This window comes from Tasmannia lanceolata, unplaced genomic scaffold (genome assembly GCF_043159265.1).
Source record: "Tasmannia lanceolata isolate RefF3 unplaced genomic scaffold, GAP_Taslan_0.1 ptg000018l, whole genome shotgun sequence".
NCBI lineage: Eukaryota > Viridiplantae > Streptophyta > Magnoliopsida > Canellales > Winteraceae > Tasmannia > Tasmannia lanceolata.
The window spans coordinates 10,396,416-10,451,205 of NW_027518695.1; the positions used below are offsets into that span (position 1 = coordinate 10,396,416).

At 38.9% G+C, this 54,790-nt stretch overlaps 4 protein-coding genes across 4 annotated transcripts; 2 read left to right on the plus strand and 2 right to left on the minus strand.

Annotated features, from left to right (window-relative positions):
- The first annotated feature begins 5,052 nt into the window (after positions 1–5,052).
- On the plus strand, positions 5,053–13,031 carry LOC143850708 (alpha-soluble NSF attachment protein 2-like). The gene is made up of 9 exons (XM_077359932.1): positions 5,053–5,356; positions 6,487–6,536; positions 6,629–6,701; positions 9,932–10,011; positions 10,305–10,456; positions 10,862–11,021; positions 11,107–11,154; positions 11,370–11,450; positions 12,702–13,031. Exons 1-9 carry the CDS (start codon positions 5,212–5,214, stop codon positions 12,780–12,782), a joined length of 870 nt encoding a protein of 289 aa, XP_077216047.1. The 5' UTR covers positions 5,053–5,211; the 3' UTR covers positions 12,783–13,031.
- A 1,852-nt stretch (positions 13,032–14,883) lies between these two features.
- LOC143850796 (serine/arginine repetitive matrix-like protein) lies at positions 14,884–22,132 on the minus strand. The gene is made up of 5 exons (XM_077360050.1): positions 21,803–22,132; positions 21,130–21,235; positions 18,752–18,875; positions 16,245–17,177; positions 14,884–15,454 (listed from the first exon to the last, which is right to left on the minus strand). Exons 1-5 carry the CDS (start codon positions 21,975–21,977, stop codon positions 15,074–15,076), a joined length of 1,719 nt encoding a protein of 572 aa, XP_077216165.1. The 5' UTR covers positions 21,978–22,132; the 3' UTR covers positions 14,884–15,073.
- A 15,351-nt stretch (positions 22,133–37,483) lies between these two features.
- Positions 37,484–42,569, minus strand: LOC143850762 (root phototropism protein 2-like). The gene is made up of 5 exons (XM_077360011.1): positions 42,413–42,569; positions 42,216–42,285; positions 41,210–41,587; positions 38,729–39,457; positions 37,484–38,070 (listed from the first exon to the last, which is right to left on the minus strand). Exons 1-5 carry the CDS (start codon positions 42,469–42,471, stop codon positions 37,615–37,617), a joined length of 1,692 nt encoding a protein of 563 aa, XP_077216126.1. The 5' UTR covers positions 42,472–42,569; the 3' UTR covers positions 37,484–37,614.
- Positions 42,570–46,486: 3,917 nt separating this feature from the next.
- LOC143849336 (uncharacterized) lies at positions 46,487–47,597 on the plus strand. The gene is made up of 2 exons (XM_077358330.1): positions 46,487–46,619; positions 46,721–47,597. The coding sequence occupies exons 1-2, from the start codon at positions 46,523–46,525 to the stop codon at positions 47,242–47,244; spliced, it is 621 nt and encodes a 206-aa protein (XP_077214445.1). The 5' UTR covers positions 46,487–46,522; the 3' UTR covers positions 47,245–47,597.
- Positions 47,598–54,790: the final 7,193 nt, after the last annotated feature.

Genomic DNA, 54,790 nt, shown 5'->3' on the forward strand with positions numbered 1-54,790 from the left:
AGTTTGAGATACAATCTAAACTCAACCCCAAAAGTAGTTTCACATATAAGTAAACCCCACTGATCTTAGAAGAATTCATTCATGGGGTATGATTCTCATCAAAATCCAGATTGAGGCAAGCTCCTCCATTTTTGCCAATCCCTGTAAATTACCAAATATGAATTTCATGAAACATTAATCCAATCTTTTGTGTAAAATACGAAAGTATCTAGCTCTACCTGAAGAAGAACTTAGTACAATTCCATAATGGCTGAAAATATAACTCTCCATAAGCATCATTGTCAAGTTTCAATAGAAATAAGACCTAAATAGCTTCTTTTGCAAAGAACCATTCCCAATTGTCAAGTTTCAATAAAGAACAAGACTAAATAGTTTCTTTTGCAAAGAACCATTTCATGTTTCTTTTTAAAATGTTACAATTATCTTATCTATATTTGAGTTACGCTATATCAAGTTTGGAATGTACAACCTTTGCCAAAAAGGACATGTCATCAAATGTGGAATGACACACAACAACTGTAAACATTATCGAAATATATCAAGTGTCTATCTTGGCCAAAAGGGAGATTCGAAAATTCAAAATAACATAAATGTAGGTTAAGTCATGTCTATACAGACTTTAACCCCATCTCCCCCATAGTTTTGAATATTCAATCTTTGTTCAGTCCCTTTGCGAGAGCATCAACCATATTATCCTTCGATCTCACATCAATCAAAGTGATAATCCCGTGTTCAATGAGATAATTCAGCATGTCATGTTTCAACCTAAGATATCTCATCTTACCATTAAAGAGTGAGTTCTTCACAATCGTAATTGTAGCGTAATTATCACATAAAACAATTAAGTGTTCTTACCATTAAAAAGTGATAATCCCCCCTCTCTCTCTCTACTGGTAATGAGTAATGACACCTGCTACCACTCTCCTCTCTCTATATTGGTAATGGTACCCCTACCACCACTCTATGAGTTTGAGGTTGACAGCCAAACACTACCTACCACTTCTCTACGAGGTAACTACGAGGAGACTACTTGACTTGTTTCCTCCATGTTCGTTACTTAAGTTTTAATTCACCATTACTCTAGGAGGTAACTATCTACCATTAAGCCTTTTTTAGGCTCTATTTATTTTGAATTTTGAGAACCAATTGTTAGTATATAACAGATTATATGACTCAGTTTTACGTTTTTTTAGTGCAATAATCAGTTTTGGACATAATTGTTTCAGAAAATCCAAGACAACCATGGCCTTAATTTTGAGTCAGATAATCAGTTTTGGACTCACAATCGGTTTCCAAAATCCAAAATAAACAGATCTAAAAGAGGATTGATGGCAGTAGTTGTTATGAAAGAGCCTCACATCTACCGTCTTTTTAGCACTCGTCTAATTTATTTAGGATGTTCTTTTGATGGGGAAATGTGAATAGACCAGAATGTGTGGAGAAGTAGTCATTATATTTCTTAGGCCCTATTTGTTTTCGATTTTGAGAACCAATTGTGATTCCTAAACTGATTATTGGACCCAAATTTATGCTTAATTTTGAGTCCAATAATCAGTTTTGGACTCATAATCTGTTTTCAAAATACAAAACAAACACGGCCTTAGGAATTCAAAATCATCGTCGAGTCATTAGTTACAATGTCGATCTTTGAAATTGTAGGATTATGTGACCTGTACTCTTCTAAGAATGAAAATTGCTAAAAAAGGCATTCGGATTCCTTCCTAACTTTGAAATTGTAGGATTATGTGACCTGTACTCTTCTAAGAATGAAAAATGCTAAAAAAGGCATTCGGATTCCTTCCTAACTATCGTGTATTCGTTAGGAAGAAACATAACCATTGCCTATTGCCTCACCATGATTGGATGATCCCACATGCCTTAGTTTTGAGACCAATAATCAGTTTTGGACTCACATTGGTTTTCAAAATCCAAAACTAACAGGGCCTAAATGAAGAAATTATACAAACTTAGGGAGTTCCCAAACTAATTACCAAGTCTTGGTTCCATTTTGTATGAGTTTGATATCACATTTTGAAGTAGTATAAAACTCATATTTCAAATATGGGTGAACTACTCATCTTTAGGCTTACATCTCTTGTCGTATTTTAAAATAATTGTCTCTTCTACTTTTAACTCCATTCAATTGATGTTTTGACATATTTAAAGAAACAAAACTGATCATCATTCGTACACATGACCTCTTGTTAATGTTAGGTCAAGCAGGACAAAATGAGGTGTCTACACTTGGGGAGCTTAATCACTCTACATGGCGTACCTTGTTCCCTTGTCTGGCTCGAGAAATTTCAAGATGAGAGCAAGAAAGAAAATTGGCTGAGATAACAGGGTGGAGAGGAATGTAAAAAAAATCCTAATACAAGAGAAGCTTTTCATGGTGCTTCTCAAGGTGACTCAAGGTCAGAGCATTCAGAAGATCAATTAGCCCTTCCTCGCCGTTGCAATGACTATAGTCAAGATGGCCTCGCAAGGTGAAAGAGACACTGCTCAAAGTGAGGGGCAAGAGCCTCAAGTTAGTCTAAGTTATATGACCCATATGAACATGTTTGAAATCTGGCCCCTATCCATATTAGTTATGGTCTGATCGGCAACATGAAACACTTCTCTAGTCATATTTTATAAATGTAATTTTGTATGTCAAACACAGCGTTTAATTTTGAGCACAATAATCAGTTTTGGACTCACAATCGGCTCTCAAAATCAAAAAAAAAAAAAAAAAAACAGGGCCTGCGTTAGATCAACTAGTATTGGCTAATCCTCATTGTTTATCTTAATGAAAATAGTTAATGAGTGAGATGTGTCTGTAAAAAGAAAGGGACTAATAGGTATGTCTCTTTTTTTTCCCCAAAGAAAGGGAATGGGAACAATCCTGAGCTTAGTAATTGAGGGGAAACACTTACAAACCGGGATTTCGTTTGGAACATAAAGATGAAAGTGGTATTGACCAACGATCTGGTCATTCCCACAATGTCTTTTGCATTTCGTTGGGGTGAGCTTCTAGCGCATGTATCACAACATGGCATTTCGTCTTTATTTTCCAAACGAAATCCCATTTTGCTAGCAGCCCTTGCAATCGAGAATGCAAATTTTATTTTTTTTTCTTTTTTTTGCAGAATAATAGAATTCTATTCAAAAGAGGCTACTCCTAAGCATGGTTTAAAATTTTGGTTTCGGTAACTGTTTCGGACCCACCGAAAACCGAAATTTAGCATAAGAGAAGCTAAATTTCGGTTTCGGTAACACTTTTTTTTAATAATAAATAACGGCATTTAATCGAAATTTCAGACCGAAATTTGGTAAATGGCGAAAAATAGAATTTCGGAAAATTTCGGATTCGGTCGAAATTTAAAACCATGCTCCTAAGTACTAACAATGGAAAAATGCTTACAAAAAGTCAATTCTATGCTCCTTACAAAAAGGAGACTTATTAGGCTCCACTCTTCCCTCCTTTACGTGATCAATTCTATTATATGAAAGCCAAATATTGTGGACAACACCTTGATCAAATGATCCTAAACTCTTGATCCATCAACTCTTGAACAAGTTTTTTTAAGTTCTACTAACCATTTTTGGACTCAAAATCAATTCTCAAAATCCAGAGCAAACTTGGCATAAGAGAAGCTAAATTGTTAATTTTTAGTTATTTATTTCTTGCACAAGAAATATACATGGATATCTGCTCAATTCCAACTAATTATATCACTTAGTGCTCTAACTGCACTTTTGTATCCACTCCCCACGTTTTGTGATTAGGGGTGATGACCCTCGCCCGGGTTGGGTGGGGTTGAGGCAGTCCTATCCCAACATAAGGTACCATTGCCTCAACCCTAATCTGACCCAAACAAAGCCTCGAGTTGATGAGGGTCAACCTTAACCCAAACCGTTATCTGTTTTTTCAACACTTATCAAACTCCGCCCAATTTTTCCAAATCAGGCCAGGTTTGGTCCAGTTGGCTTTCGGCAAAAATATATAAAAAAAAAGCATCATAATCCTAGGATTTTGAAATGGGCAGTGATAAATCGACCCTAATATCTTAAATAGACCTCATATATATATCTCTCTCTCTCCCTCCGCACTGCCCTATATGGGGGTCGATTTATCAATGCCCCTTTGAAAATAGTGAAAAAATCACCATAAGGTTAGATGATGGTCAGGTCGAGTTCAAGCCTGGTCGGGTTGCCTATGGCCTCAAACCTAACCCAACCCAAAATTAAATTGGATTGGCTTTTTCCAACCCAAACCCAACTAGAGGAAATGCCAACCCAACTTGAGCCGAAATGGGTTGAATCCGTCGGGTTCAGGTTGAGCCCGGCGCCCACTTGAGGTTGGTGTTTATGCTCATTTATGCCGGGATTTTATATGATGTGTCGCTGTATAAACCCGTATTTGTTAAAAAATACGGTACGACGCACTCCATAGGATGATCCAAACCGTCCATTTGTTGGGCCACAATGTAAATTGGTTGAACCCCAAAAATCATCTCCATAGGATAATCCTAACTCTCTTACCTATAGAGGGGCTGCACATAACGGAAACATCTATAAATCGGAGGGTTAGGATCATCCTACGGAGATGGGTTTTTGAGCACTGCCAATTTACCTTGTGTGTAACAAATTGTGACGGTTTGGATCATCCAATGGAGTGGGCCTCACCGTACTTTTTGAAAAATGCGGGTTCATCATATATACTCTCATTGTTCTAACCAATTTGTCTACGATGTAAGCATGTATAGTCCAGTATTTTTCAAAAAGTACTGTAGGGTCCACACCATAGGATGATCCATACCTTCCATTTGATGGGCCACAACATAAGTAGTTTGTGCTCAGAAAATCACCCCCACCCACAGGATGATCCCAATATGCAGTTCCTCTGTAGATCGGAGGGCTAAGATCATCCTATGGAAATGAGCTTTTCATCACAACCATTTTACGTTCTGACTCATCAAATAGACGGTTTGGATCATTCTATGATGCGGGCCGCCGTAAGCCGCCGGGTATACTTTTCTTTTTCGCTCTTCATATATATCTCTCTCTCTCTTCAGAATCGCATGCGGCCCATTCGCCGAACCTTCTCCTCTATTCTTTTCCACCACCGCCCTCAATCCCTCTCTATAAAAATCCTCAACTCGTTGATTTTGAATTGGATCGCATACGAATAAGGAGAAGGGAAGACTAAGGAGAAGGGAAGGGATAAAAATGGGAGATTATGGGGGAAAGGGTGAAGAGCTGGAGAAGAAGGCCGAAAAGAAACTGAGCGGATGGGGTTTGTTCGGATCCAAATACGAAGACGCTTCCGATTTATTCGACAAGGCCGCCAATTCCTACAAACTCTCCAAATCCTGTAATTCCCAAATTCATTGTCTTTTAATTGATCCACTCTGTTCTAGGGTTTACATATATGAATTCAATTTCATTCGGGTTCAATTAAATAAGAAGAAAAATACTATAATCCTTATTCGCTTTGCATTTTATTTTACTTTTTCTAATTACTTATATTTGTGCTATTTTTTTGGTTCGGACAGAAATTTGTAGAGAGTTTTAGAGTAGATTACTTCTGTTTTGGCTATCTTTAGGTGGAATCTAGGTTTCTAGGTTTAGGGTATTTACTTGTATTTGTGTGATTCGATTCCATTTAATTGAAACCTCATTATTAGCTGATCTCCTCACGTGCCATATTGGATTGAGTAACCCTCAACTCCATCCTTTATCTCTTCGATAACATCCACAAACCTCCAATCGTGAGGATTCCTCCAATCCATCCACATGACAACATTGATGGAGTCTCCTTTCACAATCAGCCATCCCAAGTCACTACTCGCAGTGAGCTGTAGCGCCCTCATTTCCATCTCACTAGGATCCTTGATTCCAATGGGGCCCATCTAGTACCGCTTGTGACATCTCTAAGAACCTCCCCCACCCTAGCAGGTCCAGAATTACAAATGCTTGAGCCGTCAAAGTTTAGTTAGCAAAACCCTGTTTTAAACGGAAAAAAACTCGTTTTATCGGTGTGCCGTTTAAAACTCCTTTTGAATGAACTTGGTTTGGTAGGCTTCTAGAATTTGGCTCTTTGCTTCGCTAGTCTGTTTGCCGTTCGCCTCACTTCGCTAGTTTGGTTTGCTAATGGGGTGGCAGCGATATAGGTAACTTACCTTTAGAGTAATGGCAAGAATATTTTTTCATGACACAAGGTCTCCTTTTCCCCCTTTTAGGTTGGTACTTGTACGATAAGTTGTTCATGATAAATGAGGCAGACATACTATTGGTTGTCATTTAGCTAATTACCTGAACTCTTCAAATCGCATATATGCTTATTCCATTTCTTCCTTTTCAGATACTTATGAGTTCTATGACCTTCCATTGCTTTTGGAAGATTCTCAAAACCAGTCTGATTGTTGATGTTTAAATAAATCATTGAATTAGTTTGAAACTCAGTAACCCATAATACTAGCTCATAGTGTATTTGTGTTTCAGGGGATAAAGCTGGAGGAGTATATATCAAACTGGCTAACTGTCACTTGAAGGTCTACGTGTTGCTTGTTATGTAGTTCAGCATGTTGATTTATTGTCCTTTGCACCTTTATAATGCTGTTTTTATTGATTTCCCATTTTACAGTTAGAAAGCAAGCATGAAGCTGCCTCAGCCTATGTTGATGCTGCAAACTGCTACAAGAAAACCTCCGCACAAGGTTCTTACCTGTCATCTGATAACCACCGATTTCTTTAAAAATGTGTCACTGCAATTGATCAGGATTCGATGTTTTTTCACTCATTTTCTTAAAATGCCACCGTTGGAAAAGAAACTTTAAATGGTCATTTTGCTTGGTTTCTTCAACAGTGTTGGGTTTGACTTGATTGTCATGTGAAAGTTCTCTAGCTCTTTTTTATTTGGTACACAAGTATGGTCCATTCTTTTAGCTTCAGCATCAGGTTACATGCCTCTTATGCGCAATCCATTATTAAGAGGTTTTGCACATTGCTATTAAAAAAAAGACGTTTTACGCATTCAAAAATCATGATTCCCCTAAAGAGATCCAATACATTTGAGTTTTTAAATTATCTTATTTTTATTGTTTACTCATTCGGAAGGCGATTTTGCTCCCTCCCTAGGTCGATGGAAGCCATAGGGAGGGAGGTGGGTTCCTCTCTCTCTCTCTCCTTTGCTGGAAAAGTTGAACCGTGGAGACCGGATTTGGAACCGTTGAGGCCAGGTCTGGATTGTGGCTCTTCCGTGGGGGCCAGATCTGGTGCCGTGGAGGCTGGAACTAGAGGCCATGGAGCCGGAGAAAACTGTGGAGGTTGCCGAAGGCTATGGAAGGCCGTGGGTGGCTAGATCTGGAGCTGTGGAAGGCCGGCTATAGGCGGTGCGAGGCCGTGGAGGCTGTGGGTTGACGGATCTGGAGGCCGTGGAGGACATGGGAGGCTGTGGGTTGCCATATATTGCAATGGGGTTGTTGGGAATGGTCATAGGAGGCCGTGGCAATGGAGGTTGCCAGATTCTGAGTATGGGCTTGGTGGCCAGTGGCAACCTCGGATTTGACGATAGTGGTGGCGGCTGAGATTCCTCCGGTGGAGATGGTTTTTTTGTGGAGAAGATGTATGAGGGACTTGGGGTGGTGACCGTGGAGAAGCAGGTGGTCGTCGGCGGGAGGCTAGTAGGAGAAGACCACTGGCCCAATCCTTCTCTGTGATACTGCACCCGAAAATGATGGCCTGGCGTATGATATGGCTATCGTGCAGGGTTAGGGGCGCACAATAGCTCTAGGTCCTCGAGCGAAGTTTTTTTGAAAATCGAATTTGCCAGCTGGAATGTGGTGGAGAAGTCTGTGTGGCATGGCGGACATGCATCTTTACTTGGTGGGGCCCCACAAATATGTCACTTCCGTTGGATTAGATACAATTTAAGTATTGGGTAATGTAATGGGGAATGGAATGCGTAGCATACAACATATATTTCTACTGTATGTAGAGGGTAGTATTGTTGTAGCCTCTTAGGGGACAACTTGTCCCTTATATGGCACTCTTTGGAATAATAAATGTCAATTTTCAAAAAAGAAAAATCCTGATTCCCTTGTAACAGTTTTCAAACTTCCAACTCTCAATTTTGATTCCTCTGTGCATAGCTATGATTATCTTGTAGCATTGTACCTATTGAAGGCACAACATACATTTTTCTTTTAAATATCTTTTTGTTGGATAATTGCAATTTAATAAATTGAACATTTAACATCCTTCGATATATCACCGCCTACACCATCTTTTAATGATCATCATTTCCATTAACGAAATGAACATTGTGCGTCATGAGCCCACTGCCACACGTATGGTGATTGGGTCCATCAATCTCATTGGCTGTCACAATTTTGGCCCGTTGCCGTTGGTCCCACCGTCATTGGATGATCCTAACCCCATGATCTAGTGTGATTACAAAGCATTCTTTTAAAGTTTTTTCGGAGACATTGATCGTTCACATGCCTCAATCTTGTGGTTTGAAATCTACGATTAGCATGGGACCTGGGCCGATTTGGTTGCCTAATGATGGCCCATTAGATCAATAGTCTTGACCACCAAACACATGTGCTGCGTGTCCAATGATCAACCAGCACAACTATCTTGTTTTCTTCCAGAGGATCAACCAACTCTCATGCATGGTTTTAAATTTCCACCGAAGCCGACACGAAACAACCAAATCTTTCTGTTTCCATCCGAGCGAAACCGAAACGACCAAAATGCATACCAAAACCAAAGCCAAAACAGATATTGAACTAAAATCGTAAGTGTAATAGTGGTATACCATCTCAGCACGCATTATATAATTTTATTTATATGAATTGCATGCGAAATGTGGTGCATGCATTATGTATAAATATTTATATGAATTACATATGAAATTTTGTATGTACTGTGTCACTAGGTGCTCGATGTTGTTCAACCGTTGGTTGTCGTGCTCATTGTTTTTTAAAATCTTATGATTTATGTTTTGATTTTACGATTCAAATCAAATCTTATGCATAATGATTTTACTCCCATGATTGAGTTGTAATTTGTATGAATCTTACAATTTTCGATAGAATATTACGATTTGATCGTAAATCAAATGATTCATATGATTCATGCGATTTTCGAAAGACCTCATTTCCTTTTTACGTTACAAAATGCCTTTGAAATCCCTCTCATTAAGAGGAAGAAGACGGAGGAGTAGGAGTTCGAATGAATCGAACTGGTCAAGCACAATGTATGTGCTTGAAGGCATTACTTACATTGAGGTGGGAGACGACTATAATGAGGACAACAATGACGATTCCATTCTTTTATGATTGATATTTTTCATTTGATGTTTGAGACTTTGAGAATTGATATGATCTTGTGTCTTTTTTTATTTTAAAGATTATTATCCAATATGCATGGGCTTGGATGAGCTATTTGAATTAATGAATTTGGATGAAAAATGAATAATCAGCAATTTTTTATTGTTTATAATTTTTCAAAGCATAAAATAACTTCATTTATATAAATATGTTTGTATTTGAATGAATCTTACGATTTACAGTCCGATACGATTTGACCCTTATTATGATTTACGATTCTATTCCGATTTTCAAAACATTGGCCGTGTTTATGTGATGGTTTCTAAGTGTGTATTTGTGTTTATTATTGCGTTTTTGGGATTTTCATCTTTAACTTATATCATTTGCTATGTTTTATATATCATTTACAGATGTTCTTCATTGATCTGGATTGACAAAATTTACTAACATTAACTATCTTTCTCTATCTCTCTACCACTGTTTGTGTAGGTCAATTCAATTGGTTGTTTTGTGAATTTTGTTCAATCTTCCCGCTCTACTTTACGTGCATTCCAGGTAGTCATACTTTTTTGCCTGGTGTTGATATTTGATGCTCTACATGTTCTTTGCAGAAGCCATGTCTTGCTTCAATAACGCAATGAATCTTTTCATGGAGATTGGGAGGCTAAACATGGCTGCTAGATACTGCAAGGTAAAGTCTATTCTGACATAGTTATTTGGAAATTATTATTATTGTTCTTGCTGCACCGATTGGTCATTTATAGTCATTTTATGTTTGTATCTTTCTTCTTGTTTCCTCACACTAATTCTTTACCATGATCTGATTTTATGTTTAATTTTTTAAACCTATGGTGATAAATTTTCATTTTCGATTGGTATTTATGCAAGATAAATCCAACAATGCAAATTTTACTTATCATTCTTGAAGGGAATTGGAAAAGGTTTAAAATAGGCTAACTTATGATCCTGTATCTTCATGTGCAGGAAATTGGTGAGTTATATGAGGCTGAACAGGACTTTGAGAAGGCCATGGATTTCTTTGAAAGGTCTGCTGATCTTTTCCAAAGCGAGGAAGTGACAACTTCTGCCAACCAGTGCAGGCAGAAAGTTGCACAATTTGCCGCCCAACTGGAACAGTAAGACACGATTCCCTAATAGCGTACGTAACACATGTGTTGAGTTGGTCTTTATTGTGATAATCTGAAACTTGGCTACTAGATTGATGCAGGGGAGTTTCCTATAAATTAATTAAAAAACCAACCTGCTGCAATGGTACCTGTAAATTTTTGGTTCTCGGAAAATTTCAGAGCAAGAAATAATATTACTCACTAGGTGTTCAATGTTGTTAAATCATTAAATTGCTTATGGAATAAACTTGATCTACGTCTCAGATATTTATAGCTTGAAATTCAGGTGCTAGTTTATAGTTTTGTTTTTATGTTCTCTATTAGTCAGATAAGCTGGAGTATGGTGTCAATTCGTGTTTTTTTAGTTTCATTAACTTGACTATAGAACATTACAAGTTATGCGTCTCTTTTCAGATACCCAAAGGCAGTTGAGATTTATGAATCAATAGCACGACAATCTATGAACAATAATCTTCTGAAGTATAGTGTTAGAGGATTTCTTCTCAATGCTGGTCTTTGCCAACTTTGTAGAGGCGATATTGTTGCGATAACCAACTCATTAGAACAATATCAGGTCTAATTTCAGCTCTAGTTCTACACTATTAAAGCTTTGTTTTCTGTGTATGCAAACTTATTAAAGTTATGCTGCAATCTTGCAGGAACTGGATCCAACCTTTTCAGGGACACGCGAATACAAGTTTTTAGCTGTAAGTATTTGTTTTGAAACGCGGCATCTGGTTATGCACTTTTTTCTATGTTTTATTCTTAATGTGGAGAGCGAGCGATCATCTTATATGGGCTCCATGTGGAAATTATATTATTAACAGCACAACATAATCTGCTTATAATTTGTTGTGTGTGTTGTTTACTTTCTAGAGATTAAAATTCTAGGCTGACTCAGGAAATATTGTTCAAATGGCAGGATTTAGCATCTGCAATTGATGAGGAAGATGTTGGAAAATTCACTGATGTGATCAAGGAATTTGATAGCATGACCCGTCTGGTATGTTTTCTTCATGTTGGAAACAACTGATGAAACTTATTTGTATACTAACTCTCTCCTAGTGCTGGAAAAGAAAAGATAGTTTCTACTTTCTAATGTTTGGGTATAAAAAATCATATAAAGTATACTATTAAAAAAATCATATAAAGTATGGATTTTTTTTTTTGAAATGGGCATAGAAAAGTATGATACTTTCTAATGTGTGGGTAGTAAAAATTATATAAAGCACGAATCTGTCTTTCAATTAATTCTGATGGCCAATCTGATTCAGTCAGACATATTACTGGTTCTAATTGGTTTTTTCCAAAAAAAAAAAAAAAATTGTTAAAAACGGAAGCCAAACATTTTTGTATCATCTTCAGCAAGTAGTATGGAATGTAGAATTAGTCATAAGAAACAAGTAGTATGGAATGTAGAATTAGTCATAAGAAACAATAGAATCAAAACCTCTCAATTCCTCAAGTCCTGAGTTCCAGGCCTCTTAAGTTGATAATCTTCTATAAGCTTTTGTTTCTAATAACTTGATTTATATTAGTTGAATTTGTTTGAAGCTAGGTAACACAAATTCTCTCTTAATTAGATTGGTTTCAGAATCAATTTCTTTTCAATTGTGGGATTGAATGAGTCATCCATTGTTTGTCATCAACTTGGTCACTATTGGAGTAGACGTGTATTCCTGATTCCGTTGATTTACTTGATCGTCACCCTGAATTCTTGGGACTTGGAATTTCACGACTCTTAATCATTATTTTGAGAAATTAGCGACCCCATTTCAGAGCTTTCCATGGTTTTTCAAAAATGAATAACAGTATGAAATTTGAAAATCAATATTGTTTGAAATGCTCGATGCATACCTGATTCTAGGGATCTTTTAGAAAGTATTTGGCCATGGAGACTTATCAAGATTGTTAGCATTGCCTGATCTTTTAAGGAATTGGCTTCGGATCACTTGGCTCACCTCTATTTACTTAACTTCTGCCATTGAACCGAGTTTTTAAATTTAGTCTGCCGTCTTCTTTTAGATCAATAGCTTAGGCCCTGTTTGTTTTGGATTTTGAGAACCAATTGTGAGTTCAAAAGTGATCACTGGACTCAAATTTAGACTTAATTGAGACCAATAATCAGTTTTGGATTCACAATCTGTTCTCAAAATCCCAAAACAAACAGAGCATTTTGTTTTTCCTATTGTGAATGCCATGTTATTTCCTAAGTTTTTTTTTTGTTTTGTTGTTGTTGTGGTGGGGTGTGTAGGATGCTTGGAAAACCACGCTTCTGTTGAGAGCGAAGAATGCACTGAAAGCCAAAGAAGACGAAGAGGATGATCTTACCTGAATCTCTTCTTCAGTTTCCGATATGTTTTTACGGTGAGCCAGAGCTTTTTATCGCTAGCTTTTACAGCCATTTATCATTATGTTGTTGGTTTGGCATAGATTGGACTGGAATTGTGTGCATTGATTGATACTGAGAAAGTTTCCTTTTCTTTCTCTTTTGCTATTTGAATGATTCATTGTGTTGATAATAATGAAGATCCTCTTTTCCGAGGAAAAGGCATATATAATAGTTACGTTGGATTTGACTTCAGCTCTTCTTTTATCTTTCAAATGAGGAGGTTAGCATGTTCTTTTAAAAATGATATCTGCACTCCCTTGTTTTAATATGCCACTACTCTTTTTATTCTTTCTTTTGTTAAAAGATTGTTAGAGAAGAAACTCTCAACAGCCAATCGCAAGACTGAGTGTCATTATGAAAAGAAAGTGCAGATAATGCTGCATCTCTCTCTCTCTCTCTCTCTCTCTCTCTCAGTCACACACACACACACACACACACTTACTCTTTAGAAGAAAACACCATCTTGCAAGGAAATGTAAGAAAAAGAAATTCAACGTCAACACACACTATATGGTGTCTACAGGTAAAGTCTGTTTTTAAAAAGTACCTTGGGGCCCACTTCATAGGATGATCCAAACTGTTCGATTGTCACAACGTAAATAGGTTGGACCCGTAAATCATCTCCATGGGATGATTCTAGCCCTTTGATCTGTGGATGAACTGCACATTATAGAAACCACTATAGATGGGAGTGTTAGGATCATCCTATGGTAGTGGTTTTTGGGGCACAACCTATTTATGTTGTGGCCCAACAAACGAACGGTTTAGATCATCTTAGGTAGTAGGTCGTGCGGAAACATTTTGAAAAATACTGGCCTGTATGGGCCACACAACCATATAAAAACTCGTGTATAAAACCCTTTTATGCGTAGTAAAATTCCTAAGATGCTATCAACATCCAATCAGAAAAATGTAAATCAAAGTAGTGCCATTATAAAAACATGGTAATGGGAAATGAACATGTCTTTTAAACGTGGCACATATTCTTGGAGATTGGGACTGTTGATCTGATGGGCCATCATAGTGCAGCCAAGTGGGTCCACGTCCAAGACCCAATGCTTAATAGAAATCTATAGGATGACCAAGTGGGTCAAGACCAAGTGGGCTATCATAGTGCAGCCAAGTGGGTCCACGTCCAATTCCAGTAGAAATCTATGGCACATTTTAAGTAAGGGAGATGATATATTCACCCCCCCGTATTACGTGCACGCTCCCCTTATAACGTGATTTGACGTGAAAAGTGGGCAACTTTATGTGAAATCACGTTATCAGGGGAGCCTGCAAGTAATGCAGAGGGTGAAAATATCATCACAGTTTAAGTAATCGTGACCTTTGATTTGATGGGCCATCATAGGATGACCAAGTGGGCCAAGACCCAATGGCTAATAGAGATCTCATTCGCAAGATTGACTGATGCAAAAAGCTTGGGAAAAGGCCCAGAACGGAAATGATGCTCTTTCTCCATATAATTATATTCAGACCAATTTTTACGGGTATCCAAAGCCCATCTAGATTTTTTTAAATAAAAAGCCCAAAACGATCATTTTAGAACTATAAAACCAGTGGGCCCTCCTAGACTATAAAACCAAGAGGCCTGTTGAAATTAAGACCAACTATAACAGGCCAACCTAAAAAAGGGTCCATATGTGCCGCACGTACTTTCAACCCAAGAAAAAGAGGGGTAGCACGTGAGAGGGAGTGTTGAAGTGTAAATATGATTAGATGAAGCTTAAGCTTTCGGAGTAATTGGTTGTTTCACACCACCTGAGATGGGCTTCCATTTTCAGGTTTGGATATAGTGTGACCCTAGGCCCAGCCTAAGCTCCTGTTCAGCCCATGTTTGCCTGTTTGGATAGAGGAAAATGATGTGATTATATATGGCTTTTTTAGAGGGATACTCTTGTAAATTGAAGGGCATCAAAGTAAAACTTCAACTGGTTGTTCAAGTTACTATTTTTCATTTGCAATCAAACAATAGTAAACCAAGAAATTCTGGAAAAAATATTTCTTTTCCAAACAATTCCTGCAATCCAAACCGAGGCTAAATGAGGAGTAGAAGGATATTCTTATGATTTCATCAAAAGAAACAAGCCTTCATTTCGGACAGAACAAGAATATAAAATGCAAACAGGACAAAACCTTCCATATTCAATCCTTATAAATGGATCAAATAATTTAAAAAAAAATGCAAAAAAAAAAAAGAAAAAAAAGAAAAGAAAAGAAAAGCCCAGGAACTATAGAAGGCCAAATGGTTCCGGCAGCAGCTCGAATCGGTGATCAAAGACTGGACTCTGATCAGACTTATCATCGATACTATGAAGCCAATCCATGTTCTTTGAGTCTTCTTTGAGCAGAATTGCATCGTATCGAGAGCTTTCGTAAGGGTCCGGCTCGCTCAGTTTCACAGTAATCCGCCTCTCTTCGTTGTTGGTTTCACAATCCGAAGATCTATCAACGTTGTATCCATTTTCAGAGACGGATCCATTGCTTCCAACTGGAGATGGAGAGTCTGTTATGCGCGCTGATCGCCCTTTCGGAGTGCCAGAGCGAATGCTCTGAGGAAATAGGGAGTTACCCATCAGAGCACGGGCGCTCCCCATGCCGTTTCGTATATCCTTAAAATTACAAAAGCAGAAATGTCAAAATTAGCGTGTTGATGATAATACCAGAGAGATAACATGGATACAAGACACACAGCATAATGTCTAGGGAAATGAAGGGCCTGTATACAAATCATGTATGGCAGAAAGGAACCTTTGGTGTGATTCTTTGGAATATGGTTCATTTCATTGTTGTTAGGGAGAGCTGGAAGGAAAGGAACAATCGTATATTTGCAGAGAAGTATCTTTCATTCTATCGGCCATTATATTCGTCTCAGTATGGCAAACTGGGCTTTTAGCTATTGAAGATTTATAGGGTTACTTTATAAACGGTAGTTTCAGAAATTGGAAAACCGTTATGATGGGAAGAATCATAAAATTGAAGGCTAGTTCCTGTTGAAAAAAACCTCGGCTAGGCGTTCTTCAGTTTAATGTTGACTGTTACCCTCTTAACAACCTTGGACTGGTTGGTATTGAAAGAGATTTCGGGAATAGTAGGGCCATTGTTCATTCTGTTTCAGGTCCCATTGGTATTACTATACTCAACGTAGATGGATATAAGGGCACCCTACATGGGAATTCAAAAAAAAATTCGACCTTTTTACAGACAAGTTGTAGAATGTGACTTCCAATTCCTGAGTGAAAGGGGAGGGCCTTGGAAATTGGCAAAGTACATCAATGGTATTATCGACTTGATTAGTGGGAGAAATTATTTCCTTTTTTTATGTGCAGTCCTACTCTGTCTTCCAGTTTTTTCAGTTATAATTTCAAGATAGATAGATAAATAAATAAAAAGGAACCATACCATATGCCTGAGGGCCATATCCATGGACTTCTTTGAGATTGTCCTTCCAAATCCAGTACTCTCCGGTGATGTAACTGGCTTCACAGGCCTCCGGCCTACGGAATCTGAGACTGTTGGCTTCTGAATCTCGGGCGGTCCAATCTCATGGCCATTGCTGTGCAACCGAGCCTTCCCGGAGGGTTCCGAAAGCCTCCCCTTGGTAACAATTGGTGAGGATGACCGCCTCCGTGGTGGATTCACTGGCCCTGTAGGCTCCACATTTGCCCGGACAGTGAGAGCAACTCCAGGCCGAGACCTACCAGCAGAAAGTGGCCTGTCTGGCAGTGTTGTTCTCAGATTTGGAGGTATGTCAAGTGAGAAGTCTGGAGGCACAATGGGCTGTGGTGGGGGCCGGACCCGTGGGCCCGGAGAGCTGGGACGAGATGGTACTGTTGGATTTCTGCCATTGGCAGGGGGAACCCGTCCAACAGAGGAAGAACGTCCTGAAATTGGTGATGAAGCCGGCATTGGGCTCCGGCGAGTAGGGGTTGATGGGCGGGAATTCGATCGGGTTGCTGGAGAATTCAAATTTGCTGGGGTTTGTGGACGGGAGTTTGATCGGGCAGTTGGAGTTGAGGGCATTGGGTTTTGGGATGGTCGGCTTCTGTCACCGGAAAAGCTTGCACTTGGCCGGGTTTTGGAAGGAGTGGAGGATCGCACCGGGTTTGAACGAGTTGTTGGGGTTGCAGACCGTGCTGTAGATGGCAGGGATGAGCGTGTTGTGGGGGTTGAAGGTCTTGAAGATGTGACAGAGGCCATGCTAGTGTTGAGGATTGACGTTCTGTTGGAGTTGGAGGAATATGTGGAGTATGTGTTGGAGATGGAAGGGCGTGTAACTGAACTACTTCTAGCTGGTCTCATGGAATGGCTGTTCTCTGATGGGGTCGCAGAAAACTGAAATAAAGAAAAATGAGAGATCAGATGTTATATATATGCTTCATGTATCTTTGGATAACTGACATGCATGTATCCCTAACAGAACTGTGATAATTGCATAAGAGGACTGATTAGTGTAGTCTTGATCAATTTCAAAAGCTTGGTGATTGACTGGGAATACAGCAGAGTTGGCCAAACTCCAAATACCGAGTTCAAGTCCAACTGCTGTTTGTAATTGGCAGCCTTTTCATTCAAACATGATAATAGAACCTGGGTTTTAAACATTTACTTCGAAACAGGATCCAGAAAAGAATAAGATCCTTTCGCTTTTAAGATTGCGGATTCTCAAATACAGCCTCCGCTCGAAAACCATTCTTAGATATTTTTTGGTTTGGATTGAAGTCAAATGTAAACTCATTGAGTGTTTTTTATGGGTCTTTGTAATGTTTCTTTTCTTTTATCTTCTTATTTGTTCTGATCCTCCTCAATCGGTGTTCTTACCCTCTTCTTTTCTAATAATATTTTTTGCCATTAAAAAAAAAGTGAACTGATTGAATTTATAAATACTTGGCCAAATCAATGACGTTTTCATGAAATTGGAATTCAGGCTTGATAGTCAGAGTGCAACGTAACTGAGTCGACGCAGCTACATCAGAAGCCAGCAAGTATTTAGACATTGATCATAAAAATTACTGTTTTGATCATAAAAATTACTGTCCGCTGAAACTGTACACTAATAATACCATGACAGAGGAGATGATACTAAGGTTTTGATTGATGCCAAATTTTTGAAAAATTGTATGAAATAATAGGTTAGGCTGGAAGTGTAATTAACTAATTGTCGATAGCTCAACCACAGAACTCTATACCGTGTTGTCCATTTTAAACCTCCACGAACCGGATGATTAGGATCATCCTATGGATAAAATTTTCAGGGCATGGCCTATCTACTTAGGGTCTCAACAAATGACTGGTTTAGACTTTAGATCACCCAATAATGTGGTCCCACTATTTTTTTTTTGCTACACACAAATTATTGATATTGCCATATCGGTATACGTGATGAATCGTATAAATGGGAAGATTAACTGCATGGTGGAATCGATGTTCTAAATCTTGGTCCAAAGTCCAAAATGAATGTTATCATTCAAAAAAAGGGTCCAAAGGCAACATTTCTATTCCCGACTTCTATTTGCAGTCAATGAAAAAAACATGTTTAGGATTTGAACTAAGTAACTGGAGCCTGCACAAACCAAGTTGATCTATTGAGTTCCAGATTGATCAGCTTGTTTTTAGACTTTTGATCAAACAATAATTGCATTACATTTTAGAAGAACAAGAGATATATGGCAGGTTAGAGTCGTTAGACACAAGGGCAAGGCCCAACGTATCACAGATTTGAGACATTCACAAGCATACCCATACAAAAATACTCATTTATATTCATTTTATGAGTATTAAATACTGCTGTAAACATAGTAGCAAGTTTCAGTCTTGTTCATTGCAAAAATATGAAAAATCTAAAACATGGGGAGGTTTCCTCAAAGACAATGAAACAATGGTGTCCTTAAAGAAAGAATCCAAACACGTACCCTTGAAGCTTTAGTGGTTGAGACTGATCTAACTGAGGAACTGCTCTTTGGAGCTGTTAGGGAAGGTTGAGACTCAGCAGCATCCATTGAAGAAAAGAGTGGAGTTCCAGGAGGAGTAAGAAGCCTAATCACATAGCAATTAAAGAAATGTGCAGTTAGTTATAGATACATGTTAAAGAGGATGTATTATTCAGCTAACTACTCTGACAACCATAAGTAGTTTATTTGCAAATGTGCATCATGAAAAAATCCATTTGGTTTGAAACAGAAACATTTTGCTTGCATTGGAAAATAAAAGAATGTCTTTTACAGTAAGCATTTCAATGGCACAACCAGTTCCGATAAAGATTTCAACCTTTTGGACAAGCTTCCTGCCATAGACAAGTGAGATACAAGGATCTTCAAGTAACAATATTGTGTAAAATTTTATGTAAGCTAATTCTGGATGCAATAAGCATGCTTAGGAATCCTCTTTTTACCATGGAAAAGATGCACTTTCATATTGCTCAGGCTATAACTAAGTGGGCGCTGTTTAACATTTCAGTTGAGATAGATGTTATGATTATGATATTGCTTTTGAATCCAACTCATGTATGAAGATTTGGAGTATCCTCCACAGTCAATTCTTATATTCTTTCTCGAATGTGTCCACCTTTTGTTTTCTTTACCCTGCTTGCTCGCCTCACGGCCCTCAGGACAAAGTGACTTTGTAACCTTCACTTCTGCGATTTGATCTATGCCTCTTCCACCATAACGATCGGCGGAGAGCCTTTCTTACAATCTAATTTCCTTTTAAATCAATAAATTCCAGAATATTTTTTTGGCCAATTGTGTCCATTTAGAGTTCTATTTGGTGCATATTTGAATGCATCAACTTACTGGGGTCCAACAAGTTCTAAGGATAGAGTCTTGGAAAGTGATCGCATTATCAAATTCAGTTGTCGAAATCTAGTTCATAATGCAGCTAGTGCTCAATCTTCACTAACCTATGAAAAGAAGAGAGTCAAGTGCTTCTCAATTTTGATAGGTAAAGAAATTGTTTGTGTTCCTATAGATTAATATAACTGCTTAAGCCCATTACGTTGGAGTCCTGTTTACTGCCTGCTCCTGTCTCTTTGTGGATGCCATTAAAACCACATTATTACTTTGGCACAGCTCTTACCATATCACCAAGTTTCGATAGAACCACTCCCAGACACAACGGGCAACTGATTTAGCATAGTGATCAACTATTTTAGGCTAGCAACATATTAATTCAGTAATCTTGGCAGCTAAATTTGGCTATTCTTTTATTGAGTTCAGTGGGATTGTAGCGAACTATGAACCATGTGGATTGAAAAGATTGTAAAACAGGTAATTAAAGCTCTGTCTCATTCCTGGTAGGGGTCTGTCTAACCCCAGTTTGCCCATAAAAAAAAAAGAAGCTCTGACTCATAAGTATAATACTTTCCACAATGATTCCCAAATATATTATGGTATAAGATTCTCCACAGAGACGTGAAGAACAACAGAAACAGAGATGTGAAGAACAATAGAATTCTGAATCAGAGACTATGACTGCAAAGATCTAAAGAAGGGCAAGAAAGTCAGACACAACGAGCTAAACAAACACCAAATGTATCCAATTTTGCAAAATTTACAAGCCTACTCAAAGGCCTCATTTTGCAGTAAAATCAGCTAAAATAGATATTTACCTCATTTCACATCTAAAAAAGCTTAAATAAACATCAACACACAAGAGTAGCAATATAAGATGGAATGAAACATAGTCGTTGATCCGGAAGACTGATCTGGGGTTTCCCAGTTTCCAACAGATTTCCTGATTGTAAACTTATTCTGACAATTATCTGTTAAGAATCCAGATGGTTCATTTTTTCCTAATTCACGTATAAAAGGAGAATTTCAATTCCACAAGGAGATCATGGAAAACCAACGAAAACTCTATTCCTGATCTTGAAAGCTTATAAGCAGGTACATTCTGGTATCATGATGAGAAATATTCAACAATATATTCAACATAGCCATTCAAAAAAAAAAAAAAAATGTACTCTACATAACAGATCTGTACTGACTAATTTCTGATCTGTGGATAAGACTGATGGCAGAGAGGATCTGGATTGATAGAATAGTTTCTAGACAGAAATATCATGCCTTAATTTTCAGAATCTACCAAAACACATGAAGATGATCCTATCAAAATTCAAGCATCATTTATTCCATGAAATGAAATTAAAAAAAATCAGAAAATAATGCAGATATAATACTTCAAAATCTACAGATCTAAGCACAAATGGAGGTGATGAGACATGAGAAGATGTAGATCTAGAATTTTATAAATAAACGATAAATTGAATTAAATGAAAAATGATCAAAATTACCAATCGTAATCGTGTTTCCCTCCATCGCCAGACGACAAAAGATCATCCATTCCACTCCTTGATAATTTCACCGATCCGACTGAAATTCTCCCCAATTTCATCGAAACTGCAAAATCAAGGGCCAAAATAATTCAACAACAACAAAATTACTCTGAATTTCACCAGAAATGCACGACTCATTGCCAGAAGAACTTAAAAAATACTGCAAAAAAAGGTACATAAAAAGAAAAAAAAAACAATTATCCTCTCAATTTCTGTAAAAACTCTGTGAATGGAAGAAAAATAAGAAATAAAAATCTCAGTTCGGCAAGAAATGTACGAATTCCCGAAAGAAAAATCAGAAAATCACGAAAAAAACTGAAATCACAAATATCTGCCTAAGTTTTGCCAGAATTGTGCGAATTACTACCTGGAAGTTGAACAAAGAAAGATCTTGATCTCTCTAGAAAACAACACAACTGTAAGAATTGGAGAAAGCTATAAAAAAAAGGCACAATCAGAAACAGTATGACCTAAATGCCACTCTAAAATCTTCCAGATATTCTACATTTGCAGAAGGCATTACGATTATTCGCAAGGGTTATTTCCGTCTACTTAAAAAAGAAGAAAAAACGTTCTTCCAAATCCCACACTAGAGCTTGACGAGAAAAGAGGATGGAGAAAAAAATCTGACCGTCAGATTCAACGGACGGAGACGCAACAGGGAGGATCCGACGGTTCCTAGAGAACAGATCTAAGTTCTCATCTCTATCTACCGGGATTCCGGTGAGGCTCCTCCCCCGCCGATGCTGTGATCCCGGCGGGATACTCCTCCCGCCGGTAATTGTTTCCCTCGACATCCTATTCATGGAGCTGATTCCGAAATCTACATCTTAAAATCGATTCCAGAGAGAGAGAGAGAGAGAGAGAGAGATTGTAGTCTTGCAGAAAATGCTGTAGATTCAAGCAAGAGAACGATTTTTATAGCTCTTTTTTTTTTCTTTTCTTTTTGAGTGAGAACTAGGAGAGAGAGATAGATGTATTTTTTTTCCTCTATTTTCTTTTTTTATAGGGTTATGATAAATTCGCATTCGATGTAGGATAATTCGCGCCCCTTGTAACTGATTTGACGTCAAAAAGCGTTAAGTCTGCCACAATTCACTTATATAGGGTGCGAATTATCCTATAAGGGTGCGAATTTATCATCTCCCTTATAGAAAAAAAAAAGGGAAATAGAGGAAAAAGATGTGAGGAAATGGAAGGTGAGGTGTTATTTACTTGAATGGACCCCGTTTTGGCAACCCGCCTCACCCACCACCTGAATTCGTGCTTCCTCTCATCTCTGCACCTTTTATGCGTGTCGTGATTTAGACCGTTCATCAGTGTTTCCACCTAAGATGGACTTAGGGCTGGCAATTAAACCTAGGGGTGAGCATTATTCGGTTATAACCGAAGAACCGAACCGATTTGGTCGGTTCGGTTCGGTTTTTCTCCATTTCGGTTCGGTTTCGGTTAGTTTTTTGGGAAATTCGGTTATTCGGTTTCGGTTTCGGTTATCTAAAAAAAAATTCGGTTAACCGAAATAACCGAAATAAGGGATGAAACCATTTTTTTTTTCAAAAAAAGTTGCTTTATGTGCACTCCGTGGGATGATCAAAACCGTCCATTCGATTGATCACAACTTAATTATGTTGTGCTCAAAAATTCATTTTGATCGGATGATCCTAGCCCTCCGATCCAAGCCTAAATTTTACTTTTTTCCCTCTCACAATTCGGTTATTCGGTTATAACCGAATAACCAAATTTGTAATCGGTTCGGTTTCGGTTCGGTTTCAGTTTCGGTTCGAATTTTGCGAAACCGAAATAATTTCGGTTTTAACATTTCGGTTTTTTCGGTTCGGTTTTAACCGAATAACCACCCCTAATTAAACCTGCCAGAAAGGGGATCCGCCCCGACCAGAACGGGGCGGGATTCCCCGATTTAAGCTGGGATGACGGGGATTGGAAAAACTCCCCGAAATGGGACGGGGATGGGAATTGCTCTTGCCCGGCCTCGCTCCGCCCTGCCCTGTAATTCCCTTACAAAATTGAATTTTCGCTACTAATTTTGGGTTTGCTGCTTTTAATTTGGGTGGCCACACTTATTATAGAACAAATTACGTTTGGCATTTCTAAATTTTCCTTAATATCTTTCTCAAATGCATATTTAGTGGAATTTTTCAATTTGAAAATCCATTAAGGGCCCGTTTGGATACCTTCCCTTTTGTATTTGGATTTGGAATTGAGTTTGGACACAAATTGAATAGACCCGGCAGCTCATGTAGAGGGAGACAGCGAGGGAAGAGGGTACTTCCTAGTGGGGGGGGGAGAGGTTGAGGAGCTAAGAGAGTGAAGGAAACTCCAGATCTGTAGATTTTCAATTTCTTATTTCCACAGCAAACTTAGAAATTTGATTTTTTTCACTGTCCTGAATTAGAAATCCAAACATTGATCCGATCCAAATTACAGTGCAAAAAGGGCTGCAAATGTGAAAATTTCAAAGCAAAATCCTCTCAGCCCTAAACGTGTTTCCAATAGCGTGTGGGGCGGGATGAGGATTAGATTTTCCCCATGGGGCGGGGATGGGGATTCCCAGCCATCCCCCAGGCGGGGACTGGGTGGGTATGGGGAATTTTCTTTGAGCCCGGGGACAGGTGAGTGCAACATCCGCCCCCGCCCGCCCCAGCCCCGTTGTCACCCCTAGATGGACTATTATGTACGTGGCGAAAGTTTACTAAACTGGGAATGGCTGACATGGCGAGAGACTGTGTGTACGTTGACGAATACTATGGAAGGCACGACCTCATTGTAAATTTGTAATACAATGAGGTGCCCTCACTACAGCTAAGGGTCCCACCTTTGATTGATCCAAACCGTTGATTTTATGGCTCTTGCTTTGGATCTCCTATGGCGCAAAACTCATGCTGATCACAAAAATCATAACATAAATTTTACCATCATGATCAACAACAAAGATTACATTTTATTTGATGTTATAATTGAATTAAGGGTGTGTTAAGTTCTCTTGATGCACTTTGGGTGGAAAGGAAGAGGATTTTGCTATCATTTTCGGCAAAAATAGTCTGGGAGAGCGTTCTTCATCTATATTAAGTTTGAACTTTGAAGGAAAATGATTAGGGGTACAACTTGGGTCGGGTTCAATCCTAATCCGATGGGTTCGACCTGAAAAAAGGTCGGGTTCAGATCGGGTTGACTTCAGGGTGGGTTCGGGTTGAGGGTTTGCCAACTCGACCCAAGTGAAACCCAAAATTTTTTATGATTTTTCTTTTAACTTAAAAACTCGGGTTGGTTGCGTTGAACTCGGGTCGAGTCAGGTTCGGGTTGGGAAAAAGGGCAAGTTGGCCTCAACCCGACCCGAGTTGCACCCAAAAATGATGATATCTAAAAATAAAATAAAAATTGAAGGGAAATGAAATGAAGACAAATTTTTTATGTTACATGCACATGAAAAGCGGTATTTTTAAAAATGTACTGTGTGGCCTACCTCATTGGATGATCCAAACTGTTCATTTGTTGGGCCACAAGTAAATCTTCTCCACATGCACATGAAAAGCAGTATTTTTAAAAATGTACTGTGTGGCCTACCTCATAGGATGATCCAAACTGTTCATTTGTTGGGCCACAAGTAAATCTTCTCCATAGGCACAGGGTGATCCTAACCCTCCAATCTATTAGAGGTTTCTATAATGTGCAGTTCCTGATTGATCGGAGGATTAGGATCATCCTATAGAGATGATCTACCCCGGGACTGGGTTAGGGGCAGGGGCACGGACTATAGATAGTTTGATACTGTGGCCCAACAACTACAAGTGAACAGTTTGGATCTTCCTATGAATAGGGCCCCACAGGGGCATGACCAAGACCACTTTGTGTTGCCTAATAATATTGATTGTTTTACGAGATCAACAGTCTCGATTTCACAAGCATGTATTCCTGTGGGACCCAAAAATTAGCATATTATCATTCAGGTGGATCATAAATGATTGAGAATTAAGGATCACCAATTAGGGTGGTGAAGGGGACTAGCTGCCTGCCTTTTCCATTACAATTACATTTGTATTTCTAACATCCGTATATGCAGTGTAAAACAGAGTCAACAGACAAGCCAGTTTTGTATCAGTGACAGCTCTCTTCCAATGCTATCCTGACAGGTGTTCTGATATCATGTCTCACAATCTGCATAGGCCACGGCCGAGAAAATATGATTATTGCTCAATCCTAGCCGTTCAATCATGCTTCCAATTAAAGAGTAGTCATGGATAAAATAGACGGGGTGGCCCGGGGAAGAAGAGGGAGCGAATATATCACTTCCTTTTTTTTAAATATGACGCAACAAAATGTACGAAAGGGAGGTTCGTTGCATGTGTTTGCTAGATTTGGACGTCGGTTCGATTGTCACTATAATATTTTTTTAATAATTTTGAATTACTGATGAGATTTATATATGATATATGAAGCACTGAGGTCAAATTATTGGGGTATTTTTAAAGTTTGAATCCGGCCTTTAAAGATTGGGGATTTTTGAAGATTTTTTCTAGAAGATTTTCAATGCCATTGGCATGTAGCGTGGGGTATGCCCCTATAGTCCAAGCCTTACACCATAGGATGATCCAAGCCGTCAAATAGGTTGTGCACAAAAAATATTTCAATTGGATGATCCCAACACTCCTACCTAGAGAGGTATCCGTAATATGCAGTTTCTCTCTAGATCAGAGGGCTAGGATCATCCTATTGAAATGACTTTTGGGGGCATAAACTAATTACGTTGTGGCCCCATCAAATGAATAGTTTGGATCATCCTATGGTGTAAGCTGTACAACACTACAACATAAGCCTATACAATTACAATAAGTAACAACATAAATAATTTATCAATAGAGGAAATTGATTGTGAGCTTAAAGCTCATATAGCTTATATGAACTTGAGGGCTCAAACATAAGGAGTGCTAGATTAGCAGGCGCCCTTGCGTAAAAGGGAGCAAAGGGTGGATTTATTGGTCAAATTTCACTAAGGACATTTATGATCTTAAAAAAGAATTAAGAGACACTAATGGTAACCCTTCGAGTCGACGAAATTAGTAATATTATCCGTGAACGTATTGAACAATATAATAGAGAAGTCACGTGTTCATAGGCCTAATGCGTTTTTCGCTCTTCTGATTGAAGGCACTACTAAGTCTATCAATGCTGTACAACTTTAAATGCCATATTGACCAATGCATGTGCCCTTTGCGCCTCTTTTTTGCAAGGGCGGCTGTGTGTCTAGACTCCCTCAAATAACATATTTAGAAGTGCCTATATCTTTCTATCTGTACAAGCAAAGCCCTCTCCTACTTTGTAAGGGGCTCTGTTAAAATTGATTTCCTAAGTTAAGGGTGGAGAGGATGGATGAACCGACTCTCATTTAATTCTCTCTCCCTCTCTCTCTCAAATGATAACAGCCTCTTTTATTAATTTCTTTCTAAAAACGGTGATTACCAGAATCAGGAATTGGAATAGCCATCATATTGTGATTCCTACTTCCTAGTCTGATTCTCTCTTAAACGGAATTTAATAAAAATTACATTCCGAGAAGGCAAAATCAGAATACCACCTCTTTGACACGGGTAACAAATTCCGACATTTCCGCCCCGGTGTCAATTCTGACATCTTAATTCTGTTCTTTATTCGTACCAAATATGGAATTGGGCTGAATTTGATTCCAAAAATCCAAATAAGACAATTCCCCCACGCCCGCCCCCACCCCCCAAGTACATATACACGCATCCCCACATGCCTTTTTTGCTCGTACAACTTAAAATAAGGGACGTCATGGATGCCCTTAAGATTAGGCATGACATCCATGCCAATTTGTTCAAATAAGGGCACTTTTGGCTGCCATGAATTTTTTTCATGATAAATTAGTGTCTTAAAGTGATGAGAGAAGGGTAAGGCCGGTGAGAGGAGAGAGATTTGAGAGGGTATGACTGAGATGAGGGTGAGAAGTGGCTAAAAATTAGGAAACAAAAAACTCTACTCAAAGGGAAGTGATAAATCCGCCCCTTTTGATTACTTGGGACACCAGTAGCAGTGTATCAATGACTGCAGAGGGGCTGATGTACTTCACGTCAGAAGGAATCAGTGGAGCTGATTGCCACGTACACTGCTGCCGGTGTCCCATGTGATGAAAAGGGGCGCATTTATCATTTCCCAAAAAATAGGATATACTATTATCAGAGTTTTAGTAGAGTTTTAGTCACTTCTCATCCTTGTCTAAGTCGCCCTCTCAAATTTCTCTCCTCCCACCCGCCCCACCGACTCTCTCACCATTGGGGAGACTAATTTATCATGAAAAAAATAAAAAAATAAAAATTCCTGGCTGTCAGATATAGCCTAAAAGATGATCAAAATAAGACAAACTCACCTGGTACAAAATGCTTAAATTTCCGTGTCCATAGTCCTTTTTTTGGAATGGCAATGAGCCCCCATATTCAATACCAATTCACTTTACTAACTATAGGATGTTTAATACTAGACCTTTTAAAAAATATCTAAACATGCATGCTACCATCCCATACATAGGTTATAACTCTTGATATGTAGCACGATATATTATTTTCTTATTCTAGTATAAAACAAAACGGGGTTTTGTTTAATTGATGAAATTGAAACAAAGGTCGGTGGTGTATTGGAAATTTGACCCATGCAAAGTTGTGGGTCCCATCATATGTACCATTAAGAAACGACAAAGACCCCGGTTCATAATAACTGTGCCCAATCTAAGGCTTTTGAACTAATTTACTGTACATTTAAGATATCTCAGATCAAGGGAACATTAGATGTGCAACTCAGCACAGCCGGTTGGGTTAGGCTTGAGGCCAACCCAAGGACCCAACACCTCAATCCTATCCAGACCCAACCCGAGCCTTGGGTCAAGAGTGTCAGCCATAAGCCAACCCCTTTAAATCTCTCAGCCCTAATCTAACCGGATTTTCCAAATCGGGCCGGGTTGGATCATGTTAGAGCTAATTGAGTTCGGATTGACCTGGGGCTATATCACCAAGCGGGACACACATTGGGGAAGCGAAATGTGAGATGGAAATGGGAAACGCAAGAAAAAAATATATGGGAGACGACAAAACGATAGAAAATCGTATGAGAAACGTCTCAGGAAATGCATTAGAAGAGTTTAAAAAATGATAGAAAAACACACATGAAACACAAGGAAAACATAAAATATGTGGTTTTGTAGATTAAATCTTGTTAATTTCAAATTTATATTTGATTTTTTCTTATTTTTATTTTTATTTTTATTACAATATATGATATTGTTTTCTTTTTTAATATCTATTCCACAATTTTTTATGCGTTTTTTCCAAAAATAATTTTTGTAAGTTTCACACATGTTTCCTACACGTTGCACATGCGTTTTCAACAAGTGTTGTATAAGTTTATCACGCATTTCACACATGATTTACATAAGTTTCTCATATGTTTCCCATGCGTTTCGGAAACATTCTCCAATTTTTTTTATCATGTTTCGGAAACACGGGAAACAAGTTTTAGGGGAAACGAGTTTTTCACCCGCGAGAATTGAGTTTTAGGGGATACAGGTTTCCCACCAGCCCAAGAGTGTCAGAATCCGGCAAACCTAAAAAAAACAGACTTGTGGATTCATCAAAATATTTTAATTAATTCTAAAATTTTAATTATAATAAATAATATGTTAAAAATTTTCATAGGTTGAATAAATATAATGTTTTATTTTCATATAATAATTATAAAAAACTTACTATTAGGATGGATAAAACTTAATCCATGTAGTAATTGTAAGGTTGCAGTAGCACAATTCAGGAAAAAAAAACAATTAAAAGAGACCGTCTATGAATCTCGAGGCATCGGAATCCGAGAAGTGTCCGACACGGATTCTTCGCCCATTAAGAAGGATTCATGTAACATAGACCGAGGGCAAAAACAGAAAAAATACACAAAAATAAAAAAAGGCTATTGATATCTGCATAACCATGTTCCTTTTTTAATTGGCTGCTGACAGTTTTTGGGGAATTGCAATAGATTTTGGGTGATATAATTTGCTCCCCTTTAAAGGAGGCTTTTTGACGTCAATTCTTGATAAAGGGGTGTGGATTATCCTACAGGGGGTGTGGATTTATCATCTCCTAGATTTTGATACATAGCAGGTTGAGGCCCTGTTTGCTTTAGTTTCTAACAACAGATCGTGAGTCCAAAACTGACTATTGGGACTAGGTTGTCAAAATCTAAAACAAACAGGGTTAAAAAATAAAAGACAAGCCGAGTTTGTGTCATTATAAAAAAAAAACGGCGGTGTAAATATCAGTCGCGAAAAAAATTATAATTTTGAAATCACGATAAATTTACGATAAAATTAGGGGAACAGGGTCGGGTTGCCCAAGGCCTCAACACTAACACAATCCAAGCTTAAATTTGACATTGGTTTCTCCAACCCCTAACCCAACCCGAGGAAATGGCAACTCAACCCATGCCAAAAGGTAGGGCTGCAACTCGGGTCGGGTTTTGGAGAACCCAACCCTACCCGAGAAATATCTCGGGTCGGGTCGGGTCGGGTTTTTTCATGTTGATGCAATTTTTTAAGGAAAATTCTTGTCTGGCAAGGCAACTCAACTCATAGAAGCAGAAATTACACTCACATTACACTTGAATCAAACAATGATGTAATTACACTCACATTACACTTGAATCAAACAATGCTGTAATCAAACAATGTTGTAATTACAATCAAACAATGTTGAATCAAACACTTGAATCAACTCAGCTCATAGAAGCAGAAATTACACTCACATACAATAACTGTGGGTGCGTGAGTTTTCACTTTTAACTTTTAACTAACAAAAGAAAAAAATGTACATATTATAACTTATGTAACTCGGGTCGGGTCGGGTCGGGCCCCTTCAAACCCGGCTCGACCCGAGATTCATGCGGGCTTTTGAATGCTCAACCCGGCTCGACCCGAAACCCATGAAACTTGAACCCAACCCAGGCTATTTTCGGGTCGGGTCGATGCGGGTCGGGTAAAACCCGGCTCGAGTTGCAGCCCTACCAAAAGGCCCAAGTTGCACGCGTAGGGAACATGATTGAAGATAATTGATATACAATTCTATGTAGTTGAGAATCAGCTAGTTTTGGGATCTTTTCTAGACCCCAAAAAACTGGAGTAGATTGTTTCATCTGGGCTTTTCATCCTGGGATTTTTAACAGCTTTGCAATCTTACTTTTACAGGACTTGGAGGTTCTTTTTTTTTTTTCAGTTTTATGCATGTAGTTTGGCTGTAATAACATAATAAGGTTTCTAGCATAGATCTTGCCATGCATTTTCGTTTAGAAAAGAATTATGGGATATAAAAATAACTCGCTTGACTTCTCAACCTTCTTTTAGTAGCAACCTATGTAAGGTTTTGAATGCTTAAGCTATGTTTTCTATTTGAGAGACATTGCAACAACTTGTAGGTCTTTAATCCCTATCATTGGTACTTTAGAAAACAAGATCTGTCTCTGAAATTTGCACCTTAATGAACTATTTTATAGGCTCAAGCTTCTAAAGATTTATCAACATTATCTATATTAGTGCTGTCAACGGACACAGTTCAGATCGGGCCCACCATTGTTTGGGTCACGATCTATTCGAATCCCACTTCAATTGAGTCCTAATGGGTCGGATCCACTGATCCTACTTTCAATATCTACATTACAGTCCCATTAAGAATGTGGAAGTGTCATAGGTACTACTGTTCTTTTACCTCGTAAAATTTTGTACAATGTTAGAATTTTTAGTACATATTTTCAGTCTACAAAGAGAATATAGTGTGTGTTTTTGGTAGAAAATTGATGTGCAAATATGTAATTTAGGATTCTAGAATACCTTATAACAAATTAACCTCAGAACTTGAAGACAGAAATCAATAATACTATTTTCTGCAGTAATAATCTGTAAAGAAAAAGAGAAATCGTTAGATCACTTATCGAGTTGAAGCACGAAGAATCTTCGCTGTCCTTAAGGTAAATCTCGCCCCCACTATGACGAATCAACAGTGCAGATGGGCGTCTCGGCGTATGCCTCCAGGATACAACAATTCTCGCTCCAGGGGTGTGCACTCACGTAGCCCGGATGCCTAAGAACTCGCTTATATTTGCCAAAAGCCTTGAGCAGAAAACCAGAGAAGAGAAAGAGCAGAAGAAGAATCCGTCAATGATATCTTTCTGTTTTCTCTAAAATAGATTTTATAGAAAGGTAATCGACACGTTAGGGTGAAACGTCGCACTCTTTTAGTGCGTGAGAGACGTTTTCCAAACGGTCACTAAACCACGATTAAGGAATCTCAAACGGTAAAAAAGAGTTAAAACAAAATAAATAAACTCTTGACCGTTAAAAGGAAAAAATAAATAATAGAAAAAGAAAAGCCTTAGGTCCACGCGCGCGGCCGGCCGCGTTGGGCCGGGCGTCGTTCGTGTATGGTAAGATCAAAAGCCCACCAGACCCAAGTTGGCGATCCGTGTGCGTAGGATCCCCAGGACCTCTTGCTCATTCATAAGGCTAAGAGAGTGAAAGTATATATATGGCCACTCTCATCCTCTCACACTTCCCATCTAGGACTAAAGTTTTCTCATGACTTTAGTCCTTTTGGAGGGAAGCCCAAGTAATTTGAATGAGAAGCCAAAAAGCATACATATAATGAATTTTTAAATCTCACATAAAAAAAACTGCTTCTTTTAGGAAAACATTGAAAACTGTTTTTAACTTCTAAAGGTATTAAACACTTTTTCAGCCAACTTTCCAACTTTACCCTAGCTATACTTTCTAAATGACAACCTATTAAATGCATTTTTGTTGTATTATCATTTATTTGACCATTTTTACTATGTTTTTTAAGCAATATGATATTAAACTCATTTTTTTCCCATTGGTTTTTTTTTTTTGTTGCCGAATCACGTTTTTCCAACTATAATCTCGGCTACCATGTTTGGATAATGGGACGAATTCACCTTGTAACCAGCTGTCAATGGAACCCCCTAACAATCTCTCCATCCACGCGGAAGCAATGTGGACAATCTCTGCCTTCCACATGGGACAACGTGGGAACTATGAGATCTTCCCCATAGGATTTTCTTCATCCTCGAGAGTCACAAGTTACCATGCCCCGGCTCTAATACCACTTGTTGGGACCCGAGTAGAACTCATCCTTAATAGCTAGTTGTTAAGGGGAGGGTGCCCAAGTCCTTATAATAAGCCCATTCACATCCAAAAGGGGAGAGTGCCCAAGTCCTTATAAGCCCATTGATGATCTGTTGTTAAAAAATTGCCCATTTGAATAATCCCTTTGTATTTTCTACATATAAAATAATAAACATGTGGCCCCACATGATGGTACTAGCAATACGAAAATACTAACCGATTAAACACACATATCTACGTCAGCCGATGTATTTGACTGAATGAGTCCATTCCAATTCTACAAGTTGTTGGGTCATGATGTTAATTGGTTGAAGAGTTAATATTTTTATGGGGAGATTTGCTAGGCAATTTCGCAAAAGCGCCATTCTGTGGCTACTTTTCGAAGGAGAAAACAGCTCACACAGGCTCACTTTTTAGAAGATTTATTCGTATTCATTTAATTCATCTAAGGTGGCTGTTCTATCCTCCAAAAGTGAACAACAAAATAGCTTTCCACGAAATTCCCTAGCAAATCCCTTTCATGGGAGACAAGTATCTTGTTGTGAGATTAACTCTATCTACATGACTTGTCTTCTTTCATATACCTTTCATTGAATTGTTTGTCTAGCTTGAGTGTTTCAAATCCACATATCTCAAACAAAATATTTATGTTTGTCATTCATTGCTTTGACTCATTATTTGTTCATAGAGGCATTGTATTTATTGTAGATTCAATTCATTTCATGTCTCTCTCAAATGCTCACGAGATAAAAATCATTGAGGCCATGTTTGGCATCCATGAAAATTTTTCCTTTGAATATAGGACGATCCAAGCCGTCCATGGTTTGGATAATTCTAAAAAATTGCCCAATGGGCTTATAAGGACTTGGGCACCCTCCTCTTTTGGAAGTGAATGGGCTTATTATAAGGACTTGGGTACCCTCCCCTTAACAGCTAGCTATTAAGGATGAGTTCTACTTGGGTCCCAACAAGTGGTATCAGAGCCGGGGCATGGTAACTTGTGACCCTCGAGGATGAAGAAAATCCTATTGGGAAAATCTCATAGTTCCCACGTTGTCCCATGTGGAAGGCAGAGATTGTCCACATTGCTTCCGCGTGGATGGAGAGATTGTTAGGGGGTTCCATTGACAGCTGGTTACAAGGTGAATTCGTCCCATTATCCAAACATGGTAGCCGAGATTATAGTTGGAAAAACGTGATTCGGCAACAAAAAAAAAAACCAATGGGAAAAAAATGAGTTTAATACCATATTGCTTAAAAAACATAGTAAAAATGGTCAAATAAATGAAAATACAACAAAAATGCATTTAATAGGTTGTCATTTAGAAAGTATAGCGAGGGTAAAGTTGGAAAGTTGGCTGAAAAAGTGTTTAATTCCTTTAGAAGTTAAAAACAGTTTTCAATGTTTTCCTAAAAGAAGCAGTTTTTTTTTATGTGAGATTTAAAAATTAAAAACAGTTTGAAATGGTGAGATTGTATTAGGGCGCTGATATCCCCCCGCAATTGTAGGCTATTCCCCCTCGCCCCGCCCCGCACCCCCCCCCCCCCACCCCCCGCCCTTGATGGCTGGCTAACGTTAAACGTTAGGATATGTCACTTTCCCACTATTTGACCGGTCTCTCTCTCTCTCTCTCTCTCTCTCTCTCTCTCTCTCTCTCTCTCTCTCTCTCACTTTCCCACCATTTGACCGCTCTCTCTCTCTCTCTCTCCACACACACAACAGGAACAGTTGGTGGGCCCAACAGAAACCGTTGGTGGAATGGTGGGTCCATCTTTACACAACATAGGCCCCGCCCATACCACTGTAGGATAATCCAAACCGTCCATTTGATGGGCCATAAACGTAAATAGGTTGCGTCCCAAAATATCATTTCCATAGGCAGATCCTAGCCCTCCGATCTAAATAGAAACTACATCTTATACAACCTCTATAGATTGTAGGGTTGTGATCATCCTATGGAAATGATTTTTGGGGCACAACCTATTTACATTGTGGCCGATCAAATGAATGGTTTGGATCATTCTATGGAGTTGGTCGTAAAGTAACATTAAGGCCCGTCCACAACATAGGACGATCCAAGCCGTCCATGGTTTGGATAATCCTATGGAGTTGGTAACATTAAGGCCCAATCGTAGGCCCCACCGATTTTTTTTCAAATTGAAGCGTGCCGTCCACAACATACGATGATCCAAGCCGTCCATGGTTTGGATCCTCCAGTGGTGTGGTTCGTATAGTAACATTAAGGCCCAATTTAGGCCCCACGCATATTTTTGAAAATGAAGTGTACTGTCCAGACCATAGGATGATCCGAGCCATCCATTTGATGGGCCATAATGTAAATGGGTTGTGCCCCCCAAAAGGGTTGGCCCATCAAATGAATGGTTTGGATAATCCTATGGTCGTACAGTAACATTAAGGCCCATCCACAACATAGGATGATCCAAGCCGTCCATGGTTTGGATAATCCTATGGAGTTGGTCGTACCCTAACATTAAGGCCCCACCGATATTTTTCAAATTGAAGAGTACCGTCCACAACATAGGATGATCCAAGCCATCCATTTGAGGGGCCACAATGTAAATAGGTTGTGCCCCAAAAATCATTTCCGTAGGATGATCACAGCCCTACAATCTATGGAGGTTGCATAAGATGTAGTTTCTATTTAGATCGGAGGGCTAGGATCCGCCTATGGAAAAATATTTTGGGACGCAACCTATTTATGTTTATGGCCCATCAAATGGACGGTTTGGATTATCCTATGGTGTGGTATGGGTGGGGCCTACGTTGTTCAAAGATGGGCCCACCATTCCACCAATGGTTTCTGTTGGGCCCACCAACTGTTCCTGTTGTGTGTGGAGAGAGAGAGAGAGAGAGAGAGAGAGAGAGAGAGAGAGAGGTCAAATGGTGGGAATACGTTAGCCAGCCGTCGGGGGGGGGGGGGGGGGGGGGGGGGAGGAGAGAATTCTAAATCTGATTTAGAATCAGATAAAGAGATATTAGGATGGAAGAAAATCGAAAAATTCTAACTCCGATCTAGTCACTCCCCGTGATCCGCTTGATAATTCGCCGACCTCCTGACGTGATGGTAGCGAACTGAATGACCCTTGACCCGATCCGAAATCTCGTCCAAGAATTTGGAAAATCTCCGAGAGTGAGGAGATCGGCCATCCAACCATCTAATGGCATTAAGAGAGTCACCTTCCACTCTAAGGTTATCAATTTCTCTTTCTGAGAGCCGCCTAATGCCCTGGAGGATATAGCCCTAATAACTTCCACTTCATTAGAGTCTACGGTTCGTGTTGGCCCAGAGAAGGCCCACGTGTGGAACTTTTCTCATCTCTAAGAAAAAATTTGTATAAGTTTTCTCATTTCTCTTTCCGGCAGCAGCCTAATGCCCTGGAGGTGTTGTAAAAGTTTTAATTAAGTATTATACAAAGCACGATTTTTTTTCCATAAAAACGCTGCTTAAAACGAAGTTCTAATCGCTAACTTTTGGCGGGTTATCAGAAACTAATTTAGCTTTAAGTGTCAAGAAATTACAATGAAGGCTGCCAGAAAATTGCACGGAAGGCATTTTGCGGCTGACTACTCCATGTTCTAATGCAAAATTTTGTCTTATTCATTTAATTCATCTGATGCGGCTGTTCTCATGCAAAAGTCCACCACAAAATGCCTTTCTGCGAAATTTCCTAGCAAACCCTATAGCTTAATATTTCCCTAATCTATGGTTTTATTACGTTTAGGTGAGAACCCTTTTCTCAACAGGTGACAAGTCTATCGACAACCATCTCCATTTGAAAAGGATGTCTCATTTTCACAAGATAAGTTTAGTATGTGGCCATGAATCAAAGGTATATTAATTGTCTTTATCTTTGCTACAAGGGCTATCTATGTTATCTTATTGACGGCAATGATGTGCAGATGGGAACCCACTTGTAAAATGCATGTGACTACAATCCCTTTGAAGGAAAGCCACATTTGAATAGGCATACGTAAGGGACGGAGCTGTTTGCATTACAAAATACAGAGGGTCTATGTATTTTTTTTAGTGAGTGGGCTTCACGTGTGTTCAGTATGAGAGATACACAGAGACACACACAGAAGTTGTATCTTTACATTATTGTAATTACCTATTAGAGCTTGTTACAATTCCCAAAAAGCTATCAACATCCAATTAGAAGAAGTGTTTAACAAAGTGAGGAAATGGCATTATAAAAAAGGCAGTTTCGTGGAAAGCCATTACGCAGCTCACTTTTGCAGGATAAAAATGACTTTCCACAAAATTGCCTAGCAAATCACATGATGATATTAAGTACTAATTAAAGCAACTTAAGGCATATAAATTGTCATTAAGTAGGGGTGTCAATAGATCCCGGCGTAAATAGACAGGATTTGAGCACCACTGGATCTAAGTCTTGTCCGTTGTAGGGTCTGAAATTATCTTAGATAGTGACCAAGACTTGGTCATAAAATGTGATGGAGCATCTTAGATCCAAATGAAGCGCATCAATAAAGAAAAATATCCTTCATCTATGTCTATTCATGGAGGTAATTTTGTGAAGAGGTACTAAATAAGGGCGTGATAAGGCTTGTTGCTTGCTTCAAAGTAACATCTAGGAAACTAGTTGTGAAACAACCAGCTACTCCAAAAGCTTAAGCTATTGGAGATAGAGTTATTTAATCTTTTATACTTTTAACACTCCCCCTCACGTGTGGCCTCTCTTTCTAGGGTTGGCCTATACGTTGCAAATGTGGCCCCTCTTTTGGGTTTGGCCATTGCATGCGGATATTTGCTATCAAGGAGGTTTGAACTCAGGACCTTTGGCTCAATACCATGTGAAACAACCAGAGCTTAAGCTATCGGAGATGGAGTTATTTAATCTTTTATACTTCAACACTAGTAAATAGTCCAATTCCAAATGGATTGTGCCCTAGACTAAAATAATTGTATCCGAAAAGCACTCCAAAAAAGGATCCGATTGACAATGGATCCCATATCATTTTCCTATAAAAAATATTAAAGCTTCTATTCTCACTAACAAACTTTACTAGAAAAACTGCAAAGCCAAGTACTAGAGAACTTAAGGTTCCAACAACAATTCTATAGGTAAGGTTTAAAATTTGAAACATGTTATAACAAGAATCACAAACCAAATTTCATAATCACACAACTAGAGACAAAAAAAAAACAATACAGAAATCTAAAAACCAAAAACAGCCCAAACCTCCCTCTCTCAATTCATGACAATGAAAACCTCCTCCTCCTAGGTTTCGCTATGTCAACACAATCATCAACATTCGACGTGTCCTTTGAACCATGACGGAACGGATTCAACTTCCCTAGAGTCTTCGAAACCGACGAGAAGAACTTGGGTTTCTTCGATGACTTGGGTAAACCTCCATTGTTCTTCTGTACATCGGATATATACAATTTCATTCGGGTTAGTTCGGACCGGAGAGCTTCGTTCTCTTCGACCAACGATACATCAGCCAATACTTGATCCCTATTTATTTCTTCTTGTTCTTCGGGCTCACTTCGGAGTTTAAGTTGATCGTAGTAGAGAGCGTGGAGGACGATCTGGACAGGCAATCGTTTGTTTTGTGAGGCATGAGCACGAGCTTCGAAGGAGAGCTTAAGAGTATCCATGACACTACACACTTTCTCCCTTTCTATCTCATCTAGCCCTGGATGTGTCTGCCAAAAAAAAAAATGGAGGAATCAAACTCAAGTTTAGACCATATAAACAATTTTTCTTTTTCTAGGCCCTGTTTGGTTTGGAATTGTGAGTCCGAAACTGATTATTGGACTCTAAGGCCCCGTTCGTCTTAGACTGTGGCAACCGATTGTGGGCTCAAACCTATTATTGGACTCAAAAGAGTTTTGGGCCCACAATCGTTTGCCACAATCTAAAACGAACAGGGCCTTAATTAAGTTTGAATAATCAGTTTGGACTCACAATAAGGCCCACAATCGGTTCCAGCCCAAGCCCGGCTCATGTGCACGCCTGCACACCCACTTGCTGCCGATTTAGGGCCATAGGTACCTAGCGTATATTAGCATTCTGTCAGCATAATCACTAGCATGCGCCGCTTCTACAGCGCACTTATATAAAAACAGCCGAGAAAACTAACATACACTGACCATCGGCGCATGTTAGAAGTTAATGAAAATAACGGCCAGAAATGCGCGCCATGGATGCGTACGGGAGCCATGGGCGCATGTTAGCAACCCATTCCAATAACAACCAATATGCGCCGCTACAGAAGCGCACCTTTGTAGAGAAAACCCGAGAAAAATTAACGTGCACCATAATAGCGCACGATAAAATTGCACACGGCTCAGGAAACTTTACCTTCAAGTAAATGTCAACAGCCCGGTAAAGATCATCATCCACCTTCCTCGCCTCCTTTGGCACCAAACTCGCAATCCCCGTAAACTTCGAGAAGCTCAGATCACCGTCCGTTGCAATCTCAGCCAGATACGTGTCAACCATCCGCGCCACCTTCTGCATCGCCGAGGAACTGAATCCCTCGCCCCCTCCATTAAAAACTTTGTCACTTTTTTCTCTCTCCACAAACACCAAAACAATCCTTCTCACACTCTCCAAATCAAAAAGCCTTTCCCCATCAAAAGTGAACGAAACCACCAACAAATCACCAACCGACACGTGTTCCAGCTGAGAAGATATCCGACGCTCGAGATCGTTCTTGCAATTCCTCGCCGCGTTGAGGAAGATCGCGGCGCGGAGAAGGGAGCAGAGGAAGCTGACGTGGAGGGATGATTTTTCGGATGGGAGGAGAGAGACGAGGGTTTCGATTAGGGTTTTATGACGGGATCTGACGCCAGGGTCGCCGGAATCTGACGTGGCGGTGGCGGTGGCGGTGGCGGAGTGGTGGTGGGAGAGGTTTCGGAGGGAGTGATCGGCGTAGGTTATGATGATAGAGGTTAGGGTTTGGGTTTTGAGTCCGAGGGATTTTAGGGCGGTTAGGACTTTTTGGAAGGAGGTTATGGGGAGGAGGGCGACTTCGTCGATCCACCACTCGGGTGGGGAGCGAGTCGGGAAGTTTGACTCGTTGCAAGCCTGGAACAAATAAATAAATGGTTATTAATAATAATTCGTTTTTATGAAAATAAAAGGGCCCCACATTCAACTGATGGCGATTTTGGACCGTTCAAAATTGTGGGTCTGGACTTGGATTTTTTAAGGCTACTGATATTGGCCCTAGTATGTCATGATAATTGCAGTAACTAGTCCTGTCTTTTATTATATAAACAGCTGTCAAAGGTTATTAACTTATTATTACAATTCCAAAGCTCCCATAAGCCAATTAAAGAAAAGACAAGATGATTTTATACAATTATTATTAAAGGGAAATGATTTCAACTAGGGCTGCAACTCGAGCTGGGTTTTACCCGACCCGCATCGACCCGACCCGAAAATAGCCTGGGTTGGGTTCAGGTTTCTTGGGTTTCGAGTCGAGCCGGGTTGAGCATCCAAAAGCCCGCATGAATCTCGGGCCGAGCTGGGTTTGAAGGGGCCCGGCCCGGCCCGACCCGAGTTACTTAAGTTATAGTATGTATTTTTTTTTCTATTGTTAGTTAAAAGTTAAAAGTGGAAACCCACGCACCCACTGTTATAGTATGTGAGTGAATTTCTGCTTCTATGAGTTGAGTTGATTCAAGTGTTTGATTCAACATTGTTTGATTCAAGTGTAATGTGAGTGTAATTACATCATTGTTTGATTTGAGTGTAATTTCTGCTTCTATGAGTTGAGTTGCCTTGCCAAACAAGAGTTTTCCTCAAAAAATTGTGTCAACGTGAAAAAACCCGACCCGACCCGAGATTGATCATGGGAAGGGCCGGGTTTTCAGGAAAAAAAAAACCCAACCCGCCCGACCCGAGTTGCAGCCCTAATGGTCAACACACAAATTTTCATACAAGACGCTGATGTTTCTTGTCTTCTATATTTAAAGGGTTGTAAAAGGGTTTTTGCTGTCCCCAAAAAGTACTCACCTGACAATTAAATGCAAAAAGACAAGATACATGAGCGCATGTATCAAAACATAGTTGTGTTGAAATCATTTCCCTTATTAAAACGAGCCACATAGTCGGTCGACCGAGGTACCGCGGTTGCCCGCCTTATTGGGTCCTTTTTTTTATTTTCAAATTTCATACCGTCGCAGGCGACCGAGTCATGGTGGTCGCCAGGCGAGGGCAACCTGTTTGAATTAAAATTTAAAAGTATTTTTCATAAAGTATTGTACGGCTTACACGGCAGGATGATCCAAACCGTCCATTTGATGGGCCACAACTTAAATAGGTTGTACCAAAGAAATCATTTCCAAAGGATGATCCCAGCCATCAAATCAGTTTCTCTATAATCAGTTTCTCTATAGACCGGAGGGTTAGGATAATCCTATGGATATGACATTTGGGGCCAACCTATTTAAGTTGTGGATCATCCTATATGGCATAAGCTGTACAGTACTTTTTAAAAAATACTGGACTGTACGGGGTCCGCGGGATAAAATCTCTAATTAGAACATGGTAGTAATCTCTGATTAAAACGTGGTTGTGCCAATATCAGTTGCCCTCCTCAGCAGTCATACCAACCGCAGAAAAAAGTGTCTTATTAAGGCAACTGATATCGGCACTAAAGCTCTCAGAAGCCAATTTATAATGAAAAGACAAGCTGATTCTGTGCAATTACTAATAGATGGTAGTGCCAATATCAGTAGCCGTTGTTAAAAATAAATGATTGCACATATCATTTTTAGATCTTAATTTATAAAGGAATTCCTCGTAACAAAATTCATATGGTAAGAAATTAACCTTCACACTTGCAACTTCCACACATCTATGCACAATCTTCAGCTCTTCCGCAATGGGAATCAGATCTTCACATGATCTAAGCACGGCAATGGCACCGAAGAAACTCGTCAAGGCAACCCTATTGAGGAATTCCTCGGTTCGACGGGCGAGATTATCTTCACAATATTTCTCTGTCATTTCAAGGTACTCTGAGGCACATCGGAGCGCCGCAACATTGTGAACTGTGATTTCAAAATTGACGCCATAGCAAAATTTTGCGGCCTTCTCAAAGATCTCTGGCCCTCCGGGGATTTTCGAAAGAACAATTCGATTTAGATCAGGTTCTTTTGACTCCATTACTAGCTTTCTGATGTAGCCGCTCTTAGAAATGAGCATAAACTGGCATGAACACAAGATTAGAGTTTGATATATATATATATATATATTGTCCACAATTAAGAAATTGGCATGCTCATACAAAATTCTAAGATGTTTTATACTAAGATCTAACGTGGGATATAGTCTATAGAGAACAAATATTATTAGAGTATTTGAACAAACATTCTAGCATTTTCATAAGTTAAATTTTTTTTTTTTGGGAGATGATTTTTTCACCCCGCTTCAGGCTTATGTGCCCCACTGTTAAAGTGAATTGTTGCAGACTTTAACATCAAATCACAATAAAAGGGAGGCGCATAATCCTAGAGGAGGTGAAAAAATCATCTACCTTTTTTATTTTGCACAATTTATTTGTAAAATATCAGGGACATTTTAGTCAGTTGAAAACCACAGCCTGCTCTCTCCACTACCTGCTTCACATTCAGCAGCTAAAATAAGGATCGAGAAGGAAAAAGTCGCCCCTAATAAATTCGAGATATTTACGTATTGGCGGTTTACTTACAAGATCAACACCGGAAATTTCATACTTCTCATTTCAATTACATGGTATATCACTTGTTTTCTTGAGCTTAGGGAAAATTTCTACACAAAACTGCAAAAACATAAAAAGATCATCGTCTAAACTTACCTTATGCAGAGAGAAGTTAGTCTTGCCAACTTCCACGACAACATCTGTTGGAAATTCTGGAGAAAAAACCCTGAAATTTTTTTTTTTGTTCGGAAAAAAACACAAACCAAATTCAATCAGAACCCACCCAAGTTTCAAAATCATAGCAAACAGAGAATGAAAGAAAGAAAATTCATGATTTAGTTTCTTCGAATTACCATTGTCCTGCCCTCTCCATGGCCATTGAGCGCCTACTGTTCTTCAGAGAGGCAGCCATTTAAGTTGCGTTAGAATAAATGTGAAATTCAAATGTGCGTAACCTCTCTTCTACCTTATATAGAAAACTCTGTTTTTCTTTTAAGGTGTATCTTAACCTACGCTACTTTTTATTTGTTTTATTCTAACCTCACTTTTTCTATCGTTTTATTCAAAGCTTTCACGAGCTTTTTGTTGACCAAAATAATACTCTATACAACTGGCCTAAGGTTGGCTTGACTTGCAGAGACTCGACTCGGCTGGGCTTTCTTGATTTTCTATTTTTTTACAATTTTATTAGATTAATGTATATAATTTTAGAGATTTTTTATGATGCGCGGGCATGAAGAAGAGCCCACTACTGAGGATGATCCAAACCACATTCGTTTGATGGGCCACAACATAAGGCTGTACCCCTAAATCATCTCCACAGGAGGATCCTAATGCTTTGATCTATAGAGGTTTCTATAATGAGCCGTCCCTCTTCAGAACGGACGGTGAGGATCATCTTATGTAGATCATTTACGGGGTACAACCTACTTATGTTGTGGCCTATCAAATGAACTGTTCGGATCTTCCTAAGAAGTGGGCCACACTCTTTGAAAAATACTCGAATTCACGCCCACACATCATATAAAATCTCTAATTTTTATCTCTAAGGCCTTTGCCGTGAATATGACATGCATCAAAATCCACTCCCATTGCACTGAGAATTTATATGGTGCCCGACCGTCAAAACAGTACCCCCCTTGATATTTAATCCAACAGCTGCCCGCTTTTTAAAGGCTGTTGTTGGATCAAATATCAAGGGTGGTACTTTTGAAGTACCATCTTCACGTGACTTGACGGTAGGGCATCATATAATTTCACCATTGCCCTATTTCTATAAAAAAACCATTGCCCTATTTCTATAAAAAAAAATCAGCTATTTGGAAGTTGTACAAACTATGGGAACTGATATCAGCACAAACATGTTTTAATAATTGCACGAACTCAGTGTCTTTTCTTTTTAAATTAGCTTGTCAGAGCCTTCTGTCAATCTTAATGACCTTTGACAGCTCTTTCTACAGTAAAAGACTCTGAGTTAGTACAATTATTAAAACATGTCGTGCTAATATAATTTCCTTCAATAATTCATTAAAAAAGTATTAATAAACGAAAGAACGGTATTGTTGACAGGGGGTGCATATATCAATTTCCTTTAAAAGGAAGTGGAAATATCAAATATCATTTAAAAACACGGCTCCCTTGAGTCTCGCTCGACTAAAAGGCTGGGGGATTATCAAAAGCTTTTCTAGTTTTCAGGTCGATGATTTTTTCACCCCTTATGTACGATAATGCGCCCCACTTGTAACGTGATTTGACGTCAAAAAGCGTTCAAGTCTGCCCCCAATTCACGTTACACTTGGGGCGCATTATCCTAAAGGGGCGAACAAAGCACCTCCCTTTCTTTTTCTTTAACTTTGGGCCTTTTTTCTGGGACCCTTTGATGTGATATGAATAATCGAGACCGTTCGTCTCTTCCGAGTTTGCCCGTCTTAGCCACTCAAAACATGTGGCTATTACGCCGTCAAACCTCGAAGCGAATAAATCTTGGCTGTTGTATCGCCACGTCATCGCGTAGATCGGCCAGTTAGGCTGCTTTGGTTCAAGATAACATGGTGGGACCCGTTTTGCACATCCGATCACATTTTCTCCAATAATATCATCCCACGTGTTAATAAAAATCCTCTCTAGGTTCATCGTTTGGCGAGTGGAAAAGCTATCTAACGAAATTAGAAGTGTACGTTATCGAATGTAGAAAATAAAACTCTTCGGTCTTTCACTCCCCTTTCTTTCCCGAGCCACCCCCTGTAGCGGATTATTAACACTTTTTACAATGGAAGAGGTGCCCGGGGAAGACAAGGGGTCGAATAAATCATTCCCTATCTTTTACTAGAAAGAAAAAATGTCGGGTGACTGGGTGAGTGACTGACTGGAGGAATTACAGGGCAGAAGTACAAGTAGTCGCTGTTGGATGGGTTGTTACGTTCAAAACTCAAGACAAGGATTAACAATCAAAAGATGGATTAATGGTCCACTTCGAGGGGGAACCTGCAAATAACTTTTTTCTCATTATTCTCTAAAATGTCTAGTTACAAGCTTTTTAAAGAATAAGAAAATAACATATGATCAGGACTCTTAGGAAACCCATCTAACATGGATTCCTAACCAAACACAGATAAGACTCACTTCCAACATGGACTCTAACTCAAACACATCTAACCAACTAACACTTATCCCTAGACTCTTGACTAACCTGCTGATACTTATCTCCTACGACACCTAACTCACTCAAACTAACCAACATCCCAAATAAGCCATCTTGTTAAAAGATAATATAAGTTAAAAAATAAGATACGTATCATGGATGAATCCAAGGATTAGGACGTTAAACGGAAAGGAATTGGGCTGAGCTACTATATCCGAATCTTATCCATTGGATCCATATTGTAAGGTTCAATACTATTTTAGATCTTGGCTCACTTAGCCACAAATCCAATAGAGAGTCCAAGATCCTAATGAGGCGTCCGTGTATGAAAATACCCTTCGTATTTGTTTTTTTTCATTTGGATCTCTAGTCATGAGTAGGGTTGCAACTAGGGTCAATTTTTCCATAACCTTAACCTACCTGAGAAATTATCTCGATCGGGACGGGTTTTTAATGTTTAGCTTACTATAGTGATTAATTTTAGAGATTATAGAGTACAAACAAATCTCCACATTAAAAATCAATAAATTTAAGTTATCAAGTGCATATATTTCAGGAAACTACTTTTTCAAATCACAAATATGTTCGCCTGAGTGAAATAATTATATCAATATATTTGAAAATAATCTTGCATGTTATTTATAAGAGATATTTAAGAATTGCTCATTTTATACCAGCTATGTAGGACGGAGAATATTTGGGGCATGACCTACCTATAGGGACCAACAAACAAATGGTTTAAATCATCCACACTGTGGGGTCATGAATATTAAATTTTTGTGGGCCATAGTTAGGCAATAATTTTTCTTAGGGCATGTTTGGTTACCAGGAATTTGTTTTCATGATAAATCGGTAGTCTCCAAGTGGAGATGAGGGTGAAGTTGCTAAAAATTAGAAAATGAAATCCGGGAATGGGCGTCTCCTGTGATGAGATACGGCTATAAATTGGGAGCATCTCATCGCTGGAGACCCTGATTCCTGCATTTCATTTCTTGATTTTTAGCAACTTCACCCTCGTCTCCACTTGGAGACTACCAATTTATCATGAAAACAAATTCCCGATGGCCAGACATGACATTAATGTATGATCGTCCACATGTAATTTTGTATGTAAGATGGGATATTTTAGTAATTTCACTTCAGAAGGAACCCATTACTTATAATTCTTTGGACTTTGGAGGTTAATTATATTGTGTTGATGGACATATTGTACTTACAGAGGTCCTAATTACTAATCAATTAATGATTCTTTTAGTAAAAATGAGTTTGTATGAATTTAGATTCGCAGAAAGCTGACAACATAAGAGCTGTAGTTGAAACCTACAAACTAGAGCTAGAGGACCCTGTCAAGTCCTAGTCTAGCTTAGAAACTTGAGCTAGAGATTATTTGTTACATTTAACAATAAATATGCACTGTAATTAGATCAACCAGTAGAAAGGCAGACATTCCATAGCTTAGAACGTCCTCAAATGTAACACTCACTCTAACACACATGAATTTGTTATACCAAACTTTAATTCCCATATAATTAGAGGATAATTGTTAGGTTTCAATAACTGCCCCAATATGCATGAATCACCCAAGGGCTTGATTAAGATTGAATGAAACTTCTCTCCTAACCTCAACAGCTTGATGATCATAGAGAATGTAGTGACAAGCCCTTGACTATGTATAGGTGGGGATGGAAAAGAGTAGCCAGACTAACTAATCGCACCCAAAATTTACCTTGTAATTTGGTCGACATTGCTTGGACAAATTACTTGATCAAAAACTCAGTTGTAGATAAAAGGGAGTCAACTGGGAGTCAATTGAGAAACATCAATGTTTGACGTGGTCTTCCATAGTGACGAATCGTCTTCCACAGCCGAAGCTTGGGTTTATCTCACCATACGAGAGGTTGTATGGTTCCACACCCACTGTAAGTCATTTCAGAGTTTTTGGTTTTGTTTGTTATATGTTTGTGCCTGATCATCTGCGCAGCAAATTTGATAAAAAGGCACTTCGGTGTGTCTTTACTAGGTACGACTCTGAAAGGAAGGGTTAACCCAGAAATTGGACGCGTGTACGTTTCAATAAACGTAGTGTTTGAGGAAGCTTCATCATGGTGGTCATATGACCGAGTTATTCTTCCAGATAGTCCAGAGCTAGAGACTAGTCTGCAAGAGAAGTTAAACACGGATGTTCCAAGTGGAGATGGTGTCAAATCAACGATACCTCAGGAGGAGGTGGTGCTTAGACTAGAGAGCTCTAAAAGCCCAAAGCAACGAAGTCCATGGAAAACTAATGTTCATGAGACAAAAACAAATGAAGAAATGAGACCCTCTCAGCTAGAGGAATCTGATGTTGAAGTAATTAAGCCTAGAAGATCATTGCGAATACGGAAGCCAAATCCGAAGTTTGCAGATGCGGTATATGCAGAAATATCAGGTGGTGAAGTTGGTATTGCGGAACCGACGACCTTGAAGAAGTTTGCAAAGGAACTTGGCGTGACTTGTAGAGAGTCAGCGCTGAAAGGGAGTGTTGAGAGTCATCGCCGACTCTAACACGTGCCGGAGGGGACGGGCACGGTGCGGGGCCACATAGATGAATCTTAGTCTAACTAGGAGTATGAGTTAGTTTGTTTTGGTTTTGAGAAGGGTAAAAATAAAAGCCGTTGTTAATTTGTTGAGTATTTCAGTTTGATGTGGAATAGGACACTTAATAGAGTACGAGTCATATTAGGATTGTTGTTGATTTGTCCTAGTGTCCAAAGGAGAGTAGGGCACGTGAAGTTACATTAGGGCTGTTTTGTTGTAAATCTAAAGGTCTAGATACATTTGGACTTTGGTATTGGTTGGTTATGTATATATAGAGAGAGTGGTAGTGGTGTTCGATGCATACAGATTGCATAGAGTTAAAAAAGAAAAAAAAATGTAACAGTACGTGCTTGCTTGGTGTACCATTTGAGTTCTTGGAATAATATATTGTTTAGAAATCTCTCTCTCTCTCTCCTTCCTTTGTGGCTTGTCTTTTTGCTCTCTCTCTCTCCTTCCTTTGTGGCTTGTCTTTTTGTGGGTATTGCTTCTTGCTTTATTCTTTATGTGACCAAGTGTATCAAAGCTTGGTTCTTTGATCTCTTGTTTTCTACAAATTTTTCATTAACTTATGAGAACCAAAAGAGTTTCGATTTACTTGATAGATCAAACTTCACATTTGGGCAAAATCTCGGCCAAGGTAAAACGAAGTTGACTAAGACAAGTAGACAATTGGCTCTTTTAAACAGTGGCAAAATAGAAGCTCTTATCCTGTCTAATGCAACCCTTCCGGGCAGGAGTTGTTGAGTTAGAAACTTGGATCATCTAAAAGATTAGAGATATAGGAGTTTTCCTAACATGTATTTTTTGATTTGAAAACCCAAGAGAGCATTTGGAAGACTAGAGGGGAAGCTTTTGTGAAGCTGGATCCTTATCTTTTGTAGACAACCCTAGACCACATGTGAGACTAGAAAATGATGAATTTTCCCCTCACAGAGACCCACTATCCTTGGATAGTAATTACCAAATTCATGTTTCAAAATGTGATGCATGTAGGGACCAGCATTAAGATTAATTATTGAACAACCATATGTCATTCATGATGGTCTAAAGGAAAAAAGGAAGAAGCCAATTGGGCAATTGGTAATGGGCTGAAGGATATGCATAGAAGATATGTTGATGTTTCTTGCATTGTCAAAGATTCTCATGGAAGTTCATGGTAGGGAAAAACTGTGGGTTTTTGAGTCATGTCATATATTTGTCGTGCTCTCTGGCATGGCATGTCAGATAACACGATGCGCTCTGCCACTTGGCATCAGACGATTGGAGATGTGTCAGAGGGAAAATGAATTCTAGTGTTTGGTTCATGGTCGACGCGATTGTGATGGTCGTGGATATACAAGACAAGTCATGCCATCCGCCATGTAACATTGATGTCTTTGTCTTGAAATGAACTCGGCATCAAAATGCCACTTGTTACCAATGGGTACTTGCCAAGTGACATAATTGAGTTGAGAAATATGAGTGGGAGAGAGAGAGGGAAGGTGTCACTATCAAAATGGCTTGTGAAGTACTGGGAAGAAGTTAGATTATTTTGAACCCGTAGGGGTTTCGCATGTCGGCTGGCATCGTGGGTTTGCTCCACATAGAGGAGAGTTCGAATCCCCCTAGGCGGCTTACCCGATGCACGTGGTTTACGAGTGATTGCGTGCTTCAGTAGCTATTAGTCCTGCCCTAAATGGCATGGGGATACCCTATGTCATCAAAAAAGAAAAAGAAGTTAGAGTATTAGCTATAGACTGCATTTTTTGTGATGGTGGTTTCTTTCATATCTTGTCATGGTTGACAGAGACTATGTTACTCTGAATAAGTTTCTCTCTCTCTTAGTCTTTTTCATTTTCTTTTAAAATTTATGAGTTCTAAATATCTTATCTTCTTCAATTTTTGCTTCTTATCTCCTTTGAAGTATTTCCCTTTCGATTGGTAGCTCTGTTGGGGATAATGTGATTTGTGCAATGAGGCTGACAGGTGAATATCATTTTTTTTCATTAGAAATAGAGATTCTCTGATACCTAGACTCTTTTCTTTTGATAATGGCACTGAGCAGATTATTAACCGCTTTCCTTCAAAGCAAATGACAAAAGTGTAAAGAATTGTGTGCACTATTGCAAAAAAGGAGTGCCGATATTAATTCCCTTTATCAAAACACTGACAGTAAGGTTTCAACTTTCAACTTCCAAGCACCCTTAACTCTGTTAGGGGCAAATTTGACATTATTTCGAACCATCGGATATGGATTTGAATAATGACCAACGGACTCAAATGCTGTAAACGTACACATGGAAGTATCTGAGGATCTTCATCCTAAGAATTCTCTTTCAGCTACCTCTTATGAGTTCTCTCCACATGTCCCTCATTCCCAATCACCCATCCTTTTCATCCATTCGTGCATTTTGCCACTCTCTCTGTTCGAAATCGCATATAAACCGAGCAAAAGGAAAAGTTAAAAGAAAGGAAGAGGAGGACAAAGAGAAGGGTGATTTTTGAAGTGAGGAAAGATGAACGACTCAGATGTCTCGAAACAGATCCATCAAATGGTGAGATTCAAACGACAGGAAGCAGATGAGAAAGCCAACGAGATCTCCTTATCTGCCGAAGAGGTATCCAAATTCCATCTCATTTTACTTTTATGTATACAATGGCCTGTATGGGAATTGCTAGGGCCCATCGCAAAAGGCATTTGACAGATGGTCTGTGCATGTCAGACCAGCCACACAGTTTCACTTTTGGACTCTAGCAATTTCCTGCTTGTATTTCTTTTTTGTTGTCACTTTTAGGGAAATGATAAATGCGCCCCTTTTCATTACTTGGGACACCCAGGGAGCTGCATTGTACGTGGCAATCAGGTCACTTCATCCTTCAAATGTGAAGTACATCAGCACCTTTGCAATCATAGATACACCGTAGCTGGGTGTCCCAAGTAATGAAAAGGGGCGCATTTATCATATCTCATTTTTTATTCTAATGGGTGTTTTGTATTAAAGTTGGTTTGTTGTCTTTTAGTGATTTACTTTGAATTTTTTTTATTTTTATTTTTCATTTTCACATGTTTTTGTGAAAATGCCTGTTTTTTACTCTAGTTTGATACTGGTGCTTCTTTCTTTCTTCACCATGGCAGAAGGCATTTCGGTATTTCACATAAGGTCTGTCGGCTCCACCTCGTGAATGATGACAAAATCTGTTAAAAAGTGAGCCTCTGTGGCTGAAGACCATCCGCGAAATGCCTTCTGCAATGGTCCCTGGCAAATCCCTTTGCTGAATGCTGTTTTTATCCCAATATAATGGATTAATTATCATTAATTTGTATTTCTCGACTTGTTGATGTAGGATCAACTCGTAAATTCATAGCTATGGACGTTTACATCACTCTTTTGATGTGATCTACCTAACTCATGACTGTCAAAGCAATAACATGAGAGTTACTCTGCTTTTACACTTTATAACAACTTGTCAAGGACAAGATTATATTGCCGCTTTGCCTCTGTATTCTTATTTATGTGTTTGTAGGATATAAGGGTACATTACATATTTTAAAGTATTTGGGTGATCATAAATGTTAACAATCTCATTCAGTAGTCTGTTGAAACCTCAGGGGATGACATTAACCAATCGACTAATGTTGAGGGAGTCTCATGGAATTAGGACTAGTAGTAGTTACACAATGTGGATCATACAGATTAATTTTTTTGGACATTGCGACATCTTTGTGTGAATTCTGAAACTACTTAACTGGTTAGCAAAAGCTTTTGGATTTAGTTGGGAGTTCTTCCTGCACTGTATCCTGGGTTGCCACTTTGTATTGGCAAACTATTGAGACTTGCTGGTTGAGGGATTTGAATCATTCTCAATAGTTTGAAATGTATGGAACTTCTTGAATATTTTATTGCCACTATGTCCAAAAATTTATATATCAAAGTTCCCCATTGGATGTCACGGCATTGGAACATACAGGGTAATTATGTATAGATGGGTCTTGATTACCATTCTTGAATGTTATATTGCCACTGAGTCCAAAAATTTGTATAGGGAAGTTCCCCATTGGGATGTCACGACATACAGGGTAATTATGTATAGAAGGATCTTGGTTAGCATGCCACACTGTTGAAAGCTACTTTTTAATTTCGTATGGAATGATTTCGCCGGGTCATTCATGAAAACATTTTTTTTTTAAATTTTGGAAGTGGTCCACATTGGAGTGACCTCTGATTTTGTGGTAGTAATCACCGGAAATCTCTAGCATGTTAGTGATTGTCTTCATACAAATGTCTCTCTCTCTCTGCAGGAGTTCAACATTGAGAAATTGCAGCTTTTAGAAGCCGAAAAGCGAAAGATTAGACAAGAGTATGAGCTCAAGGAAAAGCAGTGGAAGTGAGTAAAAAGATGTAAGTTATGATACCATCTCTCCTCAGTAACCAGCATCCTTGTCTTGGGCAAGCCTCTACTATGGTTTAAATTAGTCGCTGTTTTAATGGTAATGGCGCGGTGGTCACCTTTCTTACCCTTAGCACCAAGATAATTGAGTTGAAATAAAGGGACTATTTAATGGAAAACTTAGGGGTGTAAATGGATATTTGGAAATTCGATTACCGTCCGCATCCGAATCCGTTTAAAGCGAATATTATCCGAATCCGTTTCAAGCGGATATTATCCGAATCCGTTTATGAGATATCCGGCTCTTAGCGGACGCGAATCTGGTAAATGGTATATCCGATCCCTTTAACATCCGAATCCGAGAAGTAAATCATTTTTATTTATTATTAATAATATCATTAATATTTATTTTTAGTAATGACACACTATCTTTTGTTTCTATAAGAAAAGTGAATGTTCTTTTTAGAAAAATAAAAATAAAAATAAAAATAGTCCAAACCCATTCCATCATATACAAAAAAAAAAAAAAAAAAAACCCAAAGACCACTACCAACACTATCATACATCCCCATCCCCATCGCCTCCCTCTCTGCCTTTGTTTTAAAATGAAGAAGAGGATCTCATATATTTTAGGGTTTGAAAGTTAATTTTGTGAAGAGAATGTAGAGGTCTAGTTTTAGGATTTGAAAAATTCATTCGAGTAAGTAGGAGAAAAAAGATAAAGTGCTGCAATAAAATGTTCGAATTTACCGGATAAACGGATACTGATAATATCCGAATTCGAACAATATCCGACGGATACGAATTCGGTAATAGATATTAAATATCCGTAGAATCCGAATCCGAATCCGAATTCGGATAGTGTATACTGTAATCGAATTCGGATATAGCCATATCCGCTCCGAATTCGACCCGTTTACACCCCTAGAAAAACTTACTATTTCCTGTTAAACAATGGACATTATTTAATGGCAACACCTTTATTTTCTTTTTCTTTCCTGCTTTATTTTAAGAATCGAAAACAGGCATAGCTGTTAGAATATGTGGGATCCAACGGTTGGATTGGATTAAGGGCGAGAAATAGAAAACGACGGACGGTTTTCTTCTTCTCTCGTCTCCCATTCATGATTTTGAGGAAATCCAAGATCTTAAAATCCACATGTCCAAACAGCCCCATATAAAGTTTCTCTATATGGGTCGGCTACCTCATTAGCATCTCTGGAAACATGAGACAAATTAACATCAGCCCCGTCTGTAAATTGACCAAAATGCTTCGCGGCAGGTTGTAACATTTTACGCCGGAAATGTCTTCACATAAAATGAAAGCTAATTCAGATGGCAATGGCCCAAGTTAAACTAAACTTGTTTCAACAAAGACAGTAGATAGTGTGATAAAAAAAAGGAAAGAAAAACTTGCCTAGTCAAAAGGGCTAACTGCAACAATCCTTCAGAAACCAATCCACCTGGAAGATCAGATCCATCAGTTCAAATAATGTTTGGTGGATTTTGAAGTGATGAAATTTGGAGCTCTCTGCTCCGGTACGAAAATTCAAGATGGGTTTGACGCACATCAGCACCATAAATCAGCCATACAGTCAGTTGATGTGAACAGTCCATAAATAGGCACTACCAGTGGGGGAGCAGGTTATACATAAGGCTGGGCCACATGAGGCTGGGCATATTTGCGAGTTTGGCCCAAACTCAAAAGGGTCCTTATGCTACACGTACTACTAGATGAGCTAACCCCACAGAAATCACAACGATCTAATGATCCTAATTGAGGAAAAAAAAATCCACTTAAAATACATTTTATTTTTCCTTATTTTACAGCCACTTCTCACCCTCTCCTCATTCACGCCGGTTAAACTAACTTTCCATGCTAAATAGGGATTTGCTAGCCACCTTCGCAGAAGCTACTTCGCACCCCGTCTTTTGCATGTGATGACAGCCATGTAGATGAACTAAATGAACAAAGCAAAAGTCAACATATGCGGCTGTCATCACATGCAAGTGACAGGCACCAAGTAGCTTATGCGAAGGTGGCTAGCAATTTTGGATTGTAATTTTGTACTTGTAGCTACTTATGATTTTCCTCTAAAAAAACACAGCTGAAAATGACAGTATTCTGCTTTGCTTTACACTTTTCTTGATTGAATGTTGATATCAGTATTAGGGTTGCACAAAAAACCGGCCAAACCGATAAACCGAACCGAACCAAGCCTTTCGGTTTGGTTCGTCACGGTTTAGAATTTTACAAAACCGATCCCATTGGTTTGGTTCATGGTTTTAAAGTTTTAATCCGAAAATTAACCAAACCGAGCTGAGAAATGGAGGAAATGACGAACTGATTTTGTATCATTATCAAATCTAAGGTGAGTTAATATCATTTGCAAAGGAAGAGGGGTGATTTAAACAAGGAAGGTGTGTCTATATCAATTCCATGTATTCAAAAGTAAAGAATACATTCACCCCTTCCCCTTAGACCACCCCTTAGAAGTGTAAAAAGAATAGTCCTAAATATTTAGAGCGGCTGTCCAAGAGAAGAAAAAGGAGAGGTGAATATATCATTCCCTTTATACAGCCCTCAATTATGGTTAGAGATCTGTTAATTTTGCATTTGTGACGAAATTCATAGATTACTTGCAATTTCTTTTTTCTTTTTCTTTTTCTTTTTTACTATATTTTTCCTTTTACTTTTTTTTTCCTTCTCATATGTGTTCAGCAATTACTTGCAAGTTTTCCGTTGGAAACTTCTTCTCTTTGATGCACAGTATCATTGGCCCGAGTGATTTCACTTCCCTGTAATTTGGACAAGCTAGGGATAGTATGGTTTACAATTTAGCTTTTTTAGGGTTAGTAACTTTCACGAGCCCCTCACCTCCTTACAATCTGACATGAATGCTCTCAAGAGCGGAATTTACAGACTTATCCTTTCTTGTCGAATGATGTAATACCCTTCTTTACAAGGTTATCTACTTGATTTTGGATAGATAAACCTTTTTTTTTTATAGATAAATATATTTAACTGCACTATTTAGATTTGTACCGGATAAACCGTGAACCGAACCGACTTAACCGGTCAAAATCGGTTCGGTCTGGTTCAGCTATACCACCCGATCGGTTTGGTTACGGTTTGGATTCTCTA

Coding starts and splice junctions, on each gene's coding strand:
- LOC143850708 (XM_077359932.1), top strand. CDS start 5,212: ATGGGAGATTATGGGGGAAAGGGTGAAGAGCTGGAGAAGAAGGCCGAA. Junction 5,357..6,486: donor CTACAAACTCTCCAAATCCT/GTAATTCCCAAA, acceptor TTTGTGTTTCAG/GGGATAAAGCTGGAGGAGTA. Junction 11,451..12,701: donor TTGATAGCATGACCCGTCTG/GTATGTTTTCTT, acceptor TGGGGTGTGTAG/GATGCTTGGAAAACCACGCT.
- LOC143850796 (XM_077360050.1), bottom strand. CDS start 21,977: ATGAATAGGATGTCGAGGGAAACAATTACCGGCGGGAGGAGTATCCCG. Junction 21,236..21,802: donor TCCGTCCGTTGAATCTGACG/GTCAGATTTTTT, acceptor TTGATTTTGCAG/TTTCGATGAAATTGGGGAGA. Junction 15,455..16,244: donor ATATGGCCCTCAGGCATATG/GTATGGTTCCTT, acceptor TGTAATTTTAAG/GATATACGAAACGGCATGGG.
- LOC143850762 (XM_077360011.1), bottom strand. CDS start 42,471: ATGGCTGCCTCTCTGAAGAACAGTAGGCGCTCAATGGCCATGGAGAGG. Junction 41,588..42,215: donor CTAACTTCTCTCTGCATAAG/GTAAGTTTAGAC, acceptor TGTTCATGCCAG/TTTATGCTCATTTCTAAGAG. Junction 38,071..38,728: donor CTGTTGACATTTACTTGAAG/GTAAAGTTTCCT, acceptor TTTTTTTGGCAG/ACACATCCAGGGCTAGATGA.
- LOC143849336 (XM_077358330.1), top strand. CDS start 46,523: ATGTTTGACGTGGTCTTCCATAGTGACGAATCGTCTTCCACAGCCGAA. Junction 46,620..46,720: donor TGTATGGTTCCACACCCACT/GTAAGTCATTTC, acceptor TGTCTTTACTAG/GTACGACTCTGAAAGGAAGG.